The sequence below is a fragment of the Chiloscyllium plagiosum genome, unplaced genomic scaffold (genome assembly GCF_037043375.1).
Source record: "Chiloscyllium plagiosum isolate Xiang-an unplaced genomic scaffold, Cpla_swu_hap1 HiC_scaffold_9, whole genome shotgun sequence".
NCBI classification, from domain to species: Eukaryota; Metazoa; Chordata; class Chondrichthyes; order Orectolobiformes; family Hemiscylliidae; genus Chiloscyllium; species Chiloscyllium plagiosum.
The window spans coordinates 86,783,609-86,855,697 of NW_028270147.1; positions in this window are offsets into that span (position 1 = coordinate 86,783,609).

The window sequence follows — 72,089 nt, forward strand, 5'->3', positions numbered from 1 at the left end:
GACTAAGTTGTCTCTGGAGGAGGTGGTCAAAGAGCTTCTGGATTGTGCTATCACACCAAGATGGCACCTGTATGTCCATCAGGTTAAACACAACCTGTATGTGTCTATATCCTGGTACTATAGTAACTATACTTTCTGTTTCTTCTAAAGCTAACCCTACTCCACCTGTGTCTCTCTGAGATTTGTAGCACCATGGCTCTGGGATAGTTCTGGAGGACAAGGCGGTAGTGGTTGGTGTGCCATCTCTGCACAATATGAAGGGTTGCAACCCATGGCACCCATTCAAGTTTTCACCATCCTCCCTGGACCCATTTGACTTTGTGGTAGTCTCTGGGCTTGAACTCAGCTCTAATCCACTTGAATGGGCTGTCAAATACTATCGGCCTCTGGATCCAATCTTCAAGTCTTGCCCATCTCAGAGTACGCAAAGAATACCATCTTCATTTCGCCCAGCAGAGCCATTGTCTGAAAGAAGGGATGAAACCCAAATCTTGATAGAAAGACCCACATGTCATTCCAACACATGATTGTTACCATGATGTTTGTTCAAATACTTAAGGTTTTATGCTTCCACTCAATCATCGCCATCCCCTTCCCTCTACAATAGAAGTCCTTCAGTTACCCATCTCAAAATCCTGTGGTTATACCAATCGCAATTCCAAGGAACATGACGATGACTATTAATACTCCCATGTTTTTCTCTTCCTCTATATTGTTTTGTTGTCTTAGTTTCCTGTGAAACAATAGCCTTTCCTAAGCTTACATGCTTGAAAACATGTTAAGCAGTGCGAACAGCTCACCAATGTTAGTTAAAGAATGCATTAACTCACAGGTTAGTTACTCAGTAATTCCTGTTGACTCTTGACACATTTCTACATCTATTTGGTGCTTTCTATTATTGTTTCAGGACCCATAAACCTGTCAGGTTCCTAATAAAGGCTCCTAATAATAGATCCTCCAATAAAGTAGGATCTTTGACTGATTTTAAATCTTCTGCACAGCTGCCAGACCTGTATGGTCCAGTCAGATTTCACCTTGGCATTGAGCATGAGTGAGAGAATAAACTGAGGTCAGATACAGTGGGACAAGTTTCTGGACAAGGGAGGCAGAGGAAGGTTCTCAACAGAAGACCATATTTGGGGAGGGTGTTTGGGGGGAGAGCTGATTTCAGGGGCGCTCCTGCTTGCACATTAGTATAAAGGGCCATGATAGCAGCAGACCACTCCTTGGTGCTGGCAAGTTGAGATTGTGTGACAGCAACATGAGTTCCCAACGCAGCAGTCTGATGTTGCGTGGGATCGGCCTCACTTCAACTGTTAGACACTGTATCCTTGCTGGGGAACAAAAGTGTTTGTGAAGCTGGTCACTAGTTTCATGCTGTTAAAGATGTACCCTTCGCTTTGAATGAACCATGTGGCTTGTAGGTACAAAACACCTGCATGCTCCCTGACCTGGAATGGAGACATACAAACATGCCCATCCCCCTTTGATCTATTTCCCTTTTTGACCTAAGTCCCTTTGCTTAGCTCCTCGTGCGTCCCTTTGTGGGACTTAGTGCTGGCTGGACTGCAATAACTGTAATCCCTGTGCCCACTGTGGGGCCTATCCAATTAGCCCTTTATTAGAAATGGAGACTTGGAGCAGGAATTAATCCTTGAATCTACCAGTTGGGAACAAGGGTTTGAATGGGAGCTGCCTAATTGGAAACAGAATCATCTACTCTGAACAAACAGATATTGGAGAAAAATTGTCTTCTCTCCAGGTATACGCAGAGTGAGTTTTTAAATCAAACATCCATGTTTCAATTCCATTTTGTCGGAAAAATGGTGTGGCCTCAGTTGTTTGTTTTTCTTGCTGCATCTGTAAAGTATACAGTACTTAAACTGTGGATACTGCCTGGTTCCCTTGTGTATAATTATACAGTTGTCAGTTCCATCCCAACGACAACTTAGTAAATTCTCTTACGTATCTTTTGATTTATAATTCTCCATTCCATAGTATATGTTTAATTTCTAAAATGAGCATTATCTAAATATTTCATATCTGCCTTTCTCAAATCTGAAAATGTTTGTTTGAGAGTAATGCCTTAACATTAATTGAAATACAAAGTATTTCCAGTCAGAAAATAGGTCAGTAGAGACTCATTACAGCAATCGTAATGTTTCCTTCACTGTTCATGCAACCTGAATAAAAGGCAAGGCAGCCTACTAAGGGATCAAATGCAAGTTGATTAATTAGGAGCATTTTTTCAAATATATTCTTGGGCTGAGAGGGTCACTGGTAAGGCCAACATTTCTTGTCCAACTCTAATTGTTCCAAGGGGATAATGGTGAGCCTTTCTCTTGAACCATTACTTTCTATGTGTTATAGATACAGTGCTGTTAAGAAGGGAATCGCAGGATTTAAACCCCAAAACAGGCAATGGAAGACATGATAGTATTAAGTCAGGATGATGTGGGGCTTGGAGGGAAACTTGCAGGTGATGGTGGTCCCACACATCTGCTGCCCTTGGGGCATAGAGCTCACGTGTTTGGATAACACTGTAAGTGGAGCCTTGGTGTGTTCCTGCAGTAGAAGCTACACATTGTTGCCACTGCGCATCAGTGGTGAATGGAATCGATTTCCTGGCCTAGATTTTGTCAAACAGCTTGATAAAGAAACTCATTCAGGCAACGATTCTATCACACTCCTGACTTGTGCCTTGAAGAAGGTGTGAGGGCCTTGAGAAATCACGAGATAGAGGTTGACTCTTGCAGTATTTAACTGGCTAGTCCAGTTTTATTTCTGGCAAATGGTAACTCACAGGATGTTGTTGGTGGGTAAGAGTGATTGTATTGACAGTGCACTGAAAAAGGAGTATTGGCCATCCATAATTGCCCAGAGGGTAGTTAAGATTAAAGCACATGGCTGTGAGACTGGAGTCATATATAGGCCTTACAAGGCCTGGATCAAAATATCAGAGGAGTTACATTCCCAGCACTTATGTAGTGTACAGAACAACCTCGGTTATCCAAACATCAATTGTCCAAATAGCGGATTATCAGAAAAAGATCTCATGGTCACTTAAAAATGTTATTAACTTTTTTTAAAAAAGCACAGTGACAGCAGGCAGCCTGAGCTGGCAGGGGAAGCAGGAACAGGGGCGTCACGGGAACTCTGTCTCTGCTATTAACACCACCACGGGAACCCTGTCCCTGCTATTGATACTGTCATGGGAACCCTATTCCTTCTATTGACACTGCTACGGGAACCCTGTTCCATCTATTCACACAGCCACGGGACACTGTTCCTGTTATTGACACAGCCACAGGAACCCTGTTCCTGTTATTGACACTGCCACGGGACACTGTTCCTGTTATTGACACAGCCACAGGAACCCTGTTCCTGTTATTGACACTGCCACGGGACACTGTTCCTGTTATTGACACAGCCACAGGAACCCTGTTCCTGTTATTGACACAGCCACAGGAACCCAGTTCCTGTTATTGACACTGCCATGGGACACTGTTCCTGTTATTGACACAGCCACGGGAACCCTGTTCCTGTTATTGACACAGCCACGGAAACCCTATTCCTGTTATTGACACTGCCACGGGAACCCTGTTCCTGTTATTGACACAGCCACGGGAACCCTGTTCCTGTTATTGACACTGCCACGGGAACCCTGTTCCTGTTATTGACACAGCCACGGGAACCCTGTTCCTATTATTGACACAGCCACGGGAACCCTGTTCCTGTTATTCACACTGCCACGGGAACCCTGTTCCTATTATTGACACAGCCACGGGAACCCTGTTCCTGTTATTGACACAGCCACGGGAACCCTGTTCCTGTTATTGACATAGCCACGGGAACCCAGTTCCTGTTATTGACACTGCCACGGGACACTGTTCCTGTTATTGACACAGCCACGGGAACCCTGTTCCTGTTATTGACACAGCCACGGAAACCCTATTCCTGTTATTGACACTGCCACGGGAACCCTGTTCCTGTTATTGACATTGTCACAGGAACCTTGTTCCTGTTCTTGACACTGCCACGGGAACCCTGTTCCTGTTATGGACACAGCCACGGGCACCCTGTTCCCGTTATTGACACCGCCACGGGAACCCTGTTCCCGTTCTTGACACAGCCACGGGTACACTGTTCCTGTTATTGACACAGCACGGGAACCCTGTTCCTGTTATTGACACAGCCACGGGAAACCGGTTCCCGTTCTTGACACAGCCACGGGTACACTGTTCCTGTTATTGACACAGCACGGGAACCCTGTTCCTGTTATTGACACTGCCACAGGAACCCTGTTCCTGTTATTGACACTGCCACAGGAACCCTGTTCCTGTTATTGACACAGCCACGGGTACACTGTTCCTGTTATTGACACCGCCACGGGAACCCTGTTCCTGTTATGGACACAGCCACGGGAATCCTGTTCCTGTTATTGACACAGCCATGGGAACCCTGTTCCTGTTATTGACACAGCCACGGGTACCCTGTTCCTGTTATTGACACAGCCACGGGAACCCTGTTCCTGTTATTGACACCACCACGGGAACCCTGTTCCTGTTATTGACACAGCCACGGGAACCCTGTTCCTGTTATTGACACAGCCACGGGTACACTGTTCCTGTTATTGACACCGCCACGGGTACACTGTTCCTGTTATTGACACCGCCACGGGAACCCTGTTCCTGTTATTGACACCAACACGGGAACCCTGTTCCTGTTATTGACACAGCCATGGGAACCCTGTTCCTGTTATGGACTCAGCCACTGGAACCCTGTTCCTATTATTGACACAGCCATGGGAACCCTGTTCCTGTTATTCACACTGCCACGGGAACCCTGTTCCTGTTATTGACACAGCCACGGGAACCCTGTTCCTGTTATTGACACAGCCACGGGAACCCTGTTCCTGTTATTCACATAGCCACGGGAACCCTGTTCCTGTTATTGACACTGCCATGGGAACCCTGTTCCTGTTATTGACACTGCTACAGGAACCCTGTTCCTGTTATTGACACTGCCACGGGAACCCTGTTCCTGTTATTGACACTGCCACGGGAACCCTGTTCCTGTTATTCACATAGCCATGGGAACCTTGTTCCTGTTATTGACACTGCCATGGGAACCCTGTTCCTGTTATTGACACTGCCACGGGAACCCTGTTCCTGTTATTGACACTGCTACAGGAACCCTGTTCCTGTTATTGACACTGCCACGGGAACCCTGTTGCTGTTATTGACACAGCCACCATGGGACCTTGATCCTTTATCCAAACAAAATACCCTCCGCCTGCCTCTTTCAGGTAATCGAGGTTGTTCTCTAATTGTTACTTGCTTTCTTTCAGTCTAAACCTGAATGGTGTCCATATCCCGTTACATTCAGGCGGGGACTGAGTCAGTATCTGAGCAGTTACAAACACAGTGTAGTGCTTCAACCCTGAGCAAATCGTCTGTTTTAACCTGTGGAGGTCACAGATTAAGCAACTGAAGCAGGTTGAGCTTGACCATTGCTCTGTTTGAAGCACTATCCCAAGGAATTCCAGCAACAACATCTCTGGGCAAAGCTGAATGGTCTCCACCATCTTTCTTTGTGTCATCTGACTCCAACCAATGAAGATGATTTGTTCTTCTCCTGACTCCCAGTGACTTCAATGTTCTAGGGCTCCTCGATGCCACAGCAGGTCAAACTCTGCCTTGATACCATTGGCAGTTTCTGATATCTCACCTCTTGTGTCCAGCCCTTTCATCCATGTTTGAACCATGAAAGGATATTATTAAATTGGAGACTATTTAGAAAAAAATTGCTGAGATGTTGCCAAGATTGGAAGGTTTGACTTATAAGGAGAGGCTGGATAGGCTGTGACTTTTTTCATTGGAGCGTAGGAGGTTGAGGGGTAACCTTATAGAGGTTTATAAAGTCATGAGGGGCATAAACATGGAGAATAGCAAGAGTCTCTTCCCCAAGGTGCGGGGGGGGGGGGGGGGGGGGGTTCAAAACTATGAGGCATATTTTTGAGGTGAGAGGAGGACGATTTTAAAAGGTCCTGAGGGTCAACATTTTCAGAGGTTGGGGTGGGGGGTTGTATATGGAATGAACTGCCAGAGGAAGTGGTGGCTGCAGGTACAGTTACAACATTAAAGAGACATTTGTGTAGATACATGAGTGGGAATGGTTTAGAGGTATATGGGCCAAATGCAGGCAATAGGGGCTAGTTAGTTTGGGAAACTTGGTCGGCAAGGTCGAGTTGGTTTGAAGGGGCTGTTTCTGTGCTGTCTGACTGTATAACTCTGTGTGTCCAGGAGCCAAGTCCCCACCAAAAGCTGCTAAAGCTGAGCAGATTGTTGTTGATTCATTGTGACCTGACAGGACTGTCAATGACATCTTCCATTTTATTTGTGGCCAAAAGCAAGTTAATGGGACAGTTATGATTTACCTGAGTTTTGTGCATCAGACACACTCGGGCAATTTGCCACATTGTTGGGTAAATGCCAGCATTGAGACCATGGAACAGCTTGACTAATGGCACAACCAGTTCTGGAGCAGAAATCCTCAGCACTACAGCCAAAATATTGTCACAGTCCATAGCCTTTGCAGTGTCTGTTGCCTTCTGTTCCATTCGGGAATCTCAAATCATTGAGCTCCCAGGTGAACAGAGATGAACTGGCTTTACTTACATGCCTCCTCAGTTGATCACAACTAGGTCAATTTAAAAACTGACCTCTTCCTTCGTGGATAACTTTCAGCCAGGCCCAAATGAACTAATGCTTTTAAAGGAATCAATCGAACCAGGTTTTCTTGAGTTAACATGGAACTGACTTTTAATTGCTAAATAAAAGAAGAATTAGTGAGCAACACACGCGCACTAATTAAAAAAAAAGTGAGCTCAAAAATATAAAATTTCAAAATAAGATGCACAGATCAATCTCTGAATCATTTGTGAAGAACGAACAGTTGAATGTTGATGCAGTTGCAGTGCAGTTGAGTGGAAGTGCTGATGTTTCTAGTTTAACATTTGATTTCCGAATGGTTGAGATTCTATAGTTCAGATTCTTTTCGACAGTGATTGAATTCCAGCATTCAGAGAGAAAGTCCTTTTGGTATCCTGTTACCTTTTGTCTGCTAACTAGCTGACTTCTATCACCCAGGACGAGTCTTTTTCTCCGAGAACACAGAAATGGCAAGGGGATAATCTTTATGATGGTACTGATCACAGTATGCTAACACTTGACCCTATGCTGGTATCTGAGATTAACCAGTCCCACTAGCACAGTCCAGTAGAGTTGAAAGTGGCTTTTTACAAATTCCTATCATTGTGTTTTTCAAAAGGATAAACACATAATTCTGTTTGGGATATAGTCTACAGGTGTAGCAGGAGGTACACAACCATGATCGACTAAATATGTTTGTAATTTATAGAAAAAAAAAGGGGGCGGCACGGTGGCACAGTGGTTAGCACTGCTGCCTCACAGCGCCAGAGACCTGGGTTCAATTCCCGCCTCAGGTGACTGACTGTGTGGAGTTTGCACATTCTCCCCGTGTCTGCGTTGGTTTCCTCCGGGTGCTCCGGTTTCCTCCCACAGTCCTAAAATGTGCAGGTTAGGTGAATTGGCCACGCTAAATTGCCCGTAGTGTTAGGTGTTAGGTCTGGGTGGGTGCGCTTCGGCGGGTCGGTGTGGACTTGTTGGGCCGAAGGGCCTGTTTCCACACTGTAACTAATCTAATCTAATCTAATCATTTGTTCTCTTCACAGTCACAAGAAATCACAGTGCAGTCATTTATGACCTCTCTTTCCCCTGTGAAGGACTGTTGTTGAAATTCCCTCTGCAATTGTAGTTGTGATATTCTGCGAATCTTTACTTGTCTCTAGACGGCCATTAAATTAATATCTGCAGCCTTGTTTAGGGTGAACCCAACCAGCCCCGCCTCCGGGACTGCTGATTGGTCTCAGGAGTCGAAGGTGTTGCTGCTGGCTAGTGGCGGGGACATGAAACTCTGGCACCTACCCTTTCGTAAATGGTCCAAGGACCAGAGCAGCAACAGTAGCAAGACCACATCTCCGCCACGGACACAACAGAGCCTTTGGTAAGCGAGTTCAGTTGGCCGGAGCAGTGTCACCAGTGACCCCTGGCTTCTTAGGCCCAGGACCTGCATGTCCTCAGCAGCGTGAGAGGGGGAGTTGAAATGTTCGGCCATGGCGTGGTGGGGTTGATTGGTGCGGGTGCCCCGGAGGTGTTGCCTAAAGTGCTCTGCGAGAAGGCGTAGAGACTCACTAAAATCCTTGTAGAGAGAGGAGGAGAACTTCTTCAAGGCAGGTATCCTTGCAAAAGGATTCGCAGTAGGGTTAAAATCAACGATGCAAAAGTGAGGACTGCAAATGCTGTAGATCAGAGTCTAGATTCGAGTGGTGCTGGAAAGGCTCAGCAGGTCAGGCAGCTTCCGAGGAGCAGGAAAATCAATATTTCAGGCAAAAGCCCTTCATCAGGAATGAAGGCAGGGAGCCTCCCGGTTGGAGAGATAAATGAGAGGGGATTGGGGCTGGGGAGAAGGGAACATCGAGTACAATAGATAGATGGAGGTGGGGTTGAAGGTGATAGGTCAGAGAGGAGGGTGGAGTGGATAGGTGGGAAGGGAGATTGGCAGGTAGGACAGGTCATGAGGGCGGGGCTGAGCTGGAAGGTGGGAACTGAGGTAAGGTGGGGGGAGGGGAAATTAGGAAACTGGTGAAGTTCACATTGATGCCCTGGGGTTGAAGTGTTCCGAGGTGGAAGATGAGGCGTTCTTCCTCAAGACATCGGGAGTGGCAGTGGAGGAGGCCCATGGCCTGCATGTCCTCAGCAGAGTGGGAGGGAGAGTTGAAGTATTCAGCCACAGGGCGGTTGGGTTGATTGGTGCGGATGTCCCGGAGATGTTCGAGATTCGAATCTAGACTCTGATCTCCAGCATCTGCAGTCCTCACTTTTTGATTTTAACCTTACTGCGAATCCTCTTGCAAGGATGCCTACCTTGAAGAAGCTGTCCTCTCTCTACAAGGATTTTAGTGAGTCTCTACACCTTCTTGGAGAGCACTTTAGGGAACATCTCCGGGACACCCGCACCAATCAACCTCACCGCCCTATGGCCCAACATTTCGACTATCCCTCCCACTCTGCCGAGGACATGCAGGTCCTGGGCCTCCTCCACCATCATTCCCTCACCACCCAACGCCTGGAGGAAGAATGCCTCATCTTCCGCCTCAGAACATTTCAACCCCAGAGCATCAATGTGGACTTCACTAGTTTTCTCATTTCCCCTGTCCCCACCTTACCCCAGTTCCAACCTTCCAGCTCAGCACCATCCTCATGACCTGTCCTACCTGCCAATCTTCCATCCCACCTATGCGCTCCACCCTCCTCTCTGACTTATCATCTTCATCCCCACCTCCATCCACCTATTATATTCTTGACTACCTTCTCCCAGCTCCATCCCCCACTTCTATTTATCTCTCCACCCTGGAGGTTCCCTGCCTTCATTCCTGATGAAGAGCTTTTGCCCAAAATGTCGATTCTCCTACTCCTCGGATGCTCCCCGACCTGCTGTGCTTTTCTGGCACAACTCTAAGCACAACATGTTGAGTCTTGTGGTTGGTACATATTGTACCTTTAGTGACTTGCTCATTGATAACAAAAACAGAAATTGCTGTAAAAACTCCCCAGGTCTGGCAACATCTGTGCAGAGAAATCAGTGTTAACGTTTGGGGTCCGGTGACCCTTCCTCAGAACCGGTTCTGAGGAAGGGTCACTGGACCCAAGAAATTAACTCTGACTTCTCTTCACAGATGCCGTCAGACTTGCTGAGTTTTTGCAGCAATTTCTGCTTTTGTTTCTGATTTGCAGCTTCTGCATTTCTTTCAGTTTTTATACTCATTGATAACATCACCATATGACAGCATGTGACCTGAGGTCATATTGGTCTCAGACTCCAAATTAATTGGGGCAACTTGAAGTAATACTATTAAAAGTGGGATACGGTGTAACCAATTAGCTTAATATCAGCTGAAACACTGAAGCGCCTGTGACTGTAACACATTAAATATCAGGAGATATAATAAACACATTTTCAGTCTTTCAAAACCTGTGGCAGGACAACTAGTATGCACCGATCTCATCAATACAGTCACAATTTATGAGATTCAAACCAACACACTGTGGCAGAACAGACAAGATGTGATACAGTCCAATCAGCTCTAGTTTAAGATATTCTTCAGACAGATCTGTTACACTGTGCCCAGAGCCATGTAGGATCATAGAGTCATAGAAACAGACCCCTTGGTCCAACTCATCCACACTGACCAGACATCCCAATCGGGCATCGTCCCTTTTGCCGGCATTTGGCCCATCTCCCTCTAAACCCTTTCTATTCATATACCCATCCAGATGCCTTTTGAATGTTGTAATTGGACCAGACTCCACCACTTTCTCTGGCTTCTCATTTTATACACACCAGCATCTGCGTGGAAATGTTGTCCCTCAGCTCCCTTTTAAATTATTCCCCTCTGACCTTCAACCTATGCCCTCTAGTATTGGACTCCACTACCCTGGGGAAAAAAAAACCTTGGCTATTCACGTTACCGAAGCCCCTCCTGATTGTATGGATAGGGTGATTTTCACAAGGCATTGCTGCATTTTTGCGCATACCTGTGGTAAAGGGAATACCCATTCCCCCAACCCAACGTACGCACGGAAGGCAAATGCAAATGATGTTGCCTAGCAACCTGACGTCTAACCCACTCTCATACTCATAACATTCTTCTTGAATGTTGCTGGAGCTTCATGCATCCAGGTAAATGGGGAGACTCTTCCATCAGAGCTGAAAATGTGTTGCTGGAAAAGCGCAGCAGGTCAGGCAGCATCCAGGGAACAGGAGAATCGACGTTTCGGGCATAAGCCCTTCTGCAGGAATTCCTGAAGAAGGGCTTATGCCCGAAACGTTGATTCTCCTGTTCCCTGGATGCTGCCTGACCTGCTGCGCTTTTCCAGCAACACATTTTCAGCTCTGATCTCCAGCATCTGCAGACCTCACTTTCTCCTCAGAGACTCTTCCATCACACTCCTGTCTTGCACATTTGGGACAGGCTTTGGAGAGTCACTCACTGCAGCATTCCTAGCCTCCAACATGCTCTTGTAGTCATAGAATCATAGAATTCTTACAGTGTGGAAACAGGCCTTTCAGCCCAACACGTCCACACTGACCCTCCGAAGAGTAACCCACCCAGACCCATTTCCCTACCCTATATTTACCCCTGACTAATGCACCTGACTACACATCCCTGAACACTATCGGCAATTTAACCTGGCCAATTCAGCTAACCTGCACATCTGTGGATTGTGGGAGGAAACCGGAGCACCTAGAGGAAATGTACACAGACACGGGGAGAACATGCAAACTCTACACAGACAGTCAATCCAGATCCGAACCCCAGTCCCTGGCACTGTGAGGAGGCAGTGCTAACCACTGAGCCACAGTGCCGCCTGGCAGTATTTATAGATGTTGCTAATTAAGCTGTTCAGTTATGTTATGATACATATCAGGAGCAGGTGTGACTTGAATCCAAGTCTTCTGGCTCAGAGGGAGGGGCATTAGCACTGTGCCACAAGAGTACTCTATCTGCCATGGATGCATTCAAGTCCCTGTCTCCAGAATATTAAATGGGATGACTATCCCTATGACATTACCACTATACCACTGCTTTACTCTGCAAATTTTATACGGTTAGTCCAGTTCAGCTTGTGTTCAATGGTAATGCACATGATGGTGTGTGTGTGTGTGTGTGTGTGTGTGTGTGTGTGTGTGTGTGTGTGTGTGTGTGTGTGTGTGTGTGTGTGTGTGTGTGTGTGTGTGTGTGTGTGTGTGTGTGTGTGTGTGTGTGTGTGTGTGTGTGTGTGTGTGTGTGTGTGTGTGTGTGTGTGTGTGTGTGTGATTCTTTGTTTGTATGTGCACATGTAGGTGTGCACATCAGAGAAGGCAGGGTGTAGAAGAGATAGTGGTGATCAGATCCTAGGGTAAAAGCAATGATATAAGTGATTGTGGAGCTGAGGCAGACACAGATCTTTGTGACAAAGTCTGGTTCAGCTGGCGAAGTCTGGGAAGGAGGTGGTGTGACGCTGGGTAGAGTGGAATGCAATGCAGCACTGTCATATTTACTTTGGTGCTAAGTGGCTTGTGATGCAGTGGCAGCACTTTCTGGTAAAATGCTGATCCAAAGGTAAATCTCTTCCTGAAACACAGAAGAGTGCAGAGATAAAGACGTTTAAATTGAAGCTTCTCAATCTTTTGCAGGCATTGATTTGTCAGTTGGATAACCTCAAGCTGTGATTTATTCTGATGTGAGAGAGTGAAAAAGAATAACTAAAGCCAATGATTGCACTCAAATCTGTCATCTTCACAGTGAGCAGTGAATATCCTATTAATCCAGAAGAAGCTCAAAACTCAGAGATTGAGCCCCATGGCACATAACAGACCCACACAAAAGGAATATCTGACCTTGATTATATTTTTTAAAAATAAGAAAGCTTCCTGTAACAAAGAAAATAGAACAATACAAAGTACAGCACAGAACAGGCCCTTTGGCCCATGATATTGTGCCGGGGATTAATCCTAATGTAAAATAAAATAACTTAACCTGCGCACCCCTCAATTCAGTGCTGTCCATATGCATATTCAGCAGTTGCTTAAATGTCCGTAATGACTCTGCTTCCACCACCACGGCTGGCAATGCATTCCATGCACACACAACCCTCTGCGTAAAGAACCTTCCTCTGACGTCCCCTCTATACCTTTCTCCCAATGTCTTAAAACTATGACCCCACGTGCCAGTCCATCCTGCCCTGGGGAAAAGTCTCTGGCTATTGACTCTATCTATTATTATTTTGTACACCTCGATCAGGTCACCTCTTTCTCTCCAGAGAGAAAAGTCCAAGTTTAGTCAACCTCTCTTCATAAGACAAGCCCTCCAGTCCAGGCAGTATCCTGGTAAACCTTCTTTGCACTCTCTCCAAAGTCTCTGTATCTTTCCTATAGTAGGGTAACCAGAATTGGACACAATATTCCAAGTGTGGTCTCACCAGGAACTTGTAGAGCTGTAGAAAAACCTCGCCGCGCTTAAACTTGGTCCCCCTGTTAATGAATGCCAAATCACCATATGCTTTCTTAATAACCCTACCCACTTGGGTGGCAACTTTGAGGGATCTATGTACTTGAACACAAAGATCCCTCTGTTCCTCTACACTGCCAAGAAAATCCTGATTTGGAGATGCCGGTGTTGGACTGGGGTGTACAAAGTTAAAAATCACACAACACCATGTTATAGTCCAACAGGTTTAATTGGAAGCACACTAGCTTTCAGAGCGACGCTCCTTCATCAGGTGATAGTGACTATCACCTGATGAAGGAGCATCGCTCCAAAAGCTAGTGTGCTTCCAATTAAACCTGTTGGACTATAACCTGGTGTTGTGTGATTTTTAACTAAGAAAATTCTGGCAGTGCTTTAACCGAAGCTGCAGATTTTGTTTTTGCGTTTATTAGTTTTGCTTCTGTGAGAACTGTAGTCAGTGCCCTGAGAATATGAACATATGAAATGGGGACAAGAGTGGACCTCATGGATCATCAATGAAATCCTGGTGTAGCTCAAGCCTCAAATCTCCATTCCTGCCTGCTCCCCACATCTTTCAGATTCTTTGAAAAACTAAGAACCTTGTCTATCTCAGCCTCACGTCCAATCAATCATGGAGCTCTCTGGGATTCCCAAAGATTCACAAAGCTCGGAGTAAAGAAATTTCTCCTCGTCTCTGCAGTTCCAAATGTTCAGCCCTTCATTCTGAGACTGTGCCTTTCTGTCTAGATTCCCCAGTCGACCTTTCAGTGTCTTCTCAATCAAGCTCCTTTAGAAGTGCAACTGCCTCAATCAAATTACTTCATAATTTTCTTGACTCCAGCATATATGTATACAATATGTTATGCATCGATATTATAGGAGAAAGTGAGGACTGCAGGTGCTGGAGATCAGAGCTGAAAATGTGTTGCTGGAAAAGCGCAGCAGGTCAGGCAGCATCCAAGGAGCAGGAGAATCGACGTTTCGGGCATGAGCCCTTCTTCAGGAGAACAATCCCTGAAGAAGGGCTCATGCCCGAAACGTTGATTCTCCTGCTCCTTGGATGCTGCCTGACCTGCTGCGCTTTTCCAGCAACACATTTTCAGCATCGATATTATAACCAATTTACTCAGCCTCCCATGATGGGGAACCTATATGCAACCTGTCAGCTCAGGAACTGATGTAATAACCTTTACTGCTCTCCCTCCAATGCAAGTAGAAATGGAGACTGATATTGTGAACAGAACATTGTCTGTTTGGTTGCTCTAGCCTGTAGAGATTACTGAGTCGTCCATAGGAGTGAATTATTGCACATTCAGCTTTGCAGTGGGGTCACGATCGCGGGTGAAACTTCTCTTTCTGAGCTTTCTTTCATGTGATATTATTCAACATCAGAGTGAGAGGAGTTACTTACATTGTCCCAGACAAAAACCCTTTCAAACACTTACACACACAGTCACAGTAAAGGCCATGGTGACTAAGCCAAACAATGGGAACCTTCAGCCTCATGTTTCAGGTAAACAGACTTTTTATCAGAATCCATCTTTACCTCATTGGATATCAGGGTCACCTGTAATGGTTACAAGCTTGATATAATTATAAACTTATTCTTTTATTTCCAAGAACTGAAGTTGCTGACTGAAGCACTTGAACTCCAATTTCATCAATATTGACACAAATTACTGTAAATAATGATACCTCGACACAGCTCCAGACACAGACCCAGATGTAAAACCAAATCCAGATCCTCACTAGCTGCAAATCCAGACCAAGACTGAGACCAAGATCAACTACAGACTCAGACCAGATTAAGAGCAAGGATAGACCCAGACTAAACTCAGAACCAGATCCCAACCCAAACCCAGACTCTAACTAGCTGCAGACCCAGATGCAGGACTAATCCCAGATCAAGACTAAGAAATAAATCCAGATTCACGTAAATATGCAGACCCAGATTAAGAACAGAGCTGCAGATTTTGATGCGCACCCAGGCCAAGACTCGAACGCAGATCCACCCCACGTGAAGGTGATAACATAGACTCAGACTGAAACCCACTCTAGACTTTGATTCAGACCCAGATTTAACACCAACCCCAACTACAATGATAACTGCCTTCATGTCTGCTCAAAACAAGTCAACAATTGCAACACCCCACAAAGCCTTCCACTCTGCCCAGACATGGATGCTGGCAACACTGTGCTGGAGACATCTCAAATACTGAAATGTCTTTTAAGTAAGAATTGTAACTTTAGCAGACCAGATCCTATTCCACCGTCCTCTCCTCCTCAAAACTACACGCATGTCCTAATATCCTTTTTTGTAGATTGGGGCCAAATTGTCTTATATTGCTCCTGTTTTGGTAGATTTCATTATGTTAAAGGTAATACATAAATACAAGTTGTTTTTTCCTGTGAGTTTAGTATTTATTATTTAAGCGAGATTTTGAGATGGAAAATCGATGAGTTGATAATGTTTGATATTAAATGTTGATATATTTTCCATTTTCGCAGAGACTGGAGAAAAATTAATAAGAAGAAATTGCTTATTGCACATAGCTGAATCAACTTTAGAAGCGCATGGTTCTGATTTCTTTGAATCACAGAACTATTACACTGTAGAAGGAGACCATTCAGCCTATTGTGTCCAAACCAGCTCTCTGAGTCAACAAAGAACAAAGAACAAAGAAAATTACAGCACAGGAACAGGCCTGTCAGCCCTCCAAGCCTGCGCCGATCCAAGACTGTCAGCTATTTTCTAAGGATTTGTATCCAGCTGCTCCCTGCCCATATATGTATTTGTCTAGATACATTTTAAATGATGCCATTGTGCCCGTATCTAACATCTCCACTGGCCACATGTTCCAGGCATCCATCACCCTCTGCGTAAAATTTTTGTACGCATATACACCTTAAATGTTTCCCCTCTCACCTTGAACTTGTGACCCCTAGTAACTGATTCCCTTCATTCTGGGAAAAAGCTTCTTGCTATCCACCCTGTCTGTACCTCTCATGATTTTGTAGACTCAATCAGGTTCCCCCCTCAGCCACCATCTTTCTAATGAAAATAATCCTAACCTACTCAACCTCTCTTCATTGCTAGCATCCTCCATTCCAGGCAACATCCTGGTGAATCTCCTCTGCACCCTCTCCAAAGCATCCTTTTGGTAATGTGGAGAACTGTACACAGTATTCCAAATGTGAACCAAAATCATAGAATCATAGAGTCATAGAGATGTCCAGTATGGAAACAGACCCTTCGGTCCAACCCGTCCATGCCGACCAGATATCCCAACCCAATCTAGTCCCACCTGCCAGCATCCGGTCCACATTCCTCCAAACCCTTCCTATTCATAAACCCATCCAGATGCCTTTTAAATGTTGCAATTGTACTAGCCTCCACCACATCCTCTGGCAGCTCATTCCATACATGCACCACCCTCTGAGTGAAAATGTTGCCCCATAGGTTTCTTTTATATCTTTCCCTTCTCACCCTAAATCTTCTAGTTCTGGACTCCCCACCCCATGGAAGAGACTTTGTCTATTTATCCTATCCATGCCCCGCATGATTTTATAAACCTCTATAAGGTCGCCCCTCAACCTCCAACACTCCAGGGAAAACAGCCCCAGCCTATTCAGCCTCTCCCTATAGCTCAAATCCTCCAACAGTGGCAACATTCTTGTAAATCTTTTCTGAACCCTTTCAGGTTCCACAACATCTTTCCCAATAGGACGGAGACCAGAATTGCATGCAATATTCCAAAGGTGACCTAACCAAGTCCTATACTACTGTAACATGACCTGCCAACTCTTGTACTCGTTTCCTGAAGAAGGGCTTATGCCCGAAACGTCGATTCTCCTGTTCCCTGGATGCTGCCTGACCTGCTGCGCTTTTCCAGCAACACATTTCCAGCTTGTACTCGTTACCCCGTCCAATGAAGGAAAGCATGCTGAATGCTTTCTTTGCCACTATTGACCTGCATTGCCACCTTCAGGGTACAATGGGCCTGAACACCCAGATCTCTCTGTACCTCAATTTTTCCCAGGGCTTTTCCATTTATGGTATAGCTCCATCTTGAATTGGATCTACCAAAATGTATCATCTCCCATTTGCCCAGATTGAACTCCACCTGCCATTTCTGTGCCCAACTCTCCAATCTATCTACATTTTGCTGCATTCTCTGACAATCCCTTTCACTATCTGCTACTCCATCAATCTTAGTGTCATCTGCAAACTTGCTAATCAGACCATTTATACCTTCCTCCAGATCATTTATGTATATCACAAACAACAATGATCCCAATATGGATCCCTGTTGAACACCACTGATCACAATTCTCCACTTTGAGAAGTTCCCTTCCACTGCTACTCTCTGTCTCCTGCTGCCCAGCCATTTTTCAATCCATCTAGCTGGTACACCTTGGACCCCATGTGACTTCACCTTCTCTATCAGCCTACCATGGGGAATCTTATCAAATGCCTTACTGAAGTCCATTAAAATGACATCTACAGCCCTTCCTACATCAATCAACTTTGCCACTTCCTCAAAGAATTCTATTAAGTTGGTAAGACGTGATCTTCCCTGGACAAAAACATGTTGCCTATCGTTGATAAGCCCAATGAGTTTTGAGAAGATTTGTAGCTCAGGTTGAGGCTCTGGATGTAGGTTTGCTCACTGAGCTGGAAGGTTTGTTTTCAAGTATTTCATCACCATACCAGGCTTGCTGAAGATGTTACCTGGTAAGGTGACGAAACATCTTGAAAATGAACCTTCCAGCTCAGCGACCAAACCTACATCCAGAACTGATAAGCCTATTTCCTTCCAAATGTAAATCAATCCTATCCCTCAGTACCTTCTTCAGCAGTTTCCCTACCACTGATGTCAGGCTCACTGGTCTATAATTACCTGGATTATCCCTGCTACCCTTTTTAAACGGGGGGGATGACATTAGCAATTCTCCAGTCCTCCGGACCTCACCCATGTTCAAGGATACTGCAAGGTTAAGGTCCCAATTATTTCCTCTCTCACTTTCCTCAGTAACCTGGGACAGATCCCATCCAGTCCTGAGGACTTATCCACCTTAATGCCTTTTAGAATACCCAACACTTCCTCCTTCCTTATGCCGACTTGACCTAGAATAATCCCTAACCTCAACATCCATCATGTCCCACTCCTTTAATAGACAATAGACAATAGACAATAGGTGCAGGAGTAGGCCATTCAGCCCTTCGAGCCTGCACCGCCATTCAATATGATCATGGCTGATCATTCCTAATCAGTATCCTGTTCCTGCCTTATCTCCATAACCCTTGATTCCACTATCTTTGAGAGTTCTATCCAACTCTTTAATAACATAGGTAAATACCAATGCAAAGTACTCATTAAGAATCCCATTCATTTTCTCTGACTCCACACATAACATTCCTCCTTTGTCCTTGAATGGACCAACCTTTTCTCTAGTTACCCTCTTGCTCCTTATGTATGAATAAAAGGCTTTCAGATTTTCCTTAAGCCTGTTTGCTAAAGATATTTCATGACCCCTTTTAGCACTCTTAATTCCTCGTTTCAGATTGGTCCTACTTTCCTGATATTCTTCCGAAGATTTGTCTGTTTCCAGTCACCTAGACCTTACGTATGCTTCCTTTTCCCTCTTAGCTAGTCTCACAATTTCACCTGTCATCCATTGTTCCCTAATCTTTTCATTTCTATCCCTCATTTACACAGGGTTATGTCTGTCTGAACTCTAATCAACCTCTCATTAAATGCCTCCCACATATCAAATGTGGACTTACCTTCAAACAGCTGCTCCCAATCTACATTCCCCACCTCCTACCGAATTTTGGTATGGTTGGCCTTTCCCCAATTTAGCACTCTTCTTTTAAGACCACTCTTGTCTTTGTCCATAAGTATTCTAAAACTTACGGAATTGTGATCACTATTCACAAAGTAATCCCCCACTGAAACTTCAACCACCTGGCTGGGGTCATTCCCCAACACCAGGTCTAATATGGCCCCTTCCCAAACTGAACCATTTACATACTGCTCTATTAAACTCTCCTGCATGATCCTTACAAATTCAGCTCCATCCAGACCTCTAACATGAAGTGAATCCCAGTCAATGTTGCTCCTACACCTTTCCATAATCTGTTTACATATTTGTACCTCTATCTCATGCTCGCTGTTGGGAGGCTTGTAGCACAGCCCCAACATTGTTACCACACCCTTCCTATTTCTGAGCCCTGCCTATATTGCCTCACTGCTCATGTCTTCCATAGTGCCCTCCTTCAGCACTGCTGTGACATCCTCCCTGACCAGAAGTGCAACTCCTCCACTCCTTTTACCTCCCTCTCTATCACACCTGATGTATCGATATCCTGGGATGTTTAGTTGCCAATCATGCTCTTCCCTCAACTAAGCCTCACTAATAGCAATAACATCATACTCCCAGGTACTAATCCAAGCCCTCAGTTCATCTGCTTTACCTTCTTGCATTAAAACAAATCCACCTCAGACGACCTGCCCCTTTGTGTTCATCATCTACTTCCTGCCTACCCTTCCCCTTAGTCACGCTGACTTCATTATCTAGTTCCTTACAGGCTTTACTTACCCCCTCCTTACTGTCCACTAACCTCCTCATTTGGTTCTCATCCCCCTGCCACATTAATTTAAACCCTCCCCAACAGCTTTAGCAAAAGCACCCCCAAGGACAATGGTTCCAGTCCGGCCCAGGTATAGACCGTCCGATTTGTAATAGTCCCACCTCCCCAGAACCAGTCCCAATGTCCCAAAACTCTGAACCCCTCCCTCCTGCACCATCTCTCAATTCATGCATTCATCCTGCCTTTTTTTTCATTTCTACTCTGACTAGTATGTGGCACTGGTAGTAATCCTGAGATCCTCTATTCCTGATGAAGGGCTTTTGCCCGAAACATCAATTTTCCTGCTCCTTGGATGCTGCCTGACCTGCTGTGCTTTTCCAGCACCACTCTGATCTAAACCTCCATAATCCTGAGATTACTACCTCTGAGGTCATACTTTTTAACTTGGCCCTAACTCCCTAAATTCTGCTAGTAGGACCTCATCCTGTGTGTTTCCTATATTATTGGTGCCTATATGCACCACGACAGCTGGCTGTTCATCCTCCCCCTTCGGAATATTCTGCAGCTGATCTGAGACATCCCTGACCCATGCACCTGAGAGGCAACAGACCATTTGGGAGTCTTGTTTTCAACCACAGAACATCCCATCTACTCCCCTTACAATTGAATCCCCTAAGACTATAGCCTTTCCACTCTTTTTCCAGCCCTTCTGTACAACAGAGCCAGCCACGGTGCCATGAACCTGGCTACTGCTGCCTTCCCCTGGTGATCCATCTCTGCCAACAGTATCCAAAACGGTATACCTGTTTTGGAGGGAGATAACCGCAGGGTCACCTGCACTGCCTTTCCACACTTTCTCTGACTTTTGGTCACCCATTCCCTTTCTCCCTCAGCAATCCTAATCTGCAGTGTGATAATTCGCTAAACGTGTTATCCACAACTTCCTCAGCATCGCATATGCTCCAAAGTGTGTCTATCCGCAGCTTCAGAACCATCATGCGGTCTAACAAGAGCTGCAGCTGGAGACACTTGCTGCACGTGAAGGAGTCAGGGACATCAGCCGCATCCCTGAGCTCCTACATTAAGCAAGTGAAGCATAACACGGGTCTGGAATATCCTGCCATTTTTACTCTTAAGCTTTACTTAATCCAAATATAATATCAAATAATTGATAAATGAAAAATGCAAGAAAGAAACATTTTTACCAATCACGCAATAAAAAGAAATAGAAAATCCTTACATTATCAATACACCACAGTCTTTTCTTTTCGTCTCGGATTGAGCCGCAAACCAAATATATCAGTTCACTCACTTTCCCAGAGTGCAGTTGGACCGCTCCCACTCAGCTCTTCACTCTCACTGCTCCTGCTGCTGTTACAAAATGGCAGCCGCTTACTCTCATGTTATGTCCTTTTCGAGGGACATCTACTTTCCCGGCAGCCCCTTGGTCATCGCTCCCACCAGTCTGGCTGGGAGTACCAACTGGACGAGGTATTGTAGCAACCTAACAAGGTTCTTTTGACAGCACCTTCCAAACTTGCAATGTGTACCATTGGGAAGGACAAGGGCAAGGAAACACTACCTAAAAGCTATACATCATTCTGACTTGGAATAACATTGTTGTACTTTCACTGTTACTGGTTCAAAATCCTGAAACTCCCTCCCCAACTGCACAGTGGGGGTGTCTTTTATTTATTAAGAAGGTCAAGTGCACTGAAAGTTGCATTCTGCATTTTGTTCACTTAGAGCTACCACACAGACATATATCAGGAGAGGGAGACCACGGGGAGAATCCCTACCACAAAACACAGATTACATGTGCTCATCGAATTCAAAAATGATTGTTCAGACTTTGGGAATTTGACATCAAAAAGCAATCAATTAAATTCAATGGAGATCAATTGAAAAAAAACAAAATGTTAAAAAGCTCAAATAACAATTATGCGTGATCATCTAGAATGAGTTAAATGCTCAGAGGGTATTCAACTAACGTTAAAAGTTGTCAAATAGATTGTTAGAGAAAGCCAGCCAAAACAAAATTGACAAAGTTGCAGACATTGGATTTTTCCCAGATTTTATTTTTGTTTAGTTCCAATATTATTCATTCAGATGGGATTTATCCTGTACCCTCCAGATACTGTACAAATTTCTCTGAGCTGAACAGCCTGGACTGTCAGATAAACCAAATCTCCAACGCCTGTCAATCCTCAGTTTTCAGAAGCATCCTTCCTCTCTTCCCCAGAATTTGAAAGACTTGTATCCCTCTCCTGTGGATTGCAGCACCGACCTATATTTCCCATGTTGCAACAGCCCTCTTTCATACCCAATCTTGTGTTGCAGCACGTAACTGCCCTCTTCATGAATTGCAGCAGCCAAATCTTGTCATCTCAAGATTGTAGCGGCTTCCTTCTCCTTGCCACCCCAGCAGCTTTCCCTGTACGCTCCCATTCCTGTATTTTCACAGTTTTCAATCACCCCCATGCACCTCAGCAACAGATTGTATGCTTCTATTTCCGAGCAGTTTTCTCTGATCCAACTCAGGCATCAATGAGCAGAGGCAGAGCTGGAAGTAATGTAGAAAGAGCATGACACAGTGCTCATGTGGGAGAAGCAGTAACAGAGGTAGCATAGCTCTGCATTAGATAAGGTCAGTGATGAGGGAAATCAACCTCCCTCCAGGGGGTGTGGGATGGTAGTCATCTGGCACACACTGCTGACGCTGGTGAAGAAGGGAGAGAATATTGAAGAGGGTGGATTGTGTGTCAATAAAAACTGGTCACTTTGTCCAGGATGGCGTCAAGGGTTGTTGGAGCTGCACTCATCCAGGCCAGTGAGGAGTATTCCATCACACTGCTGACTTGTCCTTGTAAATAATGGATAGACTTTGGTGAGACAGAAGGTGAATTACATGCTGCAGGTTCTTTACCCTTTGACCTGCTTTTATAGCCATTAATATATTTACTCCAGAACTGTTACTGGTGGAGAGTGAGCCTCAGTGGATTTAGCAGTGCTTTTTAATGGCAAGGCGTGAATTTTGAGTGCAATTGAAAGCTAAATCATTGTCAATATTTTCTAGTAGAGATGTGGCATTTTATATTTTAACACTGGCATAGTTACTCATAGCACCAAGCACCTGGGTTCGATTCCAGTCTTGGGTTACTGTGCGGAGTTTGCACATTCTTCCCTGAATCTGTCTGGGTTTCCTTCCACAATCCAAAAGTGCGTAGGTTTAGTGGATTAACTGTGCTAATATTTCCATCGTGAGCAGGGTAGATGGGTCCGCCATGGGAAATACAGGGATTGTGTGGGAGGGTTGGTATGGGCTGAGTGACCTGTTTCCATACTTGAAGCACATGAAATAGTTCTATTGCTTACTGTGAATCTGAATGCTTTTCTTCCAAAATTTCCAACAAAGGTGTTTCTGAGCAGGCTTAACAAGGTCAATGTTGAAGAGTGTGGTGCTGGAAAAGCACAGCTGGCCAGGTAGCATCAGAGGAGCAGGAGAGTCGACGTTTCAAGCATAAGCCCTTCATCAGGAATGAGGGGGTGGCCCTAGTGGTCTAAGAGAGAAATGGGAGGGGGTTGGGGCTGGGAGAGGGGGGAAGGTATCTGGGAATGCGGTAGGTAGATGAGGTTGGGGGTGAAGGTGATAGGTCAGAGAGGAGGGCGGAACGGATAGGTAGGAAGGAAGATAGACAGGTAGGAGAGGTCAAGAGGGCAGTGCCGAGTTGGATGGTTGGATCTGGGATAAGGTGGGGAGGGAAGATGAGGAAACTGGTGAAATCCACATTGATCCCATGGGGTTGGACATTAACAGGGTAGATGCTGAATAGATGTTCCCCCTCATGGGAAAATCCACAACTTGGTGGCACATGGGGTTTAAAACATAAGCTCTCCCATTTAAGATGGAATTGCTTTACTTCAAAAGGGGGGGCTATCCCCTTGAATTTCTCTTCCACAGAAGACAGTCAAGACTATGTCAGACAGATTGTTAATCAACAAGGAAGTTAATGGTTATGAGGGAAAAGAAGGAAAATGAAATTAAGGTGACAATCAGGTTGGCTGTAATCTTATTGAACGACAGAGGAAAGAGATCAAAAGGTCTTTCCTGTTCCTGTTTCAGGTAATTATAGGATTTAACCGGTTGTCGTTGTGCCCTCATAATGGTTTCAACAGAGAGTTTCGAGAAACCCAGGAAAATTAAAATGGTATTTAAATCTCACTCCAATTGTGCAGCCACCATATGGCAACAGGCAGCACACCTCCCCCGAGTGATAACTTAACACACTCAACGTTAGAGAAGAAATCAGCAGCTTGGAGCTGACTTCCTGACATACTCCCACTTCTGCCAGTTTCCACCTCCTGCAGATGCACTTAAACTCATGCACTCCTCCACAGTCTCCACGGTATGAAGAATGAGAATGTTATGTAAAGCCTGACAACACGGGAGAAGATTCCATTCACCTCTGAGCAGAAATAGGATACCAAATAGAGAAGAAAAAATGCATAGTAAACTGGAGAAGAGTAAAGCACTTAAGCATTGGGGCCCAAAGGAATGTGAAATGATGCTTGATACACCCAGAAATGCCTGAATTTCTTTTGCAATACATAAGTGCCTCAGGCAGAGTGGGCAACAGAACACTACTAGCAGAATGTGTTATATCGGCAGGCAGTTTGTTAGGAGATGCGCACAGTCTTTCACTAATAAAAAGCTGTACTGACAAATTCTTTTCAAATGCATTGCAACTTCAAGTAAACATCTCACGAAATTCATTTACTCAATGTGTAGGGGGAGTCAAATGGAAACCTACGGCAATGTGAGACAGTCAAATGCTTTGTGGCAAAAAAAGTGAATTTAGAGAGTCGGACAGTTCAGTGAAAACCAAAGCAGTTGTCAATTAGAGACTGTAATGTGACATTAAGACACATCTATCTGAATAAGAGATTTGTAGTAAAACCAAAACAGCTGTTTCAATTGGAGCCTGACGTATGAGTAGGAAAGTATAATGAGATGGAAATGTGTTGCTGGAAAAGCGCAGCAGGTCAGGCAGCATCTAGGGAACAGGAGAATCGACGTTTCGGGCATAAGCCCTTCTTCAGGAAGGGCTAATGCCCGAAACGTCGATTCTCCTGTTCCCTAGATGCTGCCTGACCTGCTGCGCTTTTCCAGCAACACATTTCCATCTCTGATCTCCAGCATCTGCAGACCTCACTTTCTCCTCTTAGGAAAGTATAATGATCACAGGGAGAACAAAAGGTTTATTTGCTAAAATAAGCAGGTGAAATCTGGACATATAAAATGTCAAATTGCAGTAGTTTGGGACAATAAGTGCAAAATACCTGATTTTAAAAAAAACTCACTTGTAAAATTAAAAACAAAACTAGAAATTGCTGGAAAGGTTCAGCAGGTCTGGTAACATCTGTGGATAGAAATCGGTGTTAACATTTTGGGTTGAGTGACCCTTCCTCAGGACTAAAATTAAATCTATCTTACAACCGTCAATTTGTAACAGTATGGAGCTTTTCTGGATATTTGATAACCCATGGTGTTTCACAGAAGTGTTATCAAACTAAATCACACAGTAAACAGAATGTTAGTGGTGTATATTTGTAAATTGTGTGGTGAAATACATCAATAACATTGAGAAACTGGTTGGCAGATGTTAATCCATCAAAATGGATGGACGTACAGAGACAAAGTTTATGTCATAAAAGCAACAAGGGTGTCAAGGGAATCTGAAAATATGGAAATACACCTAATGGTATTTTCAAAGGTGGGAGAGAGAAAATAGATGCGAAGAATAAACAGATCAAAATGTGGTTCAGAATTGAAAACAGGAAATGTTGGAAACACTCAGCAGTTCAAACAGTTCTGTAGGGGAAGAGAAACAGAGTTAACATTTTAGGTTCAGGATTTTTCATCAGAGCAGTTTTGGAGTACAGTTTTGGAAAAACAAAACCTGAACTTGTCTGGAAATGGCCTGTCTTGCCATCAATTTTACAATACTGATCCTTCAGGAAACTTAGCTTCCCAATCACACTTTTGAATTATATTCCATTCCTGGCATCTAGCCTACTCTCGATTCACAGCTGCAATTCCGTGAGACATTCCCTGATTTTTATAGATTAATTCTAAAGAACAGAGCTGCACCTCAAGTTGCTCTATCAGATAAAATATTTCAGGAAATATACTGCACTGTGAAGCATATCATTCTCTTTCTAACATACATTAGTCTTCAGTAATGCTCAATGGTATGAACCCAGACATTGTGATCATTGACAAAATAGAACAACTTCAGAAGTGAAAGCTCTGGTCCATGATATATTGCAAGCATCATTTGGTACTACGGCTTTGCAAAAGTGGTAAAAAACTGAACTGACAAATCCTCACCATTCCGTCACTGTCCACAAGATATTATGAGTGCTGAGGGAATAAAAAGCAATGAAATCTCATTCAAATCATGCTCATTGCTTCTTTGAATTACCAGAACAGTTACAACCCATTTTGGAGAGACAAGCAAGAAGAAAAAAAAGTCAAAACTAAACAGCATCATACATCCCCATCAGGGAGCCAATGACCCAGAGATGTAGACACTGGAATGGATTAAGTTGTTGGCTGGCACACCAGGCTGAGAAACAGCCAGTTACTGAACAGTAGTTCTCTGGGCACAGAAAAGCAAAGCAGCAGCAGAAGAATGCTCTAATCTTCTCAAATCCAACAGATTTGTGTCTGGATCCATAGTTCTACATTGAAAGAGAGAATATTGCTGCAGTAAGATTAGAAGAATGCGGGGAATGGGAGGGAGGCATCTTATTGAAACATATAAAATTATGAAGGGACTAGATCAGATAGAAGCAGGGAGGTTGTATCCATTGGTGAGTGAAACTAGATCTAATGGGCATGACCTCAAAATGGAGGGGGTGGTGGGGGGGGGGGGGGGGCAGATTTAGAACTGAGTTGAGGAACTTCTTCACCCAAAGGGTTGTGAATCTGTGGAATTCTCTGCCCAGTGAAACAGTTGAGGCTGCCTCGTTGAATGTTTTTAAGGCAAAGATAGATAGGTTCTTGAACAATAAAGGAATTAAGGGTTATGGTGAGTAGGTGAGTAAGTGGAATTAAGTCCATGAAAAGATAGTCATGATCTTATTGCAAGGTGAAGCAGGCTTGCCGGGTCAAATGGCCAACCCTGCTTCCTAGTCCTTATGTTCTTCTGTTCTTAAAACCATATCTCCACGGAAAATGGGGTGCAATTCAGGACCAGGAATAACCTACTATATTTGAGCAATGCTGTTCCACTTATGCCACATGCGCTATCATTTCTGATGCATTGGATAATTCCATAATTTTTGCATCCAATTCAATTGCAGAAATTATAGGCACAGCTGGAAAAAAAAATATAAGAAGTGAAAGTCATAAAATCAGAGAGTCACAGCACAGAAACAGACCCTTCGGTCCAACTCGTCTACACCGACCACATATCCTAACCTAATCTAGTGCTATTTGCCAGCGCTTAGCACATACCTCTCGAAATCCTTCCTAATCATATACCATCCACATGCCTTTTAAATGCTGTAATTGTACCGGCTTGCACCACTTCCTCTGGCAGCTCGTTCCATGCACACACCACCCTCTGTGTGAAAAAGTTGCCCCTTAGGTCCCTTGTAAATTTTTCCCCTCTCACCCTAAATCGCTGCCCTCTAGTACTGAACTCCTTCACCCCAGGGAAAAAAAAACCTTGTCTATTTCCCTATCCATGATCCTCATGATTTTATAAACCTCTGTAAGGTCACCCCTCCGACGCTCCAGGGAAAACAGTCCCAGCCTACTCAGCCTCTCCCTGTAGCTCAAATCCTCCAAACCTGGCAATATCCTTGTAAATCTTTTCTGAACCCTTTCAAGTTTCACTAGATCCTTCCTATAGGTGGGAGACCAGGATTTCTCACAATGTTCCAAAAGTGGTCTAAACAATGTCCTGTACCGCCGCAACATGACCTCCCAACTCCCATACTCACTCAATGCTCTGTCCAATTAAGAAAAGCATACCAAATGCCTTCTTCACTATCCTATCTACCTGGGACTCCACTTTCAAGGAACTATAAACCTGCACTCCAAGGTCTCTTTGTTCATCAACACTCCCCAGGACCTTACCATTAAATATAAAAGTCCGGCTCTGATATACCTTTCCAAAATGTAGCACCTCACATTTATCTAAATTAAACTCCATTTGCCACTCCTCAGCCCATTGGCCCATCTGATCAAGATCCCCTTGTAATCTGAGCAACCTTCTTCGTTGTCCATTTCAACTCCAATTTTTGTGTCATCTGCAAACTTACTAAATATATCTCCTATGTTCACATCCAAATCATTTATATAAATGTTGAAAATGATGTGGACCCAACACCAATCTTTGTGGCACACCACTGGTCACAGGCCTCCAGTCTGAAAAACAACCCTTCACCACCACCTTCTGTCTTCTACCTTCAAGCCAGTTCTGTATCCAAATGGCTAGTTCTCCCTGTACTCCATGAGATCTAGCCTTGCTAACCTGTCTCCCACGAGGAACCTTGTCAAACACCTTACTGAAGTCCATATAGATCACGTTCACTGCTCTGCCCTCATCGATCCTCTTTGTTACTGCTTCAAAAAACTCAGTCAAGTTCGTGAGACATGATTTCCCACACACAAAGCCATGCTGACCATTCTTAATTAGTCCTTGCCTTTCCAATTACATGTATATCCTATCCCTCAGGATTGTCTCCAACAACTTGCCCACCACCAATGTCAGGCTCACTGGTCTATAGTTCCCTGTTTTTTCCTTACCACCTTTCTTAAACAGTGGCACCACATTAGCCAACCTCCAGTCTTCCAGCATCTCACATGTGACTACCAATGACATAAATATCTTAGCAAGAGACCTAGCAATGGCTTCCCTAGCTTCCCACAGAGTTCTAGGGTCTTGTCCTGGGGATTTATCCCCTTTTGCTTGTTTCAAGACATCCAGCACCTCCTCCTCTGTAATATGGACATTTTTCAAGATGTCCCCAACTCTTTCCCCACCTCCTATATCTTCCATGTCCTTCTCCACAGTGAGCACTGATGCAAAGTATTTGTTTAGTATTTCTCCCATCTTCTGGGGTTTCATACAAAGGCTGCCTTGCTGATCTTTGAGGGGTCCTATTCTCTCCGTAGTTACCCTTTTGTCCCTTATATATTTATAAAATCCCTTTGGATTCTCCTTAAACCAGGGGGATTGCCAAAATAAAAAACAGAATGGGAAATCCAAGATCTTTCCACAGGCATAGAGTAATAATAGAGGGTTTACCCATGGAAGTAAAGATATATCTAAATGAGTCCATTGCAGTTTCTGCACCGTAAAAGAGAATAGGAGGCAGTTGAGAGACTGATGGGTTAACCATTAATAGGGAGATATTAGAAAGACTGAATCTATTGAAACATCGATGGCCCAGACAGTCATTATTCCACTTGGAGATGTGCACAGGAAGCCTACAGAATCCCCATGGCAACAGACTCCAAAGGAATTACCTGGTAAATTAAAGATTCTGTTGGACAATTCCACTATGCCTGAACCTTCTAAAAGTCTCTATTTAAATCAGAGAATGCAGATGGTTCCAATGGAATTAAGAAATACTCAGGAAATGTTTTACCCTTAAATACATAGTCTATCTCCTGACCAACTATTAACCTGACCCCATACTTAGCCAATACCTCTCCCCTCCTGACAATCACACCCCCCACTCCACCCCCTCCATTACTGCCCCAGGACTCAACTGTCATTCTCATTCCTTTTCCTCAAAACCCCTCTAAACACCCTGCTACTTACTTTTAAATTGTGCTCTCAGTTATTGAAAACGCCACTCAGTTTAAAGGTTTCTCCCCATCTGCCCTGTCTGTGCTCCTCAGAACGGTGTACACCTCAATCGGGTCTCATTTTGGCCTTCTCTGCTCGAAGGCAAACAACCTTAGCCCTTTCTAATGTCTCCAAAGCTGAATTTCTCCAACCCACACATCAACCTGGCGAATCTCCTCTGCACCTGCTCCACTGCAATCGCATCTTTCCTGTAAGATGGCAGCCAGAACTGCATATGATACTCTCGCTGTGGCCTAACTAGCATTATATATAGCTCCATCATGAACCTCCTTGTTCTTGTGTTCAATGTGCTGATTAATAAAGGCAAGTATACCATATGCCTTCTTAACCACCTGTCCTGTTACCTTTAAAGAATCTATAGACATGTCGACTAAAGTCCCTCTGATCTTCTGTACTTTTTCTGTATTATTCAATGTATACGTCCTTTATCCTTTTAATCCTCTTAAAATGAATTAATTCACACTTTTCAGGTTTAAATTTCAATTGCCACTGTTCAGCCCATCTAACCAGCCTGTTTGTATTGTGCTGTAGGCTAAGGCTTTCCTCCTCACTATTAACCACGCCACTAAACTTAATTTCATCAGCAAAGTTACTGATCAGACCTCCTCCATTCATATCTAGATTTTTGTAGACAATGACCCAACACTAAAGTCTATAGTATGCCAGAAGACACAGACTTCAAATAAAAAAAAACTTCAACCATTACCCTCTGCTTCCTGTGACTAAGTAAATGTCATTTATTGTCTCCATTGCACCCGATGCATCTCTTCTACATTGGGGAGACTGGACGCCTCCTTGCAGAGCGCTTTAGGGAACATCTCCGGGACACCCGCGCCAATCAACCCCATCGCCCTGTGGCCCAACATTTCAACTTCCCACCCACTCTGTCGAGGACATACAGGTCCTGGGCCTCCTTCACCGCTGCTCCCTCACCACTAGACGCCTTGAGGAAGAACGCCTCATCTTCTGCCTCAGAACACTTCAACCCCAGGGCATCAATGTGGACCTCACCAATTTTCTCATTTCCCCTCCCCCCACCTTACCTCAGTTCCAACCTTCCAGCTCAGCACCATCCTCACAACCTGTCCTACCTGCCAATCTTCCTTCCCACCTATCCACTCCACCCTCCTCTCCGACCTATCACCTCCATCCCCACCCCCATCCACCTACTGGCTACCTTGCCCCAGCCCCTCCCACCCTGGAGGCTCCCTGCCTTCAATCCTGATGAAGGGCTTTTGCCAGAAATGTCGATTGACCTGTTCCTCGGATGCTGCCTGACCTGCTGTGCTTTTCCAGCACCACTCTAATCTAGACTCTGATCTCCAGCATCTGCAGTCCTCACTTTCACCCATGAGCAATACTTGACCTTCTGTTGGGAAATAAGGCAGAGCAAGTAACAGACATGACGGGGGGGAGCATTTTGGGGCAAGTGATCTTAATTAGTTTTAAAATAGGATAGAATTCTTCAACAAGTTAAAGTTCTAAATTTGGGTAAGGCCAATTTTGACGATATTAGACAGGAACTTCAAAAAGCTGATTGGTGGAGGCTATTTCCAGTTAAAGGGATGATTGGGAAATTGGAGACCTTTAAGAATGAGATCATGAGAGTTCGGAGACAGTATGTTCCTGTTAGGAGGAATGACAAGGCTTGTAGATGTAGGGACTGCTGGATGACTAAAGAAATTGAGTCTCTGTCTTACAATCCTGCCCAACTAGTTACATGATGAAGGACAATGCTCACAAAGCTAATGTTTCCAAATAAAACCTAGTGGACTATAACCTGGTGTTGTGTGATTTTCAACTTTGTGCACCCCAATCCGACACCGGTATCTCCTTATCAAGAAAAAGAAGACAGCATATATCATAGAGACAGCTGGGATTGAGGGAATCCCTAGAAAAGTATAAGGGCAGTAGCAGTATACTGAAAAGGGAAGTCAGGAGGACAAAAAGAGGACATGAGGTGGCTCTGAATTTATCGTGGAGAAGGACTTGGAAGCTAGGGAACTGGGTGAAATAAATAGCGGCATCTTGAAAAGAGTTCATATTACAGAAGAACAGGTGCTGGAGGTCTTAAAATGGTAGCTAAATCCTTGGGGCCTGATCAGATGTTTCCCAGAATTTTGTGGGAAGCTAGGGAAGTGATTGCTGGGCCCCTTACTGAGTTATATGTATCATCAATAGCAAAGTTCGGAACCCATGGGAATGGCCTCAACCAGGACCTTGGGTTCCTGTCGCACCACACACACACACACATGCAGACCCTCCCTCAAACACAAGCTCCCTCTCATATGCACACACATACACCCCCACACTCGCAGCAACACACACATCCTCTCACACATACTCCATCACACTCACACACACAGTTAACCAAGCTTACACATATGCATAGACACACACACTCTATCACATGCACACACTCATATGCCCACTCAATCTGTCTCTCGTCTCTACTACATGCACACATATAAGCTTATGGGGTGAATTTTGCAGAATTACAGTTTATTATGCTCATAAACTGCATGAATCCATGTAAAACTCTGTGAAACTATAGAGAGGGTTTGTCCGTCTGACATCGCCTTGGGACACAGACAGACTTCACACCTACTGTTTAAAAGCTGAGCTAACTTGAGAATGTAATTTAAAAGGAGTTCTGGGATTTATACATCAAAGAACAGAAAATAGTATACACCATAATAAAAGATGAAAGTTTTAATCTAAGATTGCTTACTGTATCACATTTCCACGACACTGGGCTCCTTTGGCTATAAATTCTGTGAGCCTGATCTGAACCTCCACAACCAGAGCAGCGCTCTGAAAGCTCGTGCTTCCAAATAAACCTGTTGGACTATAACCTGGTGTTGTGTGATTTTTAACTTTGTCCACAGCAGTCCAACACTGGCACTTCTAAATCAGTAGCCGCAGATGAGGTGCCGGAAGACTGAAGGTAAGCCAGTGTGGGATCGCGTTCAACTGACAACCGAAATCGGTGAGGGGCAGTGTATGGTTCTTACAGTAGCCTCTTTATACACAGCTCTTACATGTATTAAAACTATATCACTGTGCTGCTATATTGTTTTATCTATTGTACACAAAAGTTTGTAAGCAGGAGATTGTTTAAACATTTGCTAAGTGCTGGTTGCTATTCCTGATAGGATTACGAGTGTCTGTCAAGTCTGCTTGCATAATTAAAAGGTGTTAGTTCTTTTATCTTTTAAGTTAGTAAATGTTCGTAAGTACTAGACCTATATGGTCTAAATAAGTTAAAAAAGTATACACGTACTTAATAAAAGAATAAAGGATATTAAACTGATTACGGTAGCTGGGTTGTGAGATTTGGTTACTATTTGCCAGTATGAGTTTCATTCATTCATGCAGTTTCATGGAAACACTGTTCTGACAGTAAACATAGAACACAGAACATAGAAAAGTAGAGCACAGAACAGGCCCTTTGGCCCATGATGTTGTGCCAAGGATTAATCCTAATCTAAAATAAAATAACCTAACCTATGCACCCATCAATTCACTACTGTCCATGTGCATGTCCAGCATTTGATTAAATGTCCGTAATGACTCTGCATCCACCATCACCACTGGCAACGCATTCTATGCATTCACAACTCTGTGTAAAGAACCTTCCTCTGACGTCTCCTCTATACCTTCCTCCTAACTTCTTAAAACTATGACTCCTAGTGGCAGTCAATCCTGCCCTGGGGAAAAGTCTCTGGCTATCGACTCTATCCATGCCTCTCGTTACCTTGTACACCTCGATCAGATCACCTCTCTTCCTCCTCTCCAGAGAGAAAAGTCTGAACTTAGTCGACCTCTCTTCATAAGACATGCTCTCCAGTCCAGGCAGCATCCTGGTAAACCTTCTTTGCACCCTCCCCAAAGCCTCTGCATTTTTCCAATAATAGGGCGACCAGAACTGGACACAATATTCCAAGTGTGGTCTCACCGGGGTTTTGTAGAGCTGCAGCAAACCCTCGCCGCTCTTAAACTCAATCCCCCTGTTAATGAAAGCCAAAACACCATATGCTTTCTTAACAACTCTATCCACTTGGGTGGCAACTTTATGCAAATCCATGCACTTGAACACCAAGATCCCGCTGTTCCTCCACCCTGCCAAGAATCCTGTCTTTACTTCTATATTCAGCATTCAAGTCCAACCTTCACATTTATCTAGGTTGAACTCCATCTGCCATTTCTCAGCCCAGTCTGCATCCTGTCTATGTCGCACTGCAGCCTGCAATAGCCCTCTAAACTATCAATGGCACCTCGAACCTTTGTGTCATCAGCAAATTTACTAACCCACCCCTCAAACTCCTCATCCAAATCATTTATAAAAACTACAAAAAGCAGATGCCCAAGAACAGAGCCCTGTGGGTCAACACTCACCACTGACCTCCAGGCAGAATACTTTCCATCTACAACCACTCTCTGCCTTCTGTCAGCCAACCTTTTCTGAATCCAGATCACCAAATCTCCCTGTATCCCTTACCTCCTGACTTTATGAATGAGTCCACCATGGGGAACCTTATCAAATACCTTGCTGAAGACCTTATGCACCACATCCACTGCTCAACCTTCATTGACCTGTCTTGTCACATCCTCAAAGGACTCAATAAGAATTGTGAGGCATGACCTGCCCTCACAAAGCCATGCTGATTGCCTTTAATTACTCTATGCATTTCCAATTAGTCATAAATCCTATCCCTCAAAACCTTGTTAACCACAGATGTAAGACTGACTGGTCTGTAATTTCCAGGGATTTCCTTATTGCACTTCTTGAAAAGAGGAACAACATTTGCCGCCATCCAATCCTCCGGTAAGACTCTTGTGGAGAGTGAGGAGGCAAAGATCTTCGCCAACGGCTTAGCAACCACCTTTCTCACTTCCCAGAGCAACCTAGGATAAATCTGGTCTAGCCCTGGGGACTTACCAATCTGAATGTTTGCCACATCAACTTCCTCAATCTCGATCTGTTCAAGCCTGTTTCCCAGCTCTTTCCTTAGTGAAAATCAAAGCAAAAAAGCCATTTAGGGCTGCCCCTATCTGCTCAGACGCCACGCACAAATTCCCTCCACTATCCCTGACCGGCCCTACCTTCTCCCTGATCATTCTCTTATTCCTCACGTATGAATAAAATGCCTTTGGATTCTCCCTAATGCTTCCCGCCAAGCCTTTCTTGTGCCCCCTCGTGCCCCTTCCTCAGTCCATTTCTGAGCTTTCTAGCAAGCTTGTAATCCTCTAAAGCTGTGCTAGATCCTTGCTTTCTCCACCTTAGGTAAGCTGCTTTCTTCCTTTTGATGAGAAGCTCCTCTGCTTTTGTCATCCAAGGCTCCTTAATCTTACCCCTTCTTGCCTGTCTCAGAGGAACAAATTTATGCATCACTCACAACAACTGTTCCTTGAACAGTTTCCTCAGGTATGTTGTACCCTTTCTGTGGAACAATTGCTCCCAATCTGTACTTCTCAACTCCTATCTGATAATGTCATAATTTCCTTTTCCCCAATTAAATATCTTGCCATGGTAACTGCTCCTTTCCCTCTCCATGGCTATGGTAAATGTGAGGCAGTTATGGTCACTGTCACCAAAGTGTTCTCCCACCGTGAAATCTGACACCTCTTCTGGCTCACTGCCAAGCACCAAATCCAAAATGGCCTCTCCCTCCACGGCCTGTCTACATACCGAGTAAGGAAGCCCTTCTGAAAGCACAAAAATGGTTCCATCCAAACCATCTGTACTAAGGAGGTTTCAGTCAATATTCGGAAAATTGAAATCACCCGTAATAACAACCCTGCTACATCTGCATTTTTTCAAAATCTGCCGGCCTATGAGTTCTTCAATCTCCCTACTGCTATTAGGGGGTCTGTAGAAAACCCCCAATGAGGTGGCTGCTCCCTTGCTGTTCCTAACTTCCACCCATATTGACTTAGCAGACAAACCTTCCTCGACAACCTTCATTTCTGTAACTGTGACGCACCCTCTGATTTGCAATGCTACACCCCCTCCTCTTTACCCACCCTTCCTGTTCTTTTTAAACATTCTAAACCCTGGAACATCTAGCAACCATTCCTACCCCTGTGAAACCTATGTCTCTGTTATGGCCACAACATCATAGTCCCAAGTACTGATACATGCTCTAAGTTCATCACTCTTATTTCTGACACTCCTTGCGTTAAAGCAGACACACTTTAACCGATCCCTTTGTTTCATCACATGAAAAACCTGCCTGATAGATTCACTACATCCTGTCACTGCCCCATCTACAACTAACCCCCTCTCAGATATGTAGCTCTGGTTTCCACCCCCTGCCAAACTAGTTTAAACCCTCCCGAATCACACGAGCAAATCTCCCACCAAGGACATTTGTGCCCCTTCATTCAGGTGCAACCCGTCTTCATGTACAGGTCCCACCTTCCCCAGAAGGTATCCCAATGGTCTAAGTATCTGAAGCCCTCCCTCCTGCACCAACCTCATAGCCACGCGTTAAGCTACACTTGCTGACCGTTCCTCACCTCACTGTCTCGTGGCACCGGTAGCAAACCTGAGATCACTACTCTAGTTATCCTGCTCTTCAGCTTCCAACCTAACTCTCTGTAGTCACTTTTCAAATCCTCAATCCCTTTCCTGGCTATATCGTTTGTGCCAATATATACCACAATTACTGGCTGCTCACCCTCCCCCTTCAGAATCTTGTAAACCCAATTGGCGACATCCCAGATTCTGGCACTGGGGAGGCAACATACCTTCCGGGAGTCCCGTTCCTTACCACAAAATCTCCTGTCAATCCATGTAACGATTGAATCTCCTACCACTAGCGCTTTTCTATTCTCCCCCTTTCCCTTCTGAGCTTCAGTGCCAGACTCAGTGCCAGAGACCTGACAACTATGGCTTTCCACTGGTAGGCTGTTCTCACCACCAGTATCCAAAATGGTATACTTATTGCTGAGGTGAATGGCCACAGGGGATCCCTGCTCTGTCTGTCGGTTCCCTTCCCACACCACCACCCCCCCCCCCCCCGACTATAACCCAGCTGTCCTTATCCTGTTTTGAGGAGTGCCCACCTCCCTGTACATCCTCTCAATTTCCCCCTCAGCCTCCCAGATGATCTGCAGTTCAACCAGCTCCAGCTCCAGTTCCCTGACTCGGTTTTCGAGGAGCTGGGGTTGGATTCACTTCCCGCAGATGTGGTCAGCAGAGACATGTGTCGTGTCTCTCACCTGCCATATTCTGCAGGAGGAACATGCAACTGCCTTAACAGCCATACCCCGCTAGATCTCACCCACTTTAAAAAACAATCATTTACACTTCCTGGCAGCTCTCGCTTCTCTCCGCCCTCTCTCCTGGGGGAGACAGTAAAGGGGACAGCAGCCCTGTTTAATGTATTCACTAAATGCAGAAACTGTTTGATATTCTGCAACCTATTCAGGTCCTGAGAGATGGTTGGTAAGGGCTGACTAACATTATAATCTTTGCATATATCCATGTGACCTGTGGAGACATTGTGATAGTAGGGGTATTTTTTTCTGAATAGTTAGTAGTCTGATATTTATTCAAAGGTAGCTTTTAATGTAAATAGGTCTGATAAGGGTTGAAGATGAGAAGGAACAGTAATGGGTTTGGAACTAATGTTTTAATTCAGTCTATCATGGAATAGTAAAATGCATTACAAAAACGTAGGTTTATGAATGAATGCATGAAACCGTGTTATAGTAAACAATGGGTTAGTAAAGGGTTGTGAATGAGCAGGAATCCGGTATTAATGAGTATAGTGAGTTGATGAGTGAGCTAGTAAAGACATTCTCTCTTTGGGCGGCACAGTGGCACAATAGCTAGCACTGTACCTCACAGCGCCAGAGACCTGGCTTCAATTCCCGCCTCAGGCACATTTTGCACATTCTCCCCGTGTCTGTGTGGGTTTGCTCCGGTTTCTTCCAACAAGCCAAAAATGTGTGCGGGTTAGGTGAATTGGCCATGCTAAATTGCCTGTAGTGTTAGGTGTAGGGGAATGAGTCTGGGTGGGTTGTGCTTCGGTGGGTCGGTGTGGACTTGTTGGGCCAAAGGGGCTGTTTCCACACTGTAAGTAATCTAAAAATGATACCTATAACTCAATATTTCACACCAGTGTGTGCTATTATTTAAGAAAGTCTGTAAGGAAATACCAGGGAACTATAAACCAGTGATGAAAATGTGTTGCTGGAAAAGCGCAGCAGGTCAGGCAGCATCCAAGGAACAGGAGAATTGACGTTTCAGGCATAAGCCCTTCTTCAGGAATGAGGAAAGTGTGTACCAGTGAGCCTTATGTCAGTGAGGTAAGTAGTTGGAGGAGATTCTGAGGAACAGGATGTAAACGCATTTGGAAAGGCAATGACTGATTAGAAATAGTCAGCATGGCTTTGTGTATGGGAAATAGTATCTAAGTTGATTGAGTTTTTGGAAGAAGTGATGAAGAAGATTGATGAAGGTAGGGTGGTAGATGTTGTCTGTATGCATTTCAGCAAAGTGCTCAACAATGTTTGCATGTTAGACTGGTTAATTAGGTTAGATCATATGAAACCCAGGGGGAGCTAGTCAATTGGCTTGATGGTAAGAAACAGAGGATGGTGGTGGAAGGTTGTTTCTCAGACTGGGGACCTGTCACCAGTAATATGTCACAATGATTGGTGCTGGGTCCACTGTTTTGCATAATTTATATAAATGATTTGGATGTGAGTATAGGATGTATGGTTTGTAAGTTTGCAGATGACAAAAAAATTAGTGGTATAGTGGACAGTGGAGAAGGTTACCTCAGAGTACAACAGAGCCTTGGTCAATAAGAAAGGAATGGTCATCTTATTGGGATTGTATTATAGATCCCCTAATAGTCAGTGGGAAATTGAGAAACAAATTTGTAAGAAGATTTCAGTTATCTGTAAGAATAATAGGATGGTTATGGTAGGGGATTTTAACTTTCCAAACATACACTGAGGCTGCCATAGTGTTAAGGGTTTAGATGGAAAAGAATTTGTTAAATGTGTACAAGAAAATTTCTGATTCAGCATGTGGATGTATCTACTAGAGAAGGTGCAAAACTTGACTTACTCTTGGGAAATAAGGCAGAGCAGGTGACTGAGGTGTCAGTGGGGAAGCTCTTTGGGGCCAGAGACCATGATTATATTAGTCTTAAAATAGTGATGGTAAAGGATAGACCAGATCTAAAAGTTGAAGTTCTAAATTGGAGAAAGGCTAATTTTGACGGTATTAGGCAAGAACTTTCAAAAGCTGGTTGGGGGCGGATGTTCGCAGGTAAAGGGACGGCTGGAAAATGGGAAGCCTTCAGAAGTGAGATAACGAGAGTCCAGAGACAATATATTCCTATTAGGGTGAAAGGAAAGGCTGGCAGGTGTAGGGAAAGCTAGATGACTAGAGAAATTGAGGTTTTGCTTAAGAAAAAGGAGGAAACATATGTCAGGTATAGGCAGGATAGATCGAGTGAATACTTAGAAGAGTATAAAGGCAGTAGGAGTATACTTAAAGAAGGAAATCAGGAGAGCAAAAAAGGGACATGAAATAGCTTTGGCAAAAAGAGTTAAGGAGAATCCAAAGGGTTTTAACAAATACATTAAGGACAAAAGGGTAACAAAGGAGAGAATAGGGCCCCTCAAAGATCAGCAATGCAGCCCATGTGTGGAGCCTCAGGAGATGGGGGAGATACTAAACGTGTATTTTGCATCAGTGTTTACTGTGGAGAATGACATAGAAGATATAGAATGTGAGGAAATAGATGGTGACCTCTTGAAAAATGGTCCTTATTACAGAGGAGGAGGTGCTGGATGTCTTGATACAAATAAGGGTGGATAAATCCCTAGGACCTTAGAACCCTGTGGGAAGCTAGGGTTGCTGGGCCCCTTGTTGAGATATTTATACCATCGATAGTCACAGGTGAGGTGCCAGAATACTGGTGGTTGGCTAACGTGGTGTCACTGTTTAAGAAGGGTGGTAAGGATAAACCAGGGAACTATAGACCAATGAGCCTGACGTCGGTGGTGGGCAAGTTGTTGGAGGGAATCCTAAGGGAATGCTGATATATTTGGAAAGGCAAAGACTGATTAGGGAGAGTCAGTGTGGCATTGTGCATGGGAAATCATGTCTCATAAAATTGATTGAGTTTGTTGATGAAGTAACAAAGAATATTTATGAGGACAGAGCAGTAGACGTGATCTTTATGTACTTCAGTAAGGCGTTCGATAAGGTTCTGCATGGGAGATTGGTTATAGCAAGGTTAGATCTCATGTAATACAGGGAGAACTAGCCATTTGGATATAGAGTTGGTTTGAAGGTAGAAGACAGAGGGTGGTGATGGAGGGTTGCTTTTCAGACTGGAGGCCTGAGACCAGTGGAGTGCCACAAGGATCGGTGCTGGGTCCACTGCTTTTAGTCATTTATATAAATGAGTTGGATGTGAACATAGGAGGTAAAGTTAGTAAGTTTGCAGATGACACAAAAACTGGAGGTTTATGGACAGTGAAGAAAGTTACCTCAGAGTACAACACAATATTGATCAGATGGGCCAACGGGCAGAGGAGTGGCAGATGGAGTTTAATTTGGATAAAAGCGAGATGCTGCTTTTTGGAAAAGCAAATCAGAGCATGGCTTTTATACTTAATAGTAAAGTCCTGGGGGGTGTTGCTGAACAAAGAGACCTTGGAGTACAGGTTCATAGTTCCTTGAAAGTAGAGTTGCAGGTAGTAAAGTGGTGTTTTGTTTGCTTTCCTTTATTGGTCAGAGCATTGAGTACAGGAGTTGGGAGGTCATGTTGCAGTTGTACAGGACATTGGTTAGGCCACTTTTGAAATATTGCATGCAATTCTGGGCTCCCTCCTATCAGAAAGATGTTGTGAAACTTGAAAGGGTTCAGAAAAGATTTACAAAGATGTTACCAGGGTTGGAGGATTTGAGCTATAGGGAAAGACTGAACAGGCTGGGACTGTTTTCCCTGGAGCGTCTGAGGGTGAGGGGTGACCCTAAGAGAGGTTTATAAAATTATGAGGGACATGGATAGGGTAAATAGACAAAGTCTTTTCCCTGGGGTGGGGGACTCCAGAACTAGAAGGCATAGGTTTGGGGTGAGAGGGGAAAGATATAAAAGGGACCCAAAGGGCAACTTTTTCACACAGAAGGTGGTGCGTGTATGGAATGAGCTGCCAGAGGAAGTGGTGGAGGCTTGTACAATTACAACATTTAAAAGGCATCTGAGTGGGTATATGAATAGGAAGGGCTTAGAGGGATATGGGCCGGGTGTTGGCAAATGGAACTAAATTAGCTTAGGATATCTGGTCAGCATGGACGCGTTGGACCAAAGGGTTTGTTTTTGTGCTGTACATCTCTATGAGATGGCCAATGAGCCAAGGAGTGGAAGATGGAGTTTAATTTAGATAAATTTGAGGTGTTGCATTTTCATAAGGTAAACCAAGCACAACTTATACAGTTAATGGTAGGACCCTGAGGAGTGTTGCCAAACAAAGAGACCGAGGGGTGCCGATGCATAATTCTTTGAAAGTGGAGTCGCAGGTAGACATAGTGGTGAAGAAGGTGTTTGTTTATGCTTGCCTTCATTGGTCTGTGCATTGAGCATAGGAGTTGAGGTGTCATGTTTTGGATGTACATACCCTTAGTGAGGGCACTTTTGGATTACTACGTACAATTTGGGTTACCCTTCCAAAGGAAGGATGTTGTTAAACTTGAGAGGGTTCAGGAAATATTTACAATGATATTGCCGGAACTGGAGGGTTTGAGTTACAGGAAGAGGCTGAATGGGCTGGGGATTTTTTTCCTTGAACATCAGAGGCTGAGGGGTAACCTTATAGAGATTTATAAAATCATGAGTGGCATCGATAGCACAAACAACCAAGGCCTTTCACCTAGGGTGGGGGAGTCTAAAACTAGAGGACATAGGTTTATGGTGAGAGGGGAAAGATTCAAAAAGGACCTGAGGCATAGTTTTTTCACACGAGGGTGATGCGTGTATTGAAACAAGCTGCCAGAGGAAGTGATAGATGTTGGTACGATTACAACATTTAAAAGGCACTGAGATAGGTATTTGAATAAGAAGGGCTTAGAGAGATATGGATAAAATGCTGGCAATTGGGACTATGTCAGATTGAGCTTTCTGTTTAGCACAGATAAATTGAACTGAAGAGGCTGTTTCCATGCTGAATAACTCAATGAATCTGTGATTCTGTAATTTTGGTATGTACTGACTAAGCAGGGCAAGGAGGCAGTCATCTGTCGTATGTCTGGCAACAGTGATCCCTAGCCTGGGGAATGTGATGATAGCCTTGGCAATGAATATCAATGGGTGATGGTTAGACCGTCTCTTATTAGAGATTTGCATAGTACATACAGTATTTGTCACTAAAAGCACAAGGCTGAATGTCCAGGATTGATTCATTATCTGGGGAGTTGCAAATTAACCTGAACGCTGCATAGTCATCAGTGAACATGCCCACTGGCATCAGAATTAGAGATTAATCCATTATGACAAATAGGTTAATAATATGTCAAATGATTCTCTAATTCTTTAAATTTGGGAATGCAAAATAAATATGAATGAAAGACTATAAGATATACTTAACAGCTGCGCACTTACCAAATTGGAATTGATTTATTAATTACATATCAGTTCTAAGTTCACAAATGTCTTCCATCAAGAAAACCTTTGATCTTTTAAAAGATTAATGTTGGACCTACCAACTTTCAGTCTGAATGATGCACTCTTGTCCTACTGTTACTATTTACCTTTGACCGTAACCTATGTTTCCAGAAATGGTCTAATGAATATGTTGGATCAGTAGGTTTTATGGAACGTTAGTGAGTCAGAAGGTGAGAGCGATTTTTCTGTCAGATTCCTCAGAGGAAGATAATACCAGGAGTGTTTCAACTCTATCAATACAAATAGAAAGTGGCAGGACCGAAAAATTACTCAACAAATGGGGAACAACTGTGGATTCATGCTGAATAACAAACACTTGTCAAAAATGCAGAAAGGTTCATGACTAACTGAGCTGCAGGCTTGTATTATTTTTAACACTGTAAAATGCAATTACTGTGAAGAAAGTGGTTTAAAAATACAATGTATTAATGCTGCAATTGTGTGTTGAAAGATGCATTAATACATAACGACTGAATAATTTACTGGTAATCCGATGCAAATTCATTGACTGATAAATGAGCGCTGATTAGGTCATTGGCATTCATGAGTTTTGTTGCTCTAAGGGTGAGAATTGTTATCTCAAGAAAGCCCATGAGGAAACAAGAGACAGGACAAGAGAAACTATGAATGCTGAAAATCTGAAACAAGATTGGAAAGTTCAGACAATACACAATAAATTGGCAAGTATAATATGAAACCACGTACAGGTATAAGAAGTAGTTTAATGTAATAGACCTCCAGCTTTGGATCTTGCCTGTTCACATACCATACTATAAATTAATTGCCAAGGTTCGCCCATCCATAAAAGTGAAAATCACGGGAATGTGAGCCTGATTTCTTGATATACACGCCCAGCAGGTGAGGCTCATGCCTGAAGCAAAATTTTGCAAAATTTCTCCACTCACAATCTACATCTACATGCTTGCATAACGTAAGACAAAACCACTGGGACCATGAGACTGCAGCTTGTTCCAATCAACGGTGTATCACTTAAGTTTCAAACACTTACTTACTGACTAAACTTCTGCCAGACATCTCGTCTAATATATCCTTCATGGTCAAAATTATGGGATGCAATGTTCTCATGCAAAATTCTGCTTTCTTTGAAAAGTTTTCTGGGGGGGGGGCGGGAAACGATCACAACAATTCTTTACCTCAAATAACAATTTGACTGTCCCCTTCAGATTATTTTATCCTTCGCTCATTGCTCTTTGTGGGATCTTATTCTGTGCAGCTGGCTGCTGCATTTCCCTGATTAGAGCAGTCACTATACTTCAGGAGAGGTTCATTGGCTGTAAAACCTTCTGAGACACCCAGAAAAGCAGTGTATAAACATAATTTGTTCTTCTAGTCAGATTTCTTTCAGTTGTGGAAAAACATATCATTTATGCATCATTTTTCTTGCAGAATACCTTTGCCACGGCAATGGGAGTTTCTAGAAATGATGTGTGCTTGAATTTAGGACTTCTAATTATAAACTTCCTCTAATTATTTGCTCAAGTACTTCCATTCCTGTATTAACTAATTTCACTTTAATTGTTTATGTTCCTTTTCAGGTTCATGCATATGAAAGAGATGAGTCTAATTTAACTATTCATGCTACATTGCTAAACAACTAAAAATACTGAACAATAGTACAAATGCAGACTACAAAGTTGTGCCTTTCAGATGTGCCCATTGCTGTGTTGATATAAAATATGGACGATTGGTCTTTTGAATCTCATTGACTAATTTAAAAGTATTTGCAATTTTCATGCACTGCCATGTCTTTAAAAATGGCGACAGGCATCACTTGACCCACACAGTTTGACCACGTTTTATGAAACCAACATGGAGTAAACAAAAACTAGTGTGAGTTGGAAGTAAAATTTTACTGAAAGGAAGTGAGACTAGCCACCCACCCTATGGAATGCAAAGGAAGTTTTGTCTTTTGATTTATACCATTATGAACATCTTCACATATTGGAGATGGAACCCCACATTCAGTTACTGAGTCTAAACTACAATTACTGCAGGCATGGAGTACACAACTTATATTTCAAACAGCTATATCTTAGGCAGAGCAAAAAGATGATTTTGTGCTACATAACAGAATGCAGACTGGAGAGGGTTTTGCCTCTGTCTTCTCAAGGGAAAGGGAACCAATTACAGACTGAGTGGGAAGGAATACCAGAAAACTGAGAACTTAACAGTTCACTGCAATATTCCCTATTGCTGACAGTCCAAGAACCCAACTAACCATTGTTGATTTGGGTTTAAACCCAAATGTCAAATGGTGGCACCGTTGCCTCACAGTGCCAAGGACCTGGGTTTAATTCCATCTTCACGCCACTGTCTGTGTGGAGTTTGCACATTCTCCCGGTGTCTGTGTGGGTTTGCTCTGGTTTCCTTACGCAATCCAAAAAACATGGACAGATCAGCTGAATTGGCTGTGCTAAATTGCCTAGAGTTTTCCTGAAGAAGGGCTTATGCCTGAAACGTTGAGTTTTAGGTCCATTACTCAGGGGTAATATAGGGGAATGGGTCTGGGTGAGTTACTCCTCAATGGTTGGAGTGGACTTATAGAGTCATAGAGATGCACAGCATGGAAACAGGCCCTTTGGTCCAACCCATCCATGCTGACCAGATATCCCAACCCAATCTAGTCCCACCTGCCAGCACCTGGCCCATATCCCTCCAAACCCTTCCTATTCATATACCCATCCAAATGCCTCTTAAATGTTGCAATTGTACTAGCCTCCACTACATCCTCTGGCAGCTCATTCCATACATGTACCACCCTCTATGTGAAAAGGTTCCCCCTTAGGTCTCTTTTATATCTTTCCCCTGTCACCCTAAACCTATGCCCTCTAGTTCTGGACTCCCCGACCCCAGGGAAGAGACTTTGTCTATTTATCCTATCCATGCCCCTCATAATTTTGTAAACCTCTATAAGGTCACCCCTCAGCCTCCAACATTCCAGGGAAAACAGCCCTAGCTTGTTCAGCCTCTCCCTGTAGCTCAAATCCTCCAACCCTAGCAACATCTTTGTAAATCTTTTCTGAACCTTTTCAAGTTTCACAACATCTTTCCGATAGGAAGGAGACCAGAATTGCACACAATATTCGAACAGTGGCCTAACCAATGTCCTGTATAGCCGCAACATGACCTCCCAACTCCTGTACTCAATACTCTGACCAATAAAGGAAAGCATACCAAACACCTTCTTCACTATCCTATCTACCTATGACTCCACTTTCAAGGAACTATGAACCTGCACTCCAAGGTCTCTTTGTTCAGCAACACTCCCTAGGACCTTACTAGTAAGTGTATAAGTCCTGCTAAGATTAGTTTTCCCAAAATGCAGCACCTCACATTTATTTGAATTAAACTCCATCTGCCACTTCTCAGCCCATCTGGTCCAGATCCTGTTGTGATCTGAGGTAATCCTCTTCGCTGTCCACTACACCTCCAATTTTGGTGTCATCTGCAAACTTACTAACTGTACCTCTTATCCTCGCATCCAAATCATTTATGTAAATGACAAAAAGTAGAGGGCCCAGCACTGACCCTTGTGGCACTCCACTGGACACAGGCCTCCAGTCTGAAAAACAGCCCTCCACCACCACCCTCTGTCTTCTACCTTTGAGCCAGTTCTGTATCCAAATGGCTAGTTCTCCCTGTATTCCATGAGATCTAACCTTGCTAATCAGTCTCCCATGGGGAACCTTGTTGAACGCCTTGCTAAAATCCATATAGATCACATCTACTGCTCTGCCCTCATCAATCCTCTTTGTTACTTCTTCAAAACACTCAATCAATTTTGTGAGACATGATTTCCCATGCACAAAGCCATGTTGACTATCCTGAATCAGTCCTTGCCTTTCCAAGTACATGTACATCCTGTCCCTCAGGATTCCCTCCAACAACTTGCCCACCACCAAGGTCAGGCTTACTGGTCTATAGTTCCCTGGCTTGTCTTTACCGCCCTTCTTAAACAGTGGCACCACGTTTGCCAACCTCCAGTCTTCCGGCACCTCACCTGTGACTATCGATGATACAAATATCTCAGCAAGGGGCCCAGCAATCACTTCCCTAGCTTCCCACAGAGTTCTCGGATACACCTGATCAGGTCCTGGGGATTTACCCGCCTTTAACCGTTTCAAGACATTTAGCACTTCCTCCTCTTTAATCTGGACATTTTGCAAGATGACACCATCTATTTCCCTACAGTCTATATCTTCCATATCCTTTTCCACAGTAAATACTGATGCAAAATATTCATTTAGTATATTCCCCATTTTTTTGTGGCTCCACACAAAGGCCGCCTTGCTGATCTTTGAGGGGCCCTATTCTCTTCCTAGTTACCCTTTTGTCCCTAATATATTTGTAAAAACCCTTTGGATTCTCCTTAATCCTATCTGCCAAAGCTATCTCATGTCCCCGTTTTGCCCTCCTGATTTCCCTCTTAAGTATACTCCTACTTTCTTTACACTCTTTGAAGGATTCCCTCGATCTATCCTGTCTGTACCTGACATATGCTTCCTTCTTTTACTTAACCAACTTCTTGGTCCAAATGGCCTGTTTTCACACTGTAGGGAATCCAATCTAAAACATTACACCCAAAGAAAAACCAAACATCTCTTTAAGTTTTTGTACTCGAGATGTTTAATTTAGTGACTATATGCGTGACAGCCTGAAGGCTGAGTGCTACACATTATCTCTGTTATTTTCCTTGGGCTTACCCGTACAAACTTCTACTTTTTAACTTATGAAAACTTTGCAATTGCCTCCTTACTACTGCGGTAAAAATTAATTCATTACAGGGTGACTCCAGTTTGCGAACGACTGACTTACAAATGCTCGGACTTGTGAGTGCGATCCTATACAGGGCCCTAATTTTAAAGATCCAATATACGACCATTTCCTGGACTTACAAACAGGCACATTATAATGTGTGGCATTGTGTTCTGCCTTGTGCACAACTCAACTTGTGAACAGACTCAAGAACAGAACACACTCGCAACCTGGAGACTGCCTGTCTACTCCTTTTTTTCTTGTTTTTTTTTTTAACACACAAAGTGTACAACTCCTTATTCCATTTCCCCACCAGGAGGAAAGGAAACACCCAAGTGGCCAGTGCCTATATGCTTATAATTGGAAAGAAGTATGGCTTTCTGCTAATAAAAAACTTAAAGCTATGATATGACCAACTGAGAAGGATAAAAGAGGGAAACTGTTTCACCCTATCTTACCTGGTTTTATGAACATTGCTCTCCACTAATGGGATCAAATAAGTTTCTTGCTTTGAAGTTATCTATATAAATTTAGTTAATTCCAGTCAGCTCTGTTGGAGTTTTCTATAATTCCTGCCCTATATTTCCTGTTGAATACCTTTGATATGGCAATTAGTGTTGCGAAAGAAAGATGCAGCAGAATTTTCTTCTAGTGTGCACCCTATTCTCCGCAATATCCACCATCCATGAAAATTAACCGCATATGTTCACTCCCAGGGACGGTGACTTCATGCATCAGCCACTTAATTAGCCAGATTTATCCATGCGACAAATATCCCGAGAGTGGGGAAATCCCACCCTCAAATGCTGCTGGCCAATCAGAAGCTAGCAGCTCTCCATTGACAGCAGCGTCTCTGGAAAAATGTGGTTGTTGTTGGTAATACACCAAGAACAACCCAGACAAGTAATTGTTGGCTGCATTTCCAGAGACCTGTGAATCGGGTAGGGTAGGGACAACACAAAGGGTTTCAACAGTAGGTGATGGGCTGGTGAGAGTGGGTCAATGCAAGGGAAAGGGGTTGACTTTCAGCAAACTCCACAACTCCCTGATGCCGATTCCTGGCATTGGGCATTAGGTGCCTGTCTGTGGGTTCTCTAAGGTGACTCATCACCACTTTCTCGAGGGTCATTAGGGATGGGCAATAAATGCAGTCCTTTTCAACAATAACCTAATTCCACTACTGAATTAAAAAAATGAAATGATTAGTCCTGTGAGATCCAGTCTGACGTGATTTTGTTACATTAATTGCAATTTCTTGCAAGCATCAGTTGATTTGAAAGATTGCAAAGTATAGGAGAGAGAGAACAGGTTGGTAACTACCCATCAAGACATTGGCAGCGCATGAGACTTCACCGTCTGTACAATCCTGCACCCTCTACCCACAAGATTTTAATGCCAGGGTAGCTTCCAGTTGGCATCCTTTGCAAACACCCTAGCACTATGGATTGATGTTAATCATTGCATCATTGATAAAAATCAAACAACACCAGGTTATAGTCCAACAGGTTTAATTGGAAGCACACTAGCTTTCGGAGCAACACTCCTTCATCAGGTGATAGTGGAGGACTCGATCGTAACACAGAATTTATAGCAAAAATTTGCAGTGTGATGTAACTGAAATTATACATTGAAGAATTGATTGTCTGTTAAGCCTTTCATCTGTTAGAATACAGTGATAGTTTCACTTCTATCACTTCTATACAGTGAAACTATCACTGTATTCTAACAGATGAAAGGCTTAACAATCAATTTTTCAATGTATAATTTCAGTTACATCACACTGCAAATTTTTGCTATAAATTCTGTGTTACGATCGAGTCCTCCACTATCACCTGATGAAGGAGTGTTGCTCCGAAAGCTAGTGTGCTTCCAATTAAACCTGTTGGACTATAACCTGGTGTTGTGTGATTTTTAACTTTGTACACCCCAGTCCAACACCGGCATTTCCAAATCATGCATCGTTGATGACTTTTTAAAAATTTGTTTATGGGATATGGGCATTGTTAACTGGGCCACCATTTATTGCCCATCTGTGATTGCACTTGAGAAGTTGGCGATGAGGTTTCTTCTTGAACTCATTTTTGGGCCTGTCTTGGAAGCTTGTAAACACTCCAGTCTTGCTATTTAATGTAGGAACAATTGCATGTGTTTAAGTTAGATTAGCATCTGTATTTTGTAATACAGATAGGAATTTATAGTCATACAGTCATAAAGTTGTACAGCACGGAAACAGACCCTTCCGGCCAACTCGTCCATGCTGACCAGATATCCGAAATTAATCCAGTCCCATTTGCCAACACTTGGCCCATATCCCTTTAAACCCTTCCTATTCATATACCAAGTGCCTTTTAAGTGTTGTATTTATACCCGTCTCCACCACTTTCACTGGTAATTCATTCCATACACGTACCGCCCTCTGCATGAAAATGTTGCCCCTTAGGTCCCTTTTAAATCTTTCTCCTCTCAGCTTAAACCTATGCTCTCTAGTTTTGGACTCCCCTATCCTGGAAAAAACACTTTGATGATTCACCCCATCCATGTCCCTCATGATTTTATAGACCTCTATAAAACCATGCATCAGCCTCCGATGCACCAGGGAAAACAGCCCCAGCCTACTCAGCCTCTCCCTATAGCTCAAACACTCCAAACCTAGTAAGAGCCTCATAAATATTTTCTGTACCCTTTCAAGTTTTGCAACATCTTTCCTGAAGCACAAAGAGAATTACACAGAGTATGTTGTTGCTATGGTAGTTTAGTATTTGATAGAACATGGAAAGATTGCTCAAGGGCATTGATGATTGAGATAGGGACCAGCGTATTATTAACTGAAAAAGGGGTCAACCTTTGAAGGAGGAAATGTCACAAGGCTTGGGAGAAAGCAATGGGATGGGTGAGACTCAAACAAAAGGTTTACTGTGTGTAAATCTCTATAACTCTGTTATGTCTGTGATGCCTAGGCCAAAAGATAATGAACAATCCTTTGGGTGAGGCCAAGGAAAAATCAATTATCCTGGGAAAGCAAATAATCATTGTGCAGCCATATTCATAATAAATGCTTATTAAATAATTCATCCACTGTCCACCAACCAGTGTAATTGCTTATGCAGGGAATATAAATATTTTACATGATTATTTGAAAGTAATTAGATTTTATTCAGTCATATTTGCTTTCCTGTATGGGAACCAGAGCCTTGGTAAGAGCTGAAAATGAACAATGAGCTGGAAAAATCCACCAGGATGGAAAAAGGAACAGCCAATAGCCTAAAACATTAGGCTGAATTTTCTCTTTTTCTTTGATAACGTGTTTTATTTGGGATAATTCATGGTGGTGGTCATCTGAGGCCCATATTAATTTTTATTCCACCACCATTGTTCTTCAGCTCATTAATTATGCAACTTTCCAACGTTCAACTCATGTATTCATAAGGCCGGGGAGGCCAAAGTGCTTGTCACTGCACACCACCGGCAGGTCACAGTTAAACCCCACCTTCACAGCATTTCAGACACAACAGGCCAGGAAGCGCCCATCACACTGTGGTCTTGCATTGTTGGAATCCAATCACTGGGGCAGAAAGGGAAACTGGTGGCTATGGTCAACAGAAACCTGGAGGTACTATTGGATAATGTCATGAAAAGAAGGTGCCTCTGGATTGCACCCAATCTGCTGCCTATCAAGAGTCATAGAGACATACAGAATGGAAATGGACCCTTTGGTCCAACTAGTCCATGCCAACCATGTTTCCAAACTATTTGAATCCCTGTGAGACTGTACTACACAGCACTTGGATTCCACATGTGAGACTGTACTAGACAGCACCTAGATTCCACATGCTGACTGAAGTCTTAAAAGCCATCCAACCTCAGCATCATTTCATGTTACTGACTTGTTTGTCTGACTGTTGCTTCCTCTTACATGGTAAAGAGGATCTGTAAAGTATAAAGATCTGTCAAATACCATAACTGGCTAAAAATACCACACATCCACCTATGTGGATTTGAAAATGCTTGTCCTACGACAGAAAAGTTCAAGATGTGCAGAAATAACTGGTTCCCATGTACATTGGACTAAGCAGGTGCTCCTTGCCACATGAACAACAGGAAACAACATAGTGAAAGGAGCCAGCCTATTCCTCTTGGAAGTGGATTTCAATTAGATTCTGTCTGGTCCCTCACACTCGACTGTGCATAGACCTATCTTGGATGTTCCTCTGACACAATGTCCTCATCTTCACCCCAGATTTTTCTCAATTCCCCTTTTCATTTGCATCCAGGCAAACTTACACTTTGTTGCCTCCGGTTATGAAGAGTGGTGTGGGACACCCTTCCGAACCTTTGATGGGGTGGTCTAAGCATGAAACCTCAACATGAGGAGCTGAATTATTTGTTCCATGATGGCCAAGGTGAATGAGTGACAGGTGCTGTCTCACCATTCTACATTTGGCGAGGGTTTTGTAAAGATGCCGACACCCATGTGTGGAGTAGATAGCCCTTGTCTCCAAGCAGCCGTTCCTGTATGGCCCAAGGAGCTTGGAAGGATGTAGAAATATGTGAGCTGTCCAAAATATATGCATCTTGGCAGCTCCCAGATATCAAGATACTTACCTCCATCAAGCGTCACAGATGAGATTGACTGTAAGCATTTCAGTTGATCATTTCTCCAGGTTAGTAATAGGACATTTGTAAAGCTGTGAGGGTGCAGTCTATAGCACCTTAAATATATGGTATGACAGTGATGTTGGACGGCCCCCAGTGCCCTGACTGACTCTCCTCAGCACTGGTAAACGTTTTAAACTGAAGTAGTCGCGAAAGAATGAGACTTGTGACTTCCCTGAGGGATTTGTGGACCAAGGACTGGGAGATAGCACAGAGATGCCCAGATACTCTTTAGAAAAATCACTGTCACAGACATTGGGATATGGGAAAGTAATCCAGTCCTTCTGAGTACAAGTCCCACACCAGATGCTGACACGGTGCAGTGACGATAACCTCTGACATTTGTAGCCTAGAGCTGAATTAGATTCCCAACAGCTGTAGAGAATGACAGTGAGCTGGTGGATTTGGGACCTAGCCATTTTTCTTCATCTCCTTGCAGGATCCTCACCAACCACTTCTCCCTCTGGGTATCATGGAGCAGCAGTTGGAGGTTACGCTTCTTGCTGGACTTGGTGATGGTGTTGGGAATTATATCTTCTTTGACCTTGTTGTGTCATGGTCAGCAATGCCACAAGGAATCCTTCAAATCACTGGTTCCACATCAGATGAACAATTAGATAACCTGTGGGTTATGTCAGAAATAGAACAGCATATTAGTAACCTGATCCTTCACATGAATCACAATGAAACAACATTTTATGGGCCAACATATGGGAACATGGCAGCATTGCCTTCGCAGAGAGAGCAATGTCATGCCTCAAGGAGGAGCTCTGAGCTATGTAAACTTACCCTGTTATATGCTGGAGTGAGAACAGCAATTGCTCCGTCCCTGGGTGGTCTCGAACCACCAACCTTTCAGTTAACAGCTGAACGCGCTGACCATTCCGCCACAGAGACTAATGAAGGGCTTTTGCCCAAAACATTGATTCTCCTGCTCTTCAGATGCTGCCTGACCTGCTGTGCTTTCCCAACAACACATACTCGACTCTGATTTCCAGCATCTGCAGTTCTCACTTTCGCCCTGTTAAATGTTGCCGATCCAATGTGTTAATGCTACCTTGGGACAGTTAAATGCAGGCACATCGCCACTAGAAAAACACTCCATGTAACCTTCACCAGGATTGCAATAATAACCCTCCATGACAACTAATACTCGATTCCCCAGCACATAGCCACTCCCAGGTTTGTCTTGGAGAGACAGGCTTGGATAAATGTGAGGTTATTCACCTTGGAAGCAAAAACAAGAAGGCAGATTACTACCTGAATGGTAGTAAATTGGGAAAGGGGAGTGTGCAGTGGGACCTGGGTGTCCTTGTGCACCAGTCGCTGAAGGTGAGCATGTAGGTGCAGCAGGCAGCAAAGAAGGCAAATGGTATGTTGGCCTTCATTGCGAGAGGCTTTGAGTACAGCAGCAGGGATGTGTTGTTGCAGTTATACAGGGCTTTGGTGAGGCCACAACCAGAATATTGTACACAATGTTGGTCTCCTTTTCCGAGGAAGGATACTCTTGCTCCTGAGGGAGTGCCACGAAGATTTACCAAGCTGATTCCGGGGATGGCGGGATTGATGTATGAGGAAAGATTGACGAGGTTAGCATTGTTTTTGCTGGAGTTCAGAGGTGTGAGGGGGTTCTCATAGAGGAGAAAGTGAGGTCTGCAGATGCTGGAGATCAGAGCTGAAAATGTGTTGCTGGAAAAGCGCAGCAGGTCAGGCAGCATCCAGGGAACAGGAGAATCGACGTTTCGGGCATAAGCCCTTCTTCAGGAGGGCTTATGCCCTTTCTGAAGAAGGGCTTATACCCAAAACGTCGATTCTCTGTCCCCTGGATGCTGCCTGACCTGCTGCGCTTTTCCAGCAACACATTTTCAGCGGGGTTCTCATAGAGACTTATAACATTCTAACAGGATCAGACAGGGTAGATGCAGGGAGGATGTTCCCGATGGTGGGTGTGTCTAGAACCAGGGGTCACAGTCTGAATATTCGGGGTGGACCATTTAGGATGGTGATGAAGAGATAATTCTTCACCGAAAGAGTAGTGGGCCCATGGAATTCATTACCACAAAGGAGTTAATGCCAAAACATTGAATGTGTTCAAGAGGTGGCTGGAGAGAATAGGATCAAAGGTTATGGGGAGAAAGCAGGATTAGACTGTTGAGTTGGATGACCGGCCATAATCGTTATGAATGGCTAAGCAGGTTTGAAGGGCCGAATGGCCTCCTCTGCTCCTACCTTCTATGTTTCTATGTTTCTATTTTCTATGACAGCCTGATTGAATCCAGCCCAGGCCCTGGACAGATCTCTCTACAGCTCCCCGACTGTCACAGCTATGACAGCTGCATGAATGACCATGGCCCAGGCTGCATGTACACACATCGCCTGACTGTAGTGGGACAAAGCCCCCGGACAGAGATGGGATGAGCTCTGTACCTGAGTACAATGGCATCTGCCGAATGACAATAGTCACTCTTCACTCCACTAAGGACTGGTCACTTTCCACTTTGAAGGCATATTCATTTTGGGGAACCCAGTGGCACATTGCATGTGTGATACTGATGTAGTACGATGCCGTACATCAATATGTCTACACCCTCAACCGTCCATTGCTCCCAAGCATGGGAAATAACGACTGAAGAGCCTGTGTGGTAAAAGGCAATGCAAGCTCCAGAGATTAGCAGCCTCCAATGAGTACTAAGTAAGTACTAAGAAAGTAAGCAAAGAACCATAACATGCACCCTCTGTAGATGCATGTGTGTCCCTGCATGTAAACCCACCTGGCAGAATCATGCAAAACGTAGGTGTCCCTGACCTCCCAAGGGAAATCTTGAAGTGGTCACGTGTGTTGTTCCAAAAAACAGCCAGGGCAATGAGTGAAGCTGGTGGTTTCTTGACGATTACTTGTTTGAAGGAGGCCAGTATCCAGGGAGTATACACAAGGGCAGTGGTGATAGTGTAGCTGGAGAAGCAGGAGACAAGCTGTGATACCACTCTGACATTCACACAGTAAACTGGCACCATCGAATTTCTTAAGGGAATGAAGGGAGAAAGGAGGAACTGCACAGAAATGAGGCACAATTTGCAATTAATACGATTTAAGCACGTGGAAATACGATGGTTACCACTCAATAGTAAGATACAAACGTTACCACTTTAATCTCAAGGAGAACATAAGATTTTTTTTTTCCATAACGTCAGGAATCTGACTTGTTTTCATTCTTAGGATATTTTCCTGACTTCCACACTATTTGCCATGTGTTCAAGGCCACTTATTTTTATCTTCACAGATGGACCGACTCATGGTTGTTAGTTATTTTTTGTTCCAGCCTCAGTAATTAGTTTTATTTGCATCTTGTTATCGATGGTTCTGGAATTGCTTTGGGAAGTGATATCCAAATCATGGTGAATTTGTTTTTGCAAAAATGAGAGCTGCTTGCTTCACCAAAAGATGGTGGGTGCAACCACCTTTGAAAAATTTGTTGGACAAAAAGCTGAACCTCAAAAAAATGTTTTCTTGAACAGATGTATCAACAAAATACAGCAAAACCCACCAATATTGAAACATCTCATTCATGAATATTAACGCTAAGCAAAACCTGGAAAATCTGTGATCTTCGCAGGGATGACAACATAGAACATAAATGTCTCTCTGACCACGGGTATTGAAATTCCACAGAAGTTTGATAACCATCCAGGATAAAGTAGGCAACTTAGATATAGAATACCTACCATGTGGAAACAGGCCCTTCGGCCCACCAAGTCCACACCAACCCTTTGAAGAGTAACCCACCCAGACCCATTACCCTACATTTTCCCCCTGACTAATGCACCTAATCTACACATCCCTGAATACTATGGGCAATTTAGCATGGCCAATTCACCTAACCTGCACATCTTTGGATTGTAGGAGGAAACCCACGCAGACACGGGTAGAATGTGCAAACTCCAAGGCAGGAATCAAACTTGGGTCCCTGGCACTGAGAGGCAATAGTGCTAACTGCTAAGCCACCATGCTACCCCAATTGATTGGCATCACATCCACAAACCTTTAGTCCCTCCATCTCTGATGTTCAGTAGCACCAGTGTGTTACATCTGCAAATGTACTACAGGAATTCATCAAGGCTCCTTAGACAGCACCTTCTAACTCAAAATTGCTAGAAGGACAAGGGCAGCAGATACATAGGAAAACCACCATCTGCAAGTTCTCCTCAAAGCCACTCACATCCTGACTTGGAAATATATTGCTATCCCTCCATTGCCATTGGTTCATACTCCTGGAACTGATCCCTAAGGGCATTGTGGGCCTATTTACAGCAAATGGACAGCAGCAGTTCATGAAGGCAGTTCACTACCACCTTCTAAAGAGCATCTAAAGATGGTCAATAAATGCAGGCCCTGCCAGCAATGCCCAATTCCCATGTGATTTTCTTAGTGTATCATTTGAAATGCATAAAGGTGGATAAATCCCCAGGACCTGATCAGGTGTACCCTAGAATTCTGTGGGAAGCTAGAGAAGTGATTGCTGAGCCTTTTGCTGAAATATTTGTATCATCGATAGTCACAGGTGAAGTGCCGGAAGACTGGAGGTTGGCTAATGTGGTGCCACTGTTTAAGAAGGGTGCTAAGGACAATCCAGGAAACTATAGACCAGTGAGCCTGATGTCAGTGGTGGGCAAGTTGTTGGGGGGAATCCTGAGGGACAGGATGCACATGTATTTGGAAAGGCAAGGACTGATTAGGGATAGTCAACATGGCTTTATGCATGGGAAATCATGTCGCACAAACTTGATTGAGTTTTTTGAAGAAGTAACAAAGAGGATTGATGAAGGCAGAGCGGTAGATGCGATCTATATGGACTTCAGTAAGGCGTTCAACAAGGTTCCCCATGGGAGACTGATTAGCCAGGTTAGATCTCATGAGATACAGGGGGAACTAGCCATTTGGATACAGAACTGGCTCGGATGTAGAAGATAAATAGTTGCTCTTCAGACTGGAGGCCTGTGACCAGTGGAGTGCCACAAGGATCGATGCTGGGACCACTACTTTTTGTCATTTATATAAATGACTTGGGTGTGAGTACAAGAGGTATAGTTAGTAAGTTTGCAGATGACACCAAAATTTGAAGTGTAGTGGACAGTGAAGAAGGTTACCTCAAATTACAAGATCTTGATCAGATGGGCCAATGGGCTAAGAAGTTACAGATGGAGGTTAATTTAGATAAATGTGAGGTGCTATATTTTGGTAAAGCAAATCTTAGCAGGACTTATACACTTAATGGTAATGTCCTTGGGAGTGTTGCTGAACAAAGAGACCTTGGAGTGCAGATTCATAGCTCCTTGAAAGTGGAGTCACAGGTAGATAGGTTAGTGAAGAAGACATTTGGTATGCTTTCCTTTGTTGGTCAGAGTATTGAGTACAGGAGTTGGGAGGACATGTTGCAGCTATACAGGACATTGGTTAGGTCACTGTTGGAATATCGTGTGCAATTCTGGTCTCTTTCCTATCGGAAAGATGTTGTGAAACTGGAAAGGGTTCAGAAAAGATTTGCAAGGACATTGCCAGGGTTGGAGGATTTGAGCTATAGGAGAGGCTGATTAGGCTAGGGCTGTTTTCCCTGGAGCATCAGAGGCTGAGGGGTGACCTTATAGAGGTTTACAAAATTATGAGGGGTATGGATAGGATAAACAGACAAAGTATTTTCCCTGGGGTGGGTGAGTCCAGAACTAGAGGGCACAGCATTAGAGTGAGCAAAGAAAGATATAAAAGAGACCTAAAGGGCAACTTTTTCATGCAGAGGGTGGTACGTGTATGGAATGAGCTACCAGAGGAAGTGGTGGAGGCTGGTACAATTGCAACATTTCAAAGGCATTTGGATGGGTATATGAATAGGAAGGGTTTGGAGGGATATGGGCCGGCTGCTGGCAGGTGGGACTAGATTGGGTTGGGATATCTGGTCGGCATGGACGGGTTGGACTGAAGTGTCTGTTTCCGTGCTGTGCTGACTCTATAACTCTATCTGGTGTATTTGAGCAATGCTCATGATCAACTCAAATATAAGCTTGCTCAGTTGATGATTGGAAACTTTGCAATGCCCTTGATATACTGTAAGGATTCAACAAAATTGTTCTGAACTAGATGAAGAACTGAAAAGGCTGGTGGGAGAGTGTGTAGCTTTATTGTGTTAAAAAAAAAGCCAAATGCTGTTTAATTCACAGACGTGAGTCAATGAGACATTTTGAATTGTTCAAAATAATGGTTTACTCTGCAAACAGACTTTTTTGCTGTCAACCTGATTTTCCCTTGACAAAATATCACAGCATTACAAATAATCTACCCTCTTCAGCTCATGGGTACAGTGATGCGTGCAAAAGTAGAAGGCAAACTGAGTTTTCCTCCTTCTGAGCTTGGAAGTGATGGGGTGGGATATCTGGCCAATCCTCCCATTCCATTGTGACAAACTACCTGATTTCACCCAAGTAGGGAACTAAACCTCCAACTTCAATCCTGGCAAGAATCCTCCTACCACGAGGGATTCTGCCTTACACAGGAGGAAGCCACGTTGCAGTGGGAACGCAGATCCAGCACCTGAAGAGGAGGTTAAAAGGGAGGGGAAAGTGCCAACAAAAAGAATTGGACAATGTTTTTGTCAGTATTAGACATGTTTTTTGTGCCTTTCTGAACTTAGAACAAGCAAATGATAGGTTTGTTCTCTCCATCTCAGGATTTTCTCAACATTACTGTCCGATCGGGCTGGCAAATAGTGTCTCCCCATTAGTATTTCCAACCAACAACCACAGGAAGGCTAACTTATGGTGGTCTTGGCAGGGCCTTCAAAGAGGTATATCAAGCAGGTAGTGTAAGGTTTAGTGTCTGGTTACCTCATATTCTACTGCAAGTTGTGAGTGGAATTGCCAAGCAATTGGTCCTTCAAAGAGTCAGCACAAATAGGACAGGCTGAATAATCTCCTTCTGAATTGTACAGTTCATTGAAACCCTTGTGATTACTCTGATAAATTGTACAGCTCCGCATTGAATAAATAAAGATATTCGTTTCCACAACACCCAACTGATCTCTGGACATCTCAAAGTGCCTCACGGCTATGTTAAGACTTCTCTTTTGTATTGATATTATTAAATTAGCAAGGGTGCAGAAAAAATTAACAAGGATGTTACCAGGACTAGAGGGTGTGAGTTATAAGGAGAGGCTGGATAGACTGGGACATTTTTCTCTGGAGCATAGGAGATTGAGGAGTGACCTTATAGTGGTTTATAAAATCACTACGGGTAAAGATATGGTAAATAACAAAGGTCTTTTCCCTGAGGTATGTGAGTTCAAAACTAGAGGACATAGTTCCCACTGCAACTAGAGGACAGAGGGGAAAGATGTAAAAGGGACTTTTTCGTGCAGAGGATGGTGCATATCTGGAATGAACTGCCAAAGAAAGTGGTAGATGCAGGTACAGTTACAACATTTGAAAGACTTTTGGACAGGTGTGTGAATCCGAAAGATTTAGAGGGATATGGGCCAAATGCAGGCAAATTGAATGAGTTCAATTTCAGAAAACTGGTCAGCATGGATGGGTTGGATGGAAAGCTCTGGCTCCAAAAGACTCTATGACTCTAATGATGTGCAACCCCTTTACAATATAGGAACGGAGCAGCTGCTGGGGTCACATCCAGGAGTTTGAGTTCATGACAGACTGGTTAAGGAGAAGGCAATGTAAAGTGCTGTCTTCAAATTTAGGCTTCAGTGGGGTTCTGTTTATTGCATGGTAACATTATCATAGAATCATAGAAAAATACAGAAGAGGCCCTTTGGCTCATCAAGTCTGCACTGCTGAAAAAAGAATTAAATTCCACCACCACACTTGAACACCTACTCCCAGAGTATTGATATAGATTACGATTCAGTGGTATTTCCACTACACCACAATCACATCGATGCTGCAATATGACAAACTACTATACATGGTAATCTGAGATTTATCAAATTGTAAAGTTATTGTTACATTCTTAAGACACTTATCTGTATGTACTTCTTTCTTCAATCTTGCTAATTTTGTGCACACTATCGAACTTTTACCTTGTAATAAGCAGCCCCATGTCATCTTTTAAGAATGCTCCGGAGACTACTCCTAACATGCCTTGTAGGTTGTGCAAAGGCTTTGGGAGTCAGGCAGTGTTTCCTGAAAGGTTTCTAGCTTCTGACCTGCTTATAGAGCTAGAGGATTTATATAGAGTCATAGAGCCATAGAGATGTACAGCACGGAAGCAGACCCTTTGGTCCAACCTGTCCATGCCAACCAAATATCCCAACCCAATCTAGTCCCACCTGCCAGCACCCAGCCATATCCCTCCAAACCCTTCCTATTCATATACCCATCCAAATGCCTCTTAAATGTTGCAATTGTACCAGCCTCCACCACTTCCTCTGGCAGCTCATTCCACACATGTACCATCCTCTGTGTGAAAACGCTGCCCTTTAGGTCTCTTTTATATCTTTCCACTCTCACCCTAAACTTATGCCCTCTAGTTCTGGAGTTCCCCACCCCAGGGAAAAGCCTTTGTCTATTTATCCTATCCATGCCCTTCATGATTTTATAAACCTCTATAACGTCACCCTTCACCCTCTGACGCTCCAGGGAAAACAGCCCTAGCCTATTCAACCTCTCCATATAGCTCAAATCCTCCAACCCTGGCAACATCCTTGTAAATCTTTTCTGAGCACTTTCAAGTTTCACAACATCTTTCCGATAAGAGGGAGACCAAAATTGCATGCGATATTCCAACAGCCGCAACATGACCACTCAACTCCTGTACTCAATACTCTGACCAATAAAGGAAAGCATACCAAAAGCCTTCTTCACTATCCTATCTACCTGTGACTCTACTTTCAAGGAGCTATGAACCTGCACTCCAAGGTCTCTTTGCTCAACAACACTCCCTAGGACCTTACCATTATATGACTAGTTCAGTTGAATATCTTGATGTTGATAACTCCTAGATGTTGATTGCTGTGCGATTCAGTGATGATAATGCCAACGAATGACAAAGGGAGATGGATGAGTTCTCCCTTGTTGAATATATTCATTGCATGGCACTTGTGGTGTGTGAATGTTGCTTGCTATTGTCAGCACAAATCTGCATAAATCTAGGTCTTGCTGTATTTGAGTAAGGACCACTTCAGTAACTGAGGAGTTGTGGATGGCGCTGAACATTGTGCAATCATTGGCGAACATTCTAATTTCTGACCTTTTGATGGAGGAATAGTCATTGATGAAGCAGCTGGAGATGTTTGAAGAGGGAATGCAATTTTGCTTTAATCAGATAATGGAAAATTTCACGAAGGAATGATATCACTAACTTCCTGATGGACAGACAATTGTGCACTATTCAAACTCATTTTAAGAGGAGTATTGACCTGTAATGTTGTCTTTAAAAAAATTAAACTAAACAAGACGTGCATATGTGGGCATCTATGAACAGTGCTAATTGTTTTTGTAAAATTGTGAGAAACGTGTTGTCAAAAATGTGTGAAGTGTTGCAGATGTACCATTAAGAAATAGGACTAAATTTTTAGCCCTAAGTGAGACCAACACAGAGGCACCAGCGTATGGGATTTTGCATGACCGGTGGCTGTGCCAGTCCCTCAGCTCCAATCCATCCCCAGACACTTTATCTGGCATTGGGATAGCAGAGCCACCAACTTGGCAAGCAGCAATTAACCAATTAATGCAAAATAAAATGTCCTATGAAAGCTGCTTGTCTAAGGCAGCTTGTGCTTTTCCAACCATCTTTCAAGTCCCCACAAGCAGTGAGTGGTGAAAGGATAGTGCCAATGCTTGCTGCCAGGTTCCAAATTACAAATGCGGATGGGCTGGATGGGAAAGGTTGGAAGGGTTGGTGTAAGGAAATGGGGAAAGGCAGTGTTCCAAGCAGGAATCCTTCCTGTCTCCCTGCTCTCAACAGCAGCCACCACTGTTCCTCAGGAGGGCTTTTCCCACTGACAAAGGACCCTCTGCTGCAAAGGCCTTTTCTTGTTCAATTTTACCTTTTAAGAAGCGGGGGAGAGGATCCATCCAGTTTGGGTGCCCTTCTCCTCAGTACCACCTCACTTAGCTGGTACCTGGTGCTGCTTCAAAAATGGAGGGCCTCTTATTAGCTATTCAGGATTTAGATTCAGGATTCAAGAGCCTGCTCACCATCCCGGATTAGACAGTGAGTCCGCCCTCCTGTCCAATTCAGGCAGAATCACAGGTGAGTGGCCATTCCACAGATAGTGTCGATGCTCATCCTTATTTGAGCTGGCACAGGGAGTCCTGAATTTCACAAGGAAACTCAATCCAATTGGAACCTCATCAAAATTACCATGCACTGCCAGTACTGCATTTTATAATCATTTGTAATTTAGTAAACCTTTTTACCCTGCATGATCCTTTTATGAGTATGCTAAAATAATAGACTTTCAGCTCCATGTAGCAAGCCCCACTGAATCATGGTATCTACTGCATCACTAGATGCATTAGACAATGGGACCATAGTAACAAACCAGATTAAAAACCAAATGAAATTGAATTATTTTCACTTTGCTTCCCATTTCAGAACTCAGGACTGAATGCATGACTAAGAGTAAGTCAGCCAGTTCTAAATCCTGGAGTTGTAAAGCAGACATTTAACAACCAGAGACATTGGAGTTAGTGAATTAAGTCAAACAAATCTGTTGCTCTGCTTAATGCCATTCAAATTCCTATTCTCTGTGGTCATTGCTTGACTAGTTCAGTACTTGTGAGGTACAAAATGAACGTTATTGCAGTTAAATCCTCATTGACCAGGCATCTGGCAGTAGGATGATGGAAATCTATGGAGCAAATTCATCCATCAGAAAAAAAATGTAATTAGAACTGCTATTCATTGACTGTAAACATGGTGAGATAACTGCTTTCAATTTTTACAATACAAGGACTCTCCAACTGTGTCTTTTCATCAGGTTTTCTGTTGTAATTGTAGTCATCAATGCATTGAGAATTTGTTGACAGGCCCTGCTTTTTTCTCTTTATCCTACTTTGTGTTGTCAACATGAAGTCAATTATTAACAGCATCTTTAATAAAGGCGCAGATTTCAAATCTTCAACAGTGGTGAGCTGCTAGATATTCACTGTGATTGGGGACTGCAATGATAGGGAAATCTTTAGCATTACCACTTTACACAGGAAGCAGGAAATTGTGTTGCACATCAACATGCTCAAAGAACACCAGGAATAAGAAGAGGAGAAGACAATGCAGCACATCAGGCCTCTTCCAACATTCAATACCATCACAGTTGGCTCTGTGCTTTGACTCCAGTTTCTTGCATGGCCCCTTACCTCCTGGTCCCTTGAGATATCAAAATTCCATCTGTCCCAGCCTTCAATGTATTCAATGATAGAGTATTCACAATCCTCTCACATGGAGAATGCTGAAAACTTGCAACATGTTGAGTGCAGTAATTTCTCGTCATTTTAGTTCTAAATGATTGACACCTCATCCTGAGACTGTTCCCCCATGTTTTAGATTCTCTGATGAGCAGAAGCAATCTCTCACCATTTATTTTATCAAGTCCCTGCAGTATTTTGTATCTTCCTCTGAGCCTCAGAAAATATCGCCGCAATTAACTCAACCTTCCATCACAGCACAACCTTCTCATCCCAGGAATTAATTTTCACCATACCTCCTCTTAAATAAGTACATCCTTCCTAATACAGACAAAAACTGCAGAAAGGATTCCAGATGTAGTCTCACTATAGCCCTGTATAATTGCATCAGTCCATCTTTATTCCTCCACTCCAATCAACCCCCTAGAAATAAAGCTGAAAATGTGTTGCTGGAAAAGCGCAGCAGGTCAGGCAGCACCCAAGGAGCACTTTGCTGCGCTTTTCCAGCAACATATTTTTAGCTCTGATCTCCAGCATCTGCAGTCCTCACTTTCCCCTAGAAATAAAGGCCAACATGCCATTTTTCTACCTAACTGAATGATTTCCACGCCCGGGTCTCTCGAAATAACAACCCATCCAAGTTGCACACCTTTTGAAAAATATTCTGCTTTTCTACTTTTATGACCAAAATGAAAATTTAACACTTCCTCACTTTATAGTCCATCTGCCAATCACTTGAGCTTTATTAACTTAGAAAGACTAAGAGGTCAGGTAACTGACACACTGTTAAAACATCTATTTTCCTGCTTGATTACCAGTTATGGCTCTTGGGTCTTGTCTATCAATCTTTTTCAATTTTATTAACACAATTTTAAGTGATTTTAGGTGCTTGCAGTTTCAGCTATTGTAACGTTAACACAGTTTATCATAAGCAAGTGGAAAATCATAATGGAGTACTACTGTCACTTTTAGTGTTCACAGCTTCTGTACAATGTGCTGTGAATCAGCTTAGAACTGTCATAGCCAGGCATGGGGTCCATGAGGAGCCCATTGGAGGTGAATGAGGTCATATATTGGAATGAGGGGGCATCAGCTGGCATGGGTGGCACAAGAAGAGCTCACGGAGGCTGAGGGGATGGGAGGGGCGAGAGCTGATGGTTTTGATTCCAAATTTTAACCCACTGAATTTTACGTTAAACAGCCCGCTTCTGCAACCACAGCTGCTCCTGTGAAGGCCTCTGAGCGTTATCTGCTGCCCTTCTGCAGCCGACACCTTCCGTACATTGAAATTCTTCTCAATCTGGGCACTTTCCCCTCAGGTGGACTGACCGATCCAGTAATTTTCCAAACCTGCATTCCTCACCTTAAGGACGAAGATTCAGGTTTTTCCCTCCATAGATGTTGTCTGACCTGTTGAGTATTTCCAGTGACCTTTATTAATATTTCCAATTCTAAGCACCTGCAGTGTATTGAGGTCCAAAATAAACATATATCCAAATAAAAATCAAAAGAATTGTGGATGCGGGAAATCAGAAGAAAAAAATAATTTGCTGGAAAAGCTCAGCAGGCCTGTCAACACCTGTTGAGAGAAAGCAGAATGAACAGTTCTGAGGAAGCGTCACTTGGCCTGAAACGTTAACTCTGCTTTCTCTCCACAGATGCTGCCAGACCTGCAGAGCTTTTCCAACAATTTATTTTTTTGATTCTGATATAACCGAGTGAGCTGTCTGAAAACTGCTGCTTTTTTACCGTACAAAATTTCAAACACCAAGAAACACAGAAACAAATCATTCACATTTTGTTAAAAGTATATCATAAATCAGAAATCCTAATTTACATTTACAGTCCAAAGCTTCACAGAACTGTTATGGCACATTGTTATTGTAATGCCATTTGGCCCCTAGTACCAATCTCCTGGCCTATTGCCCGTATCCCTGAACACTAATTCTTTCGTGATAATCATCCAATCCCTTCTTGAATGGCTCAGTCAAAACTGTCTCCACCAGATTTGCAGGCACTGCAATCCATTCTCAAGTGACTTGCTGTGAGAACAACTTCTTCACGTTAAATCTATTGCCCTCACATCTTGTTTCCCCTGTTTACCCTATCCAGCTCATTCATGATTTTGAAAACCTCTGCCAAATCTCCTCTCAGCCTTCTTCTGCCCATGGCGAACAATCCCAATGTCTTCTTCTCATCTTCATAAATTTAACCACAAAATATATTCATTCACTCCAAAGACAGCAAAAGAGATTTTTCAGAAGCCATTCTGTTTCATATTTTTATGTTTTATCCACAGGTTGCTCCATCCAACAGCTGTTATGAAGAATACTAAGAGTCGTATATGACGTGTAAAGCGGTTCCATTGTGTGAGCGTGAACAGTCACTCCATTAACTTTTCGTTCAGAACCGATGATGAAGTCTCAGGGAAATTCCAGATTGAAGAATCACAGCTTGCTTTTGGAAAGCCTTTTGTGTGAATGGTCTCATCAAGAGTAAAAATCCTGGTTTGGCACATTATGGCAAATGCTGCAAACTTCTGTCTGATAGTTTTATTTGGTTCAATTTCTAAAATCAATTGTAGCCTCACAATTATAACTTCTCTTAAACACAGAACATCGAACATGGAACATAGAACAGTACAGCACAGGGTCAGGCCCTTCATCCCACGATGTTGTGCTGAACATGATGCCAAATTAAACTAAGCCTTACTGCCTGCCTTTGGACTATAACACCCCATTCCATGCCTATTCCATGTGCTCATCTAAAAGTCCCTTAAATACACCTAACGTGTCTGCCTCTACCACCACCCCAGGCAGTGCATTCCATCCTCTTACTACTCTCTGTGTAAACAAATTTGCCCTCACATCTCCTTTGAACACTAAGTGCAACAAAGGTGGTTTATCTACAATGTTCTCCCAGTTAGGCAGTAGCTGGACTATCAGGATTTGCAGGAAATTTCTAAAAGCTCTTAAAAAGTGTTCAAGTTCTTTGAAGCATTTAAAATCATAACAAAATGCATGCCATTACTGAGGAGAACCACCTATACAACGTATTCATGAAGAACGGATACTCAAATAATACAGTGCGCAGATTCCTCAAGAACAAACCACGACAAGCAGACCAAACACAGCCAGAAACCCTAACCACCTTACCATACATCAAAGAAGTTTCAAAAATGACAGCCAGACTACTAAGACCCCTCGGAATCCTAGTAGCACACAAACCCACCAACACTCTCAAACAAAAACTAACAAACTTAAAAGACCCAGTACAACCCCAGGACAAAACCAACATCGTCTACAAAATTCCATGCAAGGACTGCCACAAACACTACGTAGGACAAACAGGAAGAAGGTTAGCCACCAGGATACACGCACACCAGCTAGCCACAAAAAGACACGACCCTCTCTCCCTCGTAGCCCTACTCACGGATGAAAAACAAAACACCATTTCGACTGGAACAACACATCTATCCTGGGACAGGCTAAGCAAAGACATGCCAGAGAATTCCTAGAGGCCTGGCACTCCAACCACAATGCCATAAACAAACGCATAGATCTAGATGCCATCTATCAACCCCTCAGAAAATGAACAGGAAGTGACATCACCACAAACCCCAGAAACCCCATCCAGGACAAAGATATAAGTAGAAAGCAGGAGACTACAGCTTTGCTTCACTTGGAGGTTGCCACTGATGATGTTACTTAGCCAGGTAATGAAACGTCTGAATATCAAACCTACAGCTCAGCGAGTAAACCTACACCCTATATCAGCTTTACCTAATGCAGCACCTTCATTATTGATCAGAAAGGCATGGGGTCGATCTCCAGGGAATTTGATACAAATTCCAGTCTGATTCTCTGTGTACTACACTGTCACTGTTACATCATGTCTCACTGCCAGCATAGTTTCAACAGACATGTGTTTGATATCATCAATGTATCATGTTATCTGACCTAAGGCTATATAGCCTTCATACTCCATGTTACATGATTAGATTAGATCCCCTACAGAATGAAAACAGGCCCTTCAGCCCACAAGTCCACACCGCCCCTCCGAAGAGTAACCCACCAGACCCATTCCCCTACCCTATATTTACCCCTGACTAATGCCTATATTTACCCCTGACTAATGCACCTAAACTGTGGGCAATTTAGCATGGCCAATTCATCTTTAGATTGTGGGAGGAAACCGGAGCACCCAGAGGAAAGCCACGCAGACACAGGGAGAACGTGCAAACTCCACACAGACAGTCACCTGAGGCAGGAATTAAGCCAGGATCCTGGTGCTGTGCAGCAGAAGTGCTAACCACTGAGCCACCGTGCTGCCCCTCAGATCTCTTGAATTATGACATTTATTATGACTAGATGATGATGTTTCCTCGTTTTTACAGATCCAGATTGGAGACACCAAATTGTCAAGCTCCCAGCTGAAGAGGGATAAACTGACACATCTTCATTATTCACTTACTCCCACCTTGATTGGTCACAACCAGGTTCATTTACAAAGGATTTCCTCCCTCATGGATATCTTTCTTTCAGACCAAATGAGCATATGTTTAAGAGGAACTAATTTAACAAGGCTTTTTTGAGTTAACAGAAATGTACTCTAGTTTCCTCCCACAGTCCAAAGATTGCAGGTTAGGTGGATTGTCCATGCTAAGCTGCCCAGTAGTGTCCAGGGATTTGTATTAGCCATGGAGAATGCAGGGTTACTGGGATAGAGTCGGGGGGTTGGTCTGTGTGGGTTGTTCTTTGGAGGGTTGGTGTGGACTCAATGGGCTGAATGGCCTGCTTCCACACTGTAGGGATTCTATGATTCTCTGAACAAATGACACAATACACCAACAGACAGGAGGACTCCTGAAGGGGTAGAAGTTAAAAGATACATGGATCAGTGTCTATATTGTTTGTGAATATATAGTGGAAAGCTATGGCCACTACAGTGGATGTTATCGAAAGCATTGACATTGATAGTTGCACATTTTGAGATTCCTGACTTAGCAGGTTGATTAAAATTCCTTTATCCCTACCCCTGTGGACAGAGGCTGACCAGCAATACTAAGAGTGGAGAGTGGAGAGTTTCCTCCTTTCTTTACCTGTGTTCCGGGAGTGGTTAATGGCTATTTGCAAAGCTGTGAGCTACACAGTAGGTCACCCATTAGGATGTCAGACAATGAACACACACAAACCAGGATGAAAGCTTACTTTTAAACCCTTGCCAGAAACAGACCCCTCCTGCTGAATCAAGAATGGAGGCTGTTGATCGATACCTGTTTCTGGGAAGAAACCAAAGGCTTTCTGAGACTTTCTTAAGTCATGGCACTGGAAAGCCCATGTTTGGTGCTTGAGACTTAAACCGTGCAATCATGGAACCTTCTTGCCAGAATATTGTACCACATGCTGGCCCCCTCTTTAACTTTCACTCCTACTACCTGATCTTCTGGAGAATGGCAGCAGAGATATCGGGCTGGTTGAATTTTGCGGGTCTTTGGTGGTCAGTTGCGTGGCAACAGCTGAGAGTCTGGATTGGGACTGCAGTGGTCTGAGATACAAGAAGCAAGCCCAACGTGACGATGGAGGTTCTCCCAATAACAGTGGTTGTGGGTTTAGTGGTGTCGTCAAATGAATCATAGTGAGTTCCAGAGTGGACCTTGTAGATTGTTACACGCTACTTCCACTGTGCATCAGTTGTGAAATGAGTGAATGTAAAAGATACTAATCAAGCAGGCTACTTTGCCTTGGGTGGTGTTGAGCTTATTACATGTTGTTGAAGCGACACTTATCCAGTTAATTAGAAAGTGTTCCATTACACTATTGACTTTTCCCTTGTGGCTGCCAGACAGTTACTGGGGATATAGCCAGAGAGTTACTTGCTACAGAATGCCTAGCCTCTGACCTTCTCTTGCAGTCACAGTCTTCATATGTTGGTCCAGTTCAATTTCAACTCAATGGTAACCCCAGGATTTGTTCATGGTGATTCAGTAAAATTATTACAACGAGATCTCGATCAGATGGGCCAATGGCAAATGGAGTTTAATTTAGATCAATTTGAGGTGCTGAATTTTGGGAAAGCAAATTTAGCAGGACTTAATGGCAAGGTCCTAGGGAGTATTGCTTAAAAAAGAGATATTGGAGTGCAGGTTCTTAGCTCCTTGAAAGTAGAGTCACAGCTAGCTAGGTTAGTGAAGAAGGTGTTTGGTATGTTTTCCTTTATTGGTCCGAGTATTGAGGACAGGAGTTGGGAGGTCATGTTGCGGCTGTACAGGACATTGGTTAGGCTACTTTTGGAATGTTACATGCAATCCTGGTCTCCTTCCTATCGATAGGATGTTGTGAAATTTGAAAATGTTCAGAAAAGATTGACAAGGATATTGCCAGAGTCGGAGGGTTTGAGCTATAGTGAGAAGCTGAATAGGCTGGGGCTGTTTTCTCTGGAGTGTCGGAGACTGAGGTGTGACCTTATAGAGGTTTATAAAATCATGAGGGGCATGGATAGGGTAAATAGACAAAGTCTCTTCCCTGGGGTGGAGGGGTCCAGGACCAGAGGGCATAAGTTTAGGGTGAGAGGGGAAAGATACAAGAGACCTAATGGGCAACTTTTTCATGCAGAGGGTAGCACATGTATGGAATGAGCTGCAAGAGGAAGTGATGGAGGCTAGTGTGATTGCAACATTTAAAAGGCATTTGGATGGGTATATGAATAGGAAGGGTTTAGAGGGATATGGGCCGGGTGCTGGCAGGTGGGACTAGATTGGGTTGGGATATCTGGTCGGCATGGACAGGTTGGACCAAAGGGTCTGTTTCCATGCTGTACGTCTCTATGACTCTATGACTCTTATGCCTCTAAATGCCAAGGAACACTAATTAGATTCTCTCTTGTTGGAGTTGATCATTTCTGTCATATATGTGATACAAATGTTACTTGCTATTTATCACCCCAAGCCAGGATATTGTCCAGGTCTTGCTGCATATGATCATGGACTAATTCAGCATTTGGGTTCTGAGTGGTGCTGAATATTATGCAACCATCAGGAACCATCCTCTCTTCTGACCTCTTGGTGGGTGGAAGGTCATTGATGCTAGGTATGACCTCAACCAGTGAAGATGTTACCTTTGACAACCATTGACTTCAGCTTTGCTTGAACTCCTTGATGCAATACTCAGTCAATGCTGCCTTGATATCAAGGGCAGTTACTTCCAGCTGACCTCCGAAGGTCAGTCCTTTTGTCCACAATTGAACCAAAGTACTAATGAGGTCAGCAGCTTTGCCTGGTTATTCATGCAAAGTTCTCCTCTTCAGGTGCTACTTGACAGCACTGTTGATGACCTCCCCAGCACATTGCTCCTGATGAAGAACAGATGGATAGCACATTAAATGGCTGAGTTGGATTTGTCTTCCTTTTTGTGCACAGGACATATCTGGCCCATTGGGCAAAAGTGAGGACTGCAGATGCTGGAAACCAGAGTTTAGATCAGAGTGGTGCTGGAAAAGCACAGCAGGTCAGGCAGCATCCGAGGAGCAGGAAATCGACGTTTTGGGCAAAAGCCCTTCATCAGGAATAGAGGCAGGAAGCCTTCAGGGTGGAGAGATAAATGGGGGGGTCGGGCTGGGGAGAAGGTAGCAAAGAGTACAATAGGAGAATGGGGGTGGGGATGGAGGTGATAGGTCAGAGAAGAGGGTGGGGGAGGTAGCAAAGAGTACGATAGGTGAATGGGGGTGGGGATGGAGGTGATAGGTCAGAGGGGAGGCTGGAGCGGATAGGTGGGAAGGGAGTTTGGCAGGTAGGATAGGTCATGAGGAGGGTGCTGAGCTGGAAGGTTGGAACTGAGGTAAGGTGGAGGGAGGGGAAATGAGGAAACTGGTGAAGTCCACATTGATGCCCTGGGGTTGAAGTGTTCCAAGGTGGAAGATGAGGTGTTCTTTCTCCAGACATCGGGTGGTGAGGGAGCAGCAGTGGAGGAGGCCCAGGACCTGCATGTCCTCGGCAGAGTTGGAGGGGGAGTTGAAATGTTGGGCCATAGGGCGGTGGGGTTGATTGGTGTGGGTGTCCTGGAGATGTTCCCTAAAGCGCTCTGCGAGGAGGCATCCTGTCTCGCCAATGTAGAGGAGACCGCATCGGGAGCAACGGATACAATAAATGATATTGGTGGATGTGCAGTTGAAACTTTGATAGATGTGGAAGGCTCCTTTGGGGCCTTGGATGGAGGTGAGGGAGGAGGTGTGGGCACAGGTTTTGCAATTCCTGCGGTGGTAGGGGAAGGTGCCAGGAGGGGAGAGTGGGTTGTTGGGGGGCGTGCACCTGACCAGCTAGTCACGGAGGGAACGGTCTTTGCGGAAGGCGGAAAGGGATGGGGAGGGAAATATATCTCTGGTAGTGGGGTCTGTTTGGAGGTGGCAGAAATATTGGCAGATGATATGGTTAATGCGAAGGTTGGTAGGGTGGAAGGTGAGGACTAGGGGGGTTCTGTCCTTGTTACAGTTGGAGGGGTGGGGTGTGAGGGCGGGGGTGCGGGATGTGGATGAGATGCGTTGGAGGGCATCTTTAACCACGTGGGAAGGGAAATTGCGATCTCTAAAGAAGGAGGCCATCTGGTGTGTTCTGTGGTGGAACCGCTCCTCCTGGGAGCAGATACGGTGGAGGCAGAGGAATTGGGAATATGGGATGGCATTTTTGCAAGAGGTAGGGTGGGAAGAGGTGTAATCCAGGTAGCTGTGGGAGTCAGTGGGTTTGTAAAAATGTCAGTGTCAAGTTGGTCCTCATTGATGGAGATGGAAAGGTCCAGGAAGGGGAGGGAGGTGTCAGAGATGGTCCAGGTGAATTTAAGGTTGGGGTGGAATGTGTTGGTGAAGTTGATGAACTGCTCAACCTCCTCCTGGGAGGTTGATTGATGACTGCATCAGCGCCACCTCGGGCTCCCAGGACGAGTTAG